At 35.8% G+C, this 61,251-nt stretch overlaps 3 protein-coding genes across 6 annotated transcripts in view; 1 reads left to right on the top strand and 2 right to left on the bottom strand.

Annotated features, from left to right (window-relative positions):
• Window positions 1-5,965, bottom strand: part of LOC106052635 (transcriptional enhancer factor TEF-1-like) — a 19,676-nt gene extending 13,711 nt beyond the window's left edge. The window contains exons 1-2 of one of the 3 annotated variants that reach the window (XM_013208055.2): window positions 5,817-5,965; window positions 2,992-3,228 (exon numbers count right to left, since the gene is read on the bottom strand). In XM_013208055.2, the coding sequence (XP_013063509.1) occupies window positions 2,992-3,214 (223 nt within the window). In that variant the 5' untranslated portion in view covers window positions 3,215-3,228; window positions 5,817-5,965. Of the gene's footprint in view, window positions 1-2,991; window positions 3,229-5,502; window positions 5,666-5,816 lie in introns of those variants that run through there. The other 2 variants (XM_013208056.2, XM_056034011.1) reach the window with 2 other exon arrangements.
• Window positions 5,966-12,189: 6,224 nt separating this feature from the next.
• Window positions 12,190-44,790, bottom strand: LOC106052636 (beta-parvin-like). Its single transcript, XM_056034012.1, has 12 exons — window positions 44,635-44,790; window positions 43,352-43,441; window positions 42,999-43,069; window positions 41,555-41,657; window positions 40,304-40,450; window positions 39,690-39,805; window positions 37,886-37,944; window positions 36,543-36,624; window positions 35,612-35,680; window positions 35,158-35,259; window positions 24,990-25,062; window positions 12,190-14,264 (listed from the first exon to the last, which is right to left on the bottom strand). Exons 1-12 carry the CDS (start codon window positions 44,738-44,740, stop codon window positions 14,164-14,166), a joined length of 1,119 nt encoding a protein of 372 aa, XP_055889987.1. The 5' UTR covers window positions 44,741-44,790; the 3' UTR covers window positions 12,190-14,163.
• A 254-nt stretch (window positions 44,791-45,044) lies between these two features.
• On the top strand, window positions 45,045-52,315 carry LOC106052654 (translocator protein-like). 2 transcript variants are annotated; one of them, XM_056034014.1, is made up of 4 exons: window positions 45,045-45,159; window positions 48,659-48,760; window positions 49,151-49,366; window positions 50,170-52,315. In XM_056034014.1, exons 2-4 carry the CDS (start codon window positions 48,659-48,661, stop codon window positions 50,338-50,340), a joined length of 489 nt encoding a protein of 162 aa, XP_055889989.1. In that variant the 5' UTR covers window positions 45,045-45,159; the 3' UTR covers window positions 50,341-52,315. The 2 variants fall into 2 exon arrangements, with proteins under 2 accessions (XP_055889989.1, XP_055889988.1); XM_056034013.1 differs by lacking the exon at window positions 45,045-45,159 and adding an exon at window positions 48,222-48,269.
• The last annotated feature ends 8,936 nt before the right edge of the window (window positions 52,316-61,251 follow it).

Genomic DNA, 61,251 nt, shown 5'->3' with positions numbered 1-61,251 from the left:
CAAAGCACGTGTGTAAAAGGAGAAAGGGATGAAAAAGGGGGGGGGGAGGAGGCAATGGACAATTATAAGTTCCAAAATTTAGGAGCTTTGCTCCCCCCCCCCCCCCAACAGGTAAAAAACAAACAGTGCCAACTTGAATTTGTATAAATGCGCTATAACGAGTATTAATACTGAAATAATCCACAGAACAAACGTTTTTACTAAACGAATGGCATGTACATTCAAACTCGTAAAGCTCTAAAAACAAATTTCAAAACGAACGTGCCCGCCCGCTTCTAAACTTGTGATGATTGGTTTTATTGCCCTCTGACGGTGGACAAGGTCAGGCCGTATCAAGTCAGCAAAAATGACATGTCACGACGAGAAGATAAGTTCGTCTTGACCTGTTCCTCCCATCTGTGGGACCACCGGACATTTCAGACCTCAGAGGATCTAACAATCAGCACTTCCCGTCTGGACACTACTGAACAGGTGCTGTGTGATTGAGGCGGGAGAAAGTGGGCTCAAATGAAGGGTGCGTCTTGTCGACTACCCCACTCAACAGGTGTGAAAATAATAAAACAAATGTCTGCCCCCACTACTCAAATCTTCAAATAACACCATATCATAAAAAAAAACCAAACAAAACCACTAGAGAGGTAGCGTGTGTAGCAAATAGTGAAAACATGTTTTGTTGTGAGGTGAACAGTTTGCATTTAGTCATCAATTTGACTGCTTTTTAAAGTCAACTGCTTGAAAGCTATGAAGTGTGAGTTTGTTTTTTGTTTTACGGAGAAGGTGAACTCGCTTGTATAGAGTTTGTTTTTTGTTTTAGTGAGAACGTGAACTCGCTTGTATATTCGCTATCTACATACTATACTGACAATTATTGTAATGGCTCAATGAGACAAATCTCTATTGTCCCTACAGGGCAAAACAAGACATTTGACAATGTAGGCTGCTATCCTCATGAACATGAGATCTATGAGATAGAGAGCAGACATAAGTTAGTTGAAGACTTGACATGCTACAATGCCTTTACGTGGTGATTTCTGATCAAAAAATCAGATTGTTCAAATATATCAAACTCCACATGAAAGTAATAAAATATTCGTATTGAACTGGTTAGTCATTGTCAATCTTTCACAGTGGAAGTAATCATCTTGACCTGACGACCTAAATGTAAAACTCATGCACTTATTTTTGTCGCTCCCCCCCCCTTTCTATACATAGGTAAAGACTCGAAGTAAAAAAAAAACCATAATAGGCCAGTTCAGAGCTAGTGGCAAGAATCTACCTTTGCTGCCTGGCCTTGAATGTTTCCAATGTGACAATCAAGGTATTGACAAGAGGGAGCAGAAGGAAAGGGGATGAAAGGTTCCCAGAGCTCCCGTCAAGCCGCACCACTACAGTGTAAGCCATTCTCCTTTATGTTTGCACTGCCCCCAAGCACACCCCACCCTCCCTGTCACACTCTAGCCCCCTTGATTCTTTTGTATCTTCAGTGGTTCAACTCTAAAGGTTAAGCTGAGAGATGGAAAATGACACCATGCTCTCAACACAAAACTTGTCCAACATTTACATAATGATAGCCCACTCTTCAAGTTGTATGGTTTCAAATTTTGATTTTAGGTATTCATTTCAATCATATAAAACAAAGAAGAGTGTTTCAACTCTAAAGTCTAGGTTTATAATTGTAAAATAATCTTGAATTTTGTTTGTTAAAAGTTTAGTCCCCATTGTACAAGCAGAATCCACTCTGCCATTCCAACATTTGTCTGCACCAACATTTGTCAATTATTTAACTGTACAGTTTTATCAAAGCTGAATACTTTTTTTTCTTCATAACAATGAAATTATTGTATTATGTTGCAATCAACATATCTAGTGTCTAAATTTTAAAACATCTTTAATTAGATTAAATTAAAAGTTTTTGTGTGTGTTTCATTTGAGTTTTAGAATGATCCAATAAGATTTCCAATTACTAAAAGAGAAATACTGATGGCTTCAGGTTTCATGTAGCTAACCAAACTATCAAAAAGTATATTCACTAGCACTTTGATGATTTGGGGAATAATTATAAATGATGATCTTCATGCTTAATGGTTTTCTTCTTCCCTTGGAAGTAAGCTGGGAGAGACTTTAAAGCTGAGAATAATCTTTTTTTTTTTTTACATGATAGAGCTATGCTGTGTGTATGTACAGTATCACAAGCCAGAGCAATCTATCAATAAAGTAATCAATTTTCAATAATATGATTTTCTAATTACACCTTATCAAATCAAATTACATTATGAGGTTCAAAATATATATTTAAAATTGTTTTAAATATCTTAAAAGAAAAGTAGTTAGGTGAAAGCTCGTGCTACATCAATTAACAATGACTATGAAATAGCTGTGTTCGATGTGACAAAGTTTGACTATAATGTTTAATTAGGATAATTACCAAAGAGAATCAAAAGAACCATCAGCACAATGGGAGAAATATGTTGCACAAAACGTAAGCATTTGATAAGTGATGTTTAAAACATTAACACACGTTTGTTATCATTGAAAAGTTGTGTCCTTGGACTAAGGAATGCATTCAATTTGAATTTAAATGTTCATTTACTTATAAACAACATAAGATACAATTTTGCACTCGTGGTTTACATTACAGCCATGATAAGGTCATAACCATAAATGTTATCAAATATCAATACATATAGAGATTATTGAGAAAAATATATGTAGGTAGTCTAAATATAAAACCAATTTAATAAAATAAAACTCGTTAAATTTTGCTTTGTTAATATTTAATAATAGAAATATAATCTTTTAAAAATTACTTCAAAATAACAGCTACTTCGTTTAATATAAAAATAAAAATTTAGAAATTCTTTCTAAAATTCTAATTCTGGATTTAGACTATTCCCATAAAATGTTTTTTTAGTACTTTATATCTCAACAATTAATCTGACTCAATTACTTAAGTGAAAAGAAATGGTTAAAAAAAATGCAAACACTGCTTACCATACATTTTCCCTTCATCTGATAATATGATTTTTCGCCTTCCGCAAGGTGGGTATATCGCCAGGGCCTCCTGGAAGCTCTGCTCAATGTCAGGGCTCCACACACCCTCTGCATCAGAGAGCTCATCCCCAGAGTTACCCTTACCATCACTGCAGTTACTGAGAGAGTCGTGGGCCCCTGGATTAGGGTTTTCACCCGCAGTGGTACTCCATGCGGATGACATGCCTCACCGGCAACCTATAAATATGAAAGGAAATGGCTTTGAAAACAAGGAAAGAAAAAAGTTATAGCCCCCTAAATCTGGGCAAGTTTCTGTGGAGAACTGCTTATTAAGGCTATTTAAAGCTTTGACCAAATATGTCAACACACATACTCCATAATATAAAACTGAGCAATAATAATAATTTTATTTATAAAGCGCTGTTAACAAAAAAAGTGTAGGCTCAAGGCGCTGTAATAACATTACAAACACAAACACGACAGCTAAAATGACAGTTAATCTAAAAAAGTTAGATTCTAATTAGATTCTTACTCTTTCAGAATGACATAAAAAAAAATATTTTACATACTTATTTTTCTAACAATAAGTTTAACCAGTATTTATTTTGATAGAAAAAGTAGTAGTAGCATACATCATATTAATGTATCAAATGTCCAAGTCATTTAGATTAAGTAGATAACAATATGAAAACAAAAAAAAAACAAATAATTAATTAAGAAAAAATTAATTAAGTTTCCTTCTGTTAAAATAATTCTATCAGTATTAATTTTATTTATAGGTTAAAAACCAGTCCAGTTAAAAACTATTGAAATTTTTAGGATTTTGTTTTACCAGCCCCTAAAATGTAAACTGAGCAAAGTGCATATTTTTATTAGTAGATTAATTACAAAATCTGTATGTTGAATAAATCTAATACAAATCTAGCGGTATGATGCTAATTACAGTCTATTTATAGACCTTATTTAGTGGTACATTGTTATGAATTTTAAATCTTTTTTTTAATTAAAATTGATTCTAGATCTAGTTCTAACAACTAGATCTAGATACACTAGTCTGAATGACTAAATTTATCTTAGATTTCTAGGCCATCTAGCCAGTCTAGGAAGTATAAACTCAACATATTGACTTAGAATCTAGGTCTAGACTTAAGAATTAGTCTACATTGTTATAATCTTAATGATCATATTATATATATATATATATATTATATATAGTGATTAGAATTTTATTCTAATAACTAGATCTAGATATAAAAAAATGTAGAGCTATACGACAACAGAACTACATGTATATAGATCCCTATTGAAAAGAGAGGTCTAGTTATAATTTATAATCATCATCAGATTTTAAAAACTACATTAGGACTAGATCCCGAACCTAGATGATGTTTATTACAGCTAAGAGTTTGGGCATGGAAACGAAAAGCACAGTTCGATAGTCTAGATCTGGATTTAGATTAGAATCTTAATAATCTAGAACTATAATATGTTTAGGTCTAGACTAGATAGAGATACTGAGATATATATAACAGAGTCTAGTCTTGTAGATCTAGAAAGAGGAGTCTAGATATATGATATAAATAATAAACTCTATTATTAGATCTAATATAAATATAGATCTAGAGTAATCTAGACAGATTCAGATTATAGTTTAGAAACTTGTATAATGACTAAAATAAATATATAGATATATAGATCCAAAATCTATTTATTATAGGTTTATAGGTCTAGATTTATTATTATTATTACATGAATCATCTAGGGCGTCTCTCTCTCTCTTTCTATATATATATAGATTATCTACAGAGTAGTCATATAATGATAATAAATTAATAATTAACGGATATAGATCTCTCTATATATTTATATAATTCTACAGAGAAATCTAGATCTATTAATTATTAATTTATTATCATTATATTACTACACTGTAGACCTACATCTAGATTCTAGAATTCTAGATCTAGATCAAGGACTCTATGAGTATGACTCTATGAGTACTCAGAATAGTATGAAAGTCTGTCTATGGTAAGTATGTATGTAGACATTGTAGTTTGTAGAATTGTAGATCTAGATCTACATCTAGTCTAGAATCTAGCTCTAGTCAGGCTAGTCTATGTAGATCTAGACTCTAGATCTCTAGGTTGAGAAAGATGATCATAATTCATATTCAGATATTCTGACTTGTCTTCTGTCATAATTATTCATCATGACATGTCATAAGATTTAGATCTCTAGTCCTAGATCTAGGTCTAGTATCATCTAGATATCTAGAAGTGACTTAGTGAGAAAAAGAATTCACATTATTCAGCATTTAGAATCTAGATCTAGAATGATAATCATAGATCTAATCATCATAATCATAATGTGACAATGTGAATGATTAGCTCAATCACTGACTCAAGAGTCTGAGTGACAGTGAGAGTTGAGAGTGAGTTCAGTGAGTCTTGACTCTTGAGTGGTCCTGTTCGTTTGAACTCTATTGAGACTATTGTAAACCGGAAAACTAACCTGTGCACAGCAGCTATATTCAGCACCTTCGTTTTTAGTCTAACTAGGTCACACTTTGATTTCAATATGATTTCACGCATCCTCGCTCAAATATTTAATTAGCTATTAAGTTAGTAGCATCCCTAGGAGCATATTCAACAGTCCATAGCACCTATGAAAAGCAAGGTGTGATATCCGGAAGTTCGATCTTCAAGAATGACAAGCATTTCAGAGATTCGAACCGCGCGAAGGCATAGCTGTCATTCCCATGGTTATATTTGCGAATTTAAGTCGAATTTTAAGTTAAAGGAAGTTATATAAAGTTTAGTACCAACCTTTGGAGACCTCCAGAATGTGTTTTTGGTAGTTTGACGATGTATTGTATAAAATAAAAGACTTCTGGAACTTCGTTGCTGGTATGCTAGGTATGACACAAAGAATCCAGACAACGTAGCCGTGTTCTGCGCATCTCATGTGCGCAAGGGTCAGCCGGACGCGTGATGAGAAAGTTGCGGTAGTTTGTAAACAAATTTTAATTAAACGATTCTGCTAATTTTGATTAACTTATCGTGGACTCGTGCTACGTGTTAAATAGAAATAATTGTGTTTTCCTTTAATTAACTTCATTTCCAGACAGCCTTCTGTTATTAATAGTATTTTTTCCTCGCATGTTTTTGGCTGTTGTTTTTCCCTCCCGCCGAACAGAGAGGGAAAAAAAAATGGGGGAGCGGCGTTTCCAACAGGTTCTTTGATTTGACAATGCCCTCCCACAAAGGCTCACACGAGCACAAGTTGCCCACTCACTATAAAGCCCAAACAGTTGACAGGTCCCCCACAAGAAGGTGAGTGGTTGGTTGCATAGAACTGAAGTTATTATGTTTAGTGAAGTTAGATCATCGAAACTATTAGAAAGGTATGTTTCGGACCAAAATAATCAAAGTATGATGCCCTAAGCTTAGTCTTAGATCTAGGTCCCATGGAACAAATGTTTTTTTGTGCACACTCCCTAAATATATCGATGATGGATCTAACACCTTCGTTTTATTGTGGTTTATACGCCTGCATGATGTGCATCTTATAATTATGAGTGATAAAAACTAAAAGCCGGCAATATTTTATTACAATTATTTTTGGTTTGGATGACCTTTCCCTAAATACATGTTTATATTAATTTATTATTATTGTTGTTTTAATTTTTTCAAATAATTTAATGTTGGATGCCCCATTCTTATAACACAACAAAATCTTTTTCTCTCTCTCAAACACAAAAGTATCATTCTCATGAAATTACAACACAGATACGGGTGTTTATTTTAACAGAACTAAAGTATACATGCAGATCTTAAGTACCAGTGTCAATTTATAATTCATAAAACAAAAATAAAGAAACCAAAAAAAAAAAAAAAGTAAAAACAACAACGAAGCAGTGTTAGGAAAATTCGTTTACACCAAAAAATGGGGAAATATGGAAAGTAGAAAAGATCTTAAGTCTCCCAACTGTTTATTTAAATTAATAGATAATATTGAGGTAGGCCTACATTTCTTAGTGCATTACTGCATTTACATATTCACTTCTTTTAACGCATCATCTTTTTTACAGCGCGAGACGTAAATGATTTTAACTCTTTCTCTCCTTATTGACGATAACATCGTTGATTTGAACTCATTAAATTCAATTAATATTTGATTTTATAAACTTTACTTTGTCTTATATCAATGTTTCTCAAACTGTGTGCCGCGGCACATTAGTGTGCCGCCGAAGATTTGCAGGTGTGCCGCGGGAGTTTTTAGAACGCCACACGTGCAGCGTTACACAGGTCTGCCTACTATTAAATTTTGATTTTACGTTGCGATGACATCTCCACTTGCAATGACCAGTAGTAGTAGTGGATCTTTCCATTATGACGGAAAGGGGTGTTAGCTATTCAGGCTATGGAATTGTCCACTATACATATATTATTATAATGAATAAAATGTTGGCCGCCTTAGCAGACGCACAGCAGTTCTCGAATTGGTAACGATAATAATAAGCGATGTGTTTCAAGTAAATTGGTTAGGTGTATGCTAATAATAACAAATTAATAATAAGCCTTATTCATTGTTATCCATGGAGAAATACGTTAGAAAGAATGAAACTGCGAAAGCGTTAAATGAAAAGCAAGGAACCAAACGAAGGTACAAAGAAGATTACACCAGATATGGTTTCATATCTTCTGAACCATTGCCATTCTGTCTGATCTGTAATGCAACTCTGTCGAATGAGACGTTTGTTTCAAGCAAATTGAAGAGACACTTGGAAACTAAATATCCAGCAGTAAAAGCGCAACCGAAGAAATACTTTTGAAAACATCAGGGCTCAACAAAATAAACAAGCTAAGACACTTACGAACTACCTAAAGCTGCCAGAAAAGGGATTGATTTCAAGTTGGATTTTCTATTCATGACGAGATCTGGTGGTTAATGTGACGTTTCTCTCTGATTTATTTGACAAATTAAATTCAAGGACCATCGGAAACCATCATCACTGCATCCTCAAACTGAATCATTTGGTGAAAAATTGTCTTTGTGGCAAAGTAAGATCTCGAAAGGAGTCTTCGACTGCTTTCCTACTTACAATGAATGTGCTTCAACTAAAGAAATCACCCCCGAAATTCTGGACACTTTGACACACTTGCAGTCAGCATTGTGGCATTAATTTTCAACACTTGGAAGTAATGAATATGGATTGGATGGGTCAGTTATCCATTTGGAAACAATGAAGCTACAAATTTGACAACTGAAGAAGCAGAGAAGCTCATTGATTTAAAGCAACGATGCCGTTCTTAAGTCAAGTTTTGCCGAGAAAAGCCTGGATGTGTTTTAGATTTCAATCAACAAGTTATATCCTGCAATCAGTTTAAAAGCAATCAAAATAATTCTTCCATTTGCATCTGCATGGTTTTGTGAGTTTGGATTTTGAGCACTGACTGAAATCAAGTCTAAGAAAAGAGAGAGACTTATAACAATAGACCAGTGATTCCCAAAGTGGTCTATATAGACCCCCAGGGGTCTACGAAGACCTCCAAGGGGTCTACGAAAGTAAAAAACTAAATTGGGGGTCCATGAGATGCCCACGGGGGTCTACGATAATAGATTTCATTTAAGCACATTTAATGTTCACATTCCACTAATGTAATTATTGCATACACTAATATATGATTTGTACTTTCGTTAATCCTTTAAATATTTATCCTGCTATTCAAATGAAAAATTGTTGTAATCAATTTCAATACTTATTTAAATAGCTTAATTTTGTCTACATCTACATGTAACTAATATTTAGAACAAAAAAAAAGAAAAGAACTGTAGACAGTACAGCATTAATAATTTAAAATTGGGATTCATTCCATCCTTGTCGAACAAGCCTAAGTGACTTTTTTATGACGATATGAACCAGGTTCGCTGGAAGATCATCTGAGACAATGCTACCGTGACAAAAATAAAGATTTTAAACACTTTCGAACACTCAAAGTTCAAAATAGACCCGCAAAATCATAGTTCGACATCATATAGAGAAGATGATGTTCTTACAAGATTTCTTTTCTTATAGCAAAATACGGAAAACAGCAAAGGTCAAACATTGATTCTATCAGCCGTTTTGCACAAACCTACATCTGTTATTATTAAAAGAATTTCTTTAAGCAACAATACAGGTCAAGGTCGCTTCGGTGGCATGAGTTATAAAATTAAAAGCTTCTTATGCAAATCTTTGCAAAATACATAAATACAGTTTGGTCTGACAAGGTGTAGCGCTGTGTGCTACAAACTGTCTAATGGTCACCATCTCATCTCATCTATGCCTGTAGTCCCTTCTGGGCATAGGTTACCAACCAGCTTCCTCCAGGCATCTCGATTCTGGGCGAATCTCTCCAACTGTCGCCACGTCTTGCCCATCTGCTTCCAGATCGCGGAGACCTGGAGAACCACCATCACCACCATGAAAAAAATCCAGCTATTCATCAATACCTGCCTGATGAAAATTCTTATGATCCGCTGGCCAGACAAGATCTTGAATGAGGAACTGTGGCAAAGAACAGCCCACTGAAGTAGATGTCCTTCAGAGACGCTGGAGATGGATAGTTCACAGCCTTCGCAAGCCTGCATCCAACATAACAAGGCAAGCCCTAACCTGGAACCCCCAAGGAAAGAGAAAGAGGGGACGGCCCAGAAATACATGGCGCTAATGGTCACCATCTCCTTATATTTCCTTAGGGACCTTTCCCATGTTTGGGTATAGTAGCAAGGCAGCAGAGGTTTGAATTCAGTTTTCCTTCTGCTAGGTGGGTAGCAAGCCAAGGCTAATGAGCCCTTCCTGCTCGAAGTTTACTGGTTTAGGCTCCAGTTACTCGCCTTTGACCCATCTCCTGTTAATGAAAACAGTTCAGCAGATTCAACATTTGAGCCACACGTGAAAGATCAAGAAATACACGAGAAACTGCTCTATGCGAAACCTTTTACAATGATACTTAAGGCATATTAATTAATTAATTTATTAATATTTAATGTTGGAAAGACTACTTCATAGAACGACAAATTGGTATATTAAACATAATATCCTAAGTTGTGTAGTTTTAAATTACTTTTTTACTCCTCAACTCACTACAGTTAGAAATTTGTTTAAAAAATGTTAATGAATTTGCAAAAATGTGCAAGTTGAGCAGGGGGTCTACCGAAAACCAGAAAACATGGCAAGGGGTCTACGAGACAAAAAAGTTTGGGAACCACTGCAATAGACGATGAAATGTGAGTTTGTTTGTCGACTCTGGAGCCTCGATTAGATCACATTTGCTCTCAAAAACAGGCACACCCTTAACATTAAATATATTACTTAAAAACAGGTAATATATTTTTTTTCTTTTTATTATAAAACAACTGTTGCTCTTCGTGGTGTGCCGCGAAACTTTTGTAGTTCTTTTTACTGTGCCGCCAGACAAAAAAGTTTGAGAAACACTGTATATAAAAAGAGCATGACTTTCACTTTAATTCTTTACCAAATAAAATATTCTCTAATAACAAACGAAAACGTTATTGAAGCTTATCATAAAAGGGTAGTGAAATACTACTAAGCTTAATGAAGAATTCCATCGGAAAGCGGAAAATAATTATGGAGAGAAAGAGTTAATATAATATATACTCCTGCAAGGCGCTTCAATCAGGGGCGGGTTGGCTATATGGGCATTCGGGCAAATGCCCGGTGGGTCGGTACCCAAAATGGGCTGGTAGGGTCACGAAAGGGCCGCATGGATGTCATTATAGCAGGCATCAAATTGTGAAAGCCTTATAAAAACTTTATAAAAAGGCCCTCTGAGCGTCGTGTTAAAACAAAACGTTCACAGACTCTACAGTGTCAAACTATTTTATTGTCACACATTTTCCTAATATTGTGATAGCCTACATTTGTAGATAGTGCTACTAGTAGGCGTCATCCTTTTAGGGCCTACACATTTAGCGATTAAAAAGCAACATAAGGCATATATTTGTATAAAGATTTAGAGTTTACTGTATGCATGCATATCGACACATTGTCAAACTTAACATAATGACTTAGAGGACAAGTAGCCTAGGTCTAGAATGGTATGCCCATCATATGATATACAAGTTATGGGCCGAATTGTAAAGAGATGCCTGGGCCCATTTCGACACCCAGTCCGCCCCTGGCACCACTGCCCTACTTTGTAAAAAACAGGTCGTGTGGTATGGACGCTGGACTGTCGTTCGGTCGTCTAGATGGTCCCGGGTTAATACCCTGCTGCTATCCCGCGTTACCTGCGGGATGTCTGGATAAGAATGTAGATTATATTCAACTTTGAAGGAACATCCGAAACATTTTAAATAAATGATCTTAAATCACATACATAAAAAGCTCGTCACCCCATAGACCCCTGCCATGGGACATCCTTTTCAAACCTAAGGGTCTGCCTCGTGTCGCCAGATGATTCAAGGACACCCCCGCTTTCTCTCGTGGGCCGTGGGGTAACTTTGTGAAAGACATCAGTAGATACATCTCTTTTTTTTTTTCTAAATAATTTTAAAAAGAAAATAAATGTTTGTGTGTGTGTGTTGACTCGGTAGTCAGTGGTCACCTACTCCAAGTATTAAACAATTGACTTAATAAACAGGCCTCTTTACAATGTGAACCTTCCTGTAACATCTCAAGTTGAAACACTTCAAAGTTGCATGACATAGTCTGATGTCAGGGTGTCACTAATGACATTTTACTTTCCTCCAGATAGTCTACCGCCATTCAAGTCTCACTATAGATACAGTGATGCTCACAAATGCCCACGCTATCAAGACCTGCATATACACTCCTATAATTAGTTTCCCCATACAAAAAAACATTCCTGGTATTGTGCCCTGTAGGAAAGATTTGAACATTTTCTTATTAAACATATACATTTATTGTCTGTCTTGTTAAACATTGTCAAGGCGCACAATCAATTTCATGAATCAACAGCTCATTGTTTGTATGTTAACATTACATAATGTAGAGATTTCTGAAGGACTACATTATGTAGATATTTCTGAAGCATTACATTAGATCTCTGGAAGCATCCACCTACTGAATAAAAGTCAATTCTAACAACTTCACAAGTGGAGGAGACCAAGACTTCATTGCTCAGATAAACATCAGAATACACACAATATATAATGAAGAGCTAAAGCTGGTGCCAATGAAAGAATATACTTTTATTAAAGAAATAATGCCTACAATGTATACACAGCGGCAATCCATTAAGTTACATGATATATAACAGCAGGTAACACATTTCTACTTACAGACTTCTAACAATAAAGTAGCCTACAATATGCTAAACCTTGCATTAGTTTGTAAACACTAATTAATTAAACATTCTGACCGAAGTATCATATTCAGGCTAGAGAAGGAGCTAGAAGAAGAAGAAGGGTTGCCTGTATCCCAAGTATTTAGCTCTGGACTAAGCTAAGACCTTGTCTTAAAACTTTTATTAGATGAAAGAAGGGTTGCCTGTATCCCAAGTATTTAGCTCTGGACTAAGCTAAGACCTTGTCTCAAAACTTTTATTAGATGAAAGAAGGGTTGCCTGTATCCCAAGTATTTAGCTCTGGACTAAGCTAAGACCTTGTCTTAAAACTTTTATTAGATGAAAAAAGGGTTGCCTGTATCCCAAGTAGTTAGCTCTGGACTAAGCTAAGACCTTGTCTTAAAACTTTTATTAGATGAAAGAAGGGTTGCCTGTATCCCAAGTATTTAGCTCTGGACTAAGCTAAGACCTTGTCTTAAAACTTTTATTAGATGAAAGAAGGGTTGCCTGTATCCCAAGTATTTAGCTCTGGACTAAGCTAAGACCTTGTCTTAAAACTTTTATTAGATGAAAGAAGGGTTGCCTGTATCCCAAGTATTTAGCTCTGGACTAAGCTAAGACCTTGTCTCAAAACTTTTATTAGATGAAAGAAGGGTTGCCTGTATCCCAAGTATTTAGCTCTGGACTAAGCTAAGACCTTGTCTTAAAACTTTTATTAGATGGAAGAAGGGTTGCCTGTATCCCAAGTAGTTAGCTAAGGGCTAAGCGAAGAACCTAGTTTAAATATCACTGGTCAAGAATTAGAAATGAAATGAACCATTACTTATAAATATATACAAAACAAATGACAGTACAAGTCTAAATGAGTGTTAAGCACACAGGTTCCAATCACAGAGAAGCAATACATAATGAATAACATAAATAGCACCTTTAGTCAATGAAGGCAGTGTTGATATAGAATGTACACAGTGGACTAGGAAGAAGGAAGGAAGCCAAACTTGTGAACCTCAAAGCCACAAATTAACTGCTGTGCACTCTGTGGGATGAGGACCTTTACTGGCATTACCAGTTGTTCCAGTGCACCTCTAGCCTCTGGTATCCTAGTCTTACGTAGCCACTAAATAGAATTATTTACACACTTACCTATAAATATAAACAAAACAAAAATTTTGCATGCAACTCAAGGAACATTGATCAAGCCAGGTCAGTATTTTTTTCTTTTTTTTGTTTCCTCAAGCATCTCTTGAATAGACTTTCAAGTAATTCTTATCCTCTTTCATTCACCATACACTTAAAAGTTGTTGTTTTTTTCATTTGGAACCCACCCCCCCACCAAAAAAAATGTATAAAACATTCTCAGTTACACATACATGTTTTACTAAAACATTTGTTAACCAAAAAACACTGACACTTATAAAATTGTTAAATACTAAATTTCTTAGAAATTAAACATATCTATTATTAGGAAATTTATTAAGCTTACAATAACAACAATACTTATTTAATATAATTGTGTACACAAGACTACAAATTGACTTATTGCCTGTTAGAGCACAGTAACTTAACAAATAACATTAGAATAATGAAGTTGGTAAAATGGTACATCAAATGTAATTAATCTTGTCACTGCGTCTCCTGCTATTTACAACTGAACATATACAATAGAATACCAATTGTTGTCGTTTCTGACTATTGAATATAATACTATTAAATCTTAAGCTTCATTTACTGTCATGTCTAAATGTGTCTCTCATGCCCTTATGAAGATCGACAAATGTCTGTTCCCTGATGTTTGGACTAAAGACTCCCTTTACTGTAACAGCCTAGAATGTCCTAACTGTACCAGCGAGGCCAGTCTCTACTGTACTGGCACAGCCTGGCTGCCATGACTTGACTTGTACTTTGTAAAGATGTTGTAGAGGACTCTAAGGGTGGACTTCAGGTCTTGATTCACAATGTCTGACAGAGGAAAAGAGAAAGTTACTTTTTACTTTTTGTGTGGGAGACAGCAATGACATATTTTGGGTCAAGTTGGTATCAACAGTTGCACAGTTCAATAGTTGCACAGTTCACAAGCACTCCACATTTACTGCTGATACAAAACACGTCTGTCACTTATTTTGGTATAGAAGAGAGTTACACTTTTACAGCTTTCTAGTACCGGTAGTTTCTAGTGTAGGCCTACTACCTTACCATAGAGAATCAGTTGAAATATTTGAAAGCTTATTTTTAAAATATTAGCACCTTTTGTTCTGCATGTTTTCTTCAAATGTCAGAATGCTTTTGATAGAATACAAGCGAACATGTCAAATGGTTCACAGTTATGATCTGAAGCTTCAGTAATAACAGAAAAGTGATCTTGCAAGCAATGAGTTTAATTTAATCTTTAAATCCCTCTCAACAGCCACCTTACCCAGCCCTTAAGCCTTGAGTTACCACCAAGCTCTAAGTGACATTTGCTCGAACCTGAGAAACCTTTAGACAAGTTGGATACTACATTAGTACTAAAAGGGGGGAAAAAGAATAGTGGGAAATGTGGGGGGGGGGGGGGGGGGATCGAAACGATCGTAAATACAGAAGCGAAAGACAGGTCCCGAGATCTCTCACCCCAATAACAACAGCCCGACACACGAGCGCAACGTCTTTCCCTTTGTGCGTGCGAGCGACCCGAAGAGGAACAAAGCGAAGTTTGGGGGATGGCGTCCCTGTACCTCGAGTTTCCCTTCTCGGCACTCATCTCCTGCAGCTGAGGAATGCCCTGGTGGAATGTGGACACTGCACCACAAGAATGTTTCATCTCTCGCGGTAGCTTCCCTTGCCGAGTCCACCTAAGTGACATGACAAACACATGGGGGGGGGGGGGGAAATCTTTCGTTTTAAAAGCAGCAACCGTTTATAAACTTAGTTTGCACACGTGGTGCCCCAAATCAAAATGACTATTTAAAACTATCGCCCCCATCGCACATTAGTTACGATTAGAGTGAGCCGAATGCTAGACCAACAAAGACAGAAACACTGTTAGCTTGACGACATACCATTACAATATAGACCAAAAACAGCTTTCCACATCAATTTCACGCATTGCCTTTATCCGAACGCCTCTTTAACTGGACTAAACCTTTCTCCTCGTTTCAAGGTTTTCCTCTGGTCCAGTGGCATTCGCATCGGAGTTCCGAGCATTCTCTCAAAGGTCCCCATGAAGGGGGGTGAGGTGGCCCAGATGCGACTAGCATTCCACGGTCGTGCCTGCTCGCTGTGTTGGTTTTATCCTGTCCATTATCTCTGCAAGACTTGTGTTCATCCTATGTCGTAGTTCAAACGTTTGCTCTCCACTCTCGGGCCTTGTGTAACCAGAGGAGCCGCTCAGACAACACGGACATGTCATGACGCCCACAATCGTAACTACTCAATAACGTTATAAGTCTCATTATTAGGAGAATATTCTCAAGAGGCCCGAACAAGACACTGGCCCCCAAAAACACCCCAAATAGAAAGAAAACTATATGTAGAGCTCCCTGATTTGGAAACCACTGCGCAGTTCATCTCATATATTGATCTCTAGTCATCTGAACGCTCCAACATAACAATGAGAACGAGGAAGCAGAAGAAGAAGGGGAATATTATTCAATCAATGCACACATAAGACACACCCAATATGTGGAAACTTAAAAAAAAAAAAACAATTAATTAACGGATCTTTTCGACAGCATATAAATCAGTCAAGTAGCCAATACATGAGGCTGTGCTCAGGTTTTCCAAAGAGAAATACTTTTGCGGTCTTCGGAGTGAGAGCGATCAGACTTCTAAACTGTATGCAAAATAACTTAATTTATGAACCCCGTATGAAAATGCTACTATTGCTATATGAATCCATCAATTCCATAAAAAACACACACACACACCAAAAAAATTCTACACAGAAGAGTGGGGTCATAGTAAATATCTTTGATAGACCAATTCCTATCTTATACTATAAAGTAGAAAGTAAGGCTTATATAAGTATGTATGTATGCAAGACCGCCGCGAGGGTTGTGGCCGCCTGCGTGCGAAATTTAAAAATGCCGCCCCCATTTTTTGTTTCTACAAAAGAAATGTATTACGATTGAGCTGGACAGTGTAACAAAAGTGCCCGTTAATTGAATTAATTTAATTTTGTAACGCGTTGCATCTTTTGAAGAGTATTTTTTTGATATTTTCTTTCTGCATTATGTTCGTGTCTTTTCAGAATGAATATGACCCTAATCATTGACACCTTGTGTACCTGTAATGTCTTGATTTATTTATTCCTAAAACAATCGACATGGGCCATTAATTGCAAAATAAAAAGACTCGAAACACAAAAGCCATTGACGGTGAAACGTTTTCAATGTTCTGTAAACTTTGATAATGATTATCACGTTTGTATTTTTGGAGAGTTGTGCATTGTCTCCACAATCATCTGACATACACGGATTTGGAGGTGCCTACAAATGTATCCAACACACCTCTAGGACAAAATGAAGCAACTCAACGCTGAATATTTTTCTTGAATTGATACAAAATAAATAATCCTAATAACAAAGAGACAGCCCTGGTCAATAGTATTATTTGAGGGACATTCTATGTATATAAAGCGCACGGACGTCTGTTATGGGCTTGATCTTTTATAAGATCATCTTCGTGCTAAGTAAGACGTCTCTGTCGCGGACCTTTTTTCATACAAAAATCGTCACTATAGATAAGTCGGAAAGAATTCGACCAAACTCAGATAAAGGAATCCAGAAGAATCACACTAGCGGAGACGTTTTGAAATATTTTCTTCAAAAAGTTTTAAACGGTCTACATTTGAAAAGGTCTTATTAAAAGATGAAATGATGTCTCTTACTTAAGATATTTTAATTTGTAATTATTGGTAACATTCATACACGGATTAATAACTACAATGAAAATACAACTTTTCTTTCGCTGCCCCCCCCCCTTTGTTGTTGGTTGGTCATTAGCTTGTTGGTCCAAACAGCTAGTAGCCTACAACTCAAAGTAGATCTACATCTATGATGACCCAAGAATATTCTACGCTTAACTAACAGCCATTTAACATAAAAAGGAAAATGTTTTTAACATTTGAGATTTTAATTACTAGATCTACTTACAGTGCGGGCTGTTCGACTAAGCAACAATATTTATATATAGTAAGTAGATACTAAGAAGAAAAAAATGTTTTGACTGATCTACTTCTGTAAGCATCATTTGAAAGAAATATTACAAACAACTCGCGAAAATTCAAGGTCAGAAACATGTAGGCGCCTATTGAAATACCATTGGGAATCCCTCGCGCGCCGCCCCTTTTATTCTTATTAAAAGTTTCCAAAATAGCTTCTGATGTAAGAAAATCGTTTTTTTTTTAAATAGTTCTCAATGGATAATGGAATAATAAAAATTTATATAATATAGTAAAATATTTGAGTACTAAACAAATTTAATAAAATAAAAGTAACATTGGAATAATGATTTGGCCACCCCCTAAAGTCGGCCGCCTGCGTGCAATGCACACATTACACAATAGGTAGCGGCGGCCCTGTATGTATGTATGTATGTTACGAGTAGAAATCAAAAGCCGTTTGACCAATCTTGATAAAAGTTGACATAAATGTTCCTTGGGTACTAACTGGAACCGTCACGTATGTATAGTAGAACTAAAACAAACTTAAGACCCTCAAAAAAAAAAGTTGCCAATCTCTATAAAAGTATAAGTATCTTATAAATCTAGGCCATGTTTACATGAGAAAAAATCGAAAGGATCTAGATCTAGTTTTAAGAACTACACTTTGCACAGATAGTTTTTTTACTTTGACACATGAAAATTACAAAATATAGTCTATTGATTTCATTATTTAATAAAACTAAGCTTCAAATTTGTCTTTCGAAAGCACTTTTCCATAAATTCGTTCCTTATATCTGCGAATTTAGAAGTCCTGACGTACCGATACTTTATAATCCCATTCATCTATCGAAGCCAACATCTAAGTCTAGACTCTAGACTTAGATGTTGATCTAAGTCTAATTCTAGATCTAATTCAAAGAGGAAAGATCTACTTTATACTTTAACACATTAACATACAAAATAAAGTTCATTCATTTCATATCTTAATCAAATTAACCCTCAAATTTTGTGTTTCTAAAAGCATTTTTCATGCATTCGTTCGCTATAGCTTCCATGTTGACATGCATTTTAATAGTCCCATTCATGTGTCGTGCTCACCGCTATGTAAACACACTCTGATTGGACAGGCTACACGAGGCTCTATATGGGGGATAATAAATCTACTAACATACAATAATTAATAACCTTCTTGAACCATTGAATTCAATCTACATCTATTATAATAGTATCTAGACTCTAGATCTAAATATATGTAGACCTACAAGCAAATGTTTTTATACAAAAAATGGATTTAGGTCGATTAACTATTTTGAAAGCTCCATCCATACTATTTTTACATTCACGCATTCGCTTTACTTATAACATTATTATTTCGTTTACAAAACACTCTCAGTGACTTTATCGACAGTGATATGCAAATTAGGACCCGCGGGCAACATATGGCTAGTGTATATATATACATAATTAATACTTAATTTGTAAAAATATATTTATTTAAATTGACCCTTAGTCTTCTATTGAGAACTCAGTTACTGTTTAGTCCACAGTGATGCCCAAACTTCGGCCCGCGGGACATATCCGGCCCGAAACGTTTTGAATTTATCCAAACATCTTCTTCCATTGCATAATGAAAAGCTGCAGAGGGTCGCTTCTACTGAGCTAGGAGTAACTTTGTCGTGATGTAACACGCGTGCTAGACATGGCTACCATCAAGAACAAGTTGGGGTACCGCTGTCTTAAACTGTAATCACGTGACCAGGATCACCAGATAATCTCACTAGTGAGGTGTCAACGAGTTCAGCTTATGCCAGGCGTCTACTGCCAGTAAGGACTGGATTATTCTTGACGCTTTTTTTTTCTCTCTGCCATATCCCGCACACTTGTGTGTTTGCTTATGTGTGTGAGCGTCTGTAGGTTCATTCTGTGTGTAGTGTAGCTGCAGACAATTGATAAGAAAGCTCCCCCCTCCCCCCAATTGTTCATATCTGAAATGACATTTTGATTGGGTTTTTTTCCTATTACATGAAACCATTATTCTCATTAGCGCAGCTTGTTACATGATGTCGGAGGCGGCGCATGTCTCCAGATAGTCAGTGGAGAGGTTTGAAATGACATCGTGTTTTAGACTTGAGCGAGTCTATACAACTACAGTACCGTTACTCAAAGTAAGGCCAATACAGTGTAACACTAAGTGTTTGAATGTTTAAGTATGAGTTGATCTATCTGTACAGACAAACACAAGGGTTCAAACATTATATAACCTGCAAATGTTAAGTCTAGTATTTTAGACAATTTATATCAAGCGTGACTAGATATACCTCTAGTACAGGCACAGTTGTTTTTTTTAAATGCTGGTATCTATGCGAGGTATATGGGGAATATATTAAACCATTTCGGCGTCACTTTATGCGATTCTCGGTCGAGTCTAAGTACTCGGTAATGTCATCACAACAGTTTAGAAACGTGCTTCAAGAGAGATGTGTTGTACATTACATCTGACGTCACTTTATGCGATTCTCGGTCGAGTCTAAGTACTCGGTAATGTCATCACAACAGTTTAGAAACGTGCTTCAAGAGAGATGTGTTGTACATTACATCTGACGTCACTTTATGCGATTCTCGGTCGAGTCTAAGTACTCGGTAATGTCATCACAACAGTTTAGAAACGTGCTTCAAGAGAGATGTGTTGTACATTACATCTGACGTCACTTTATGCGATTCTCGGTCGAGTCTAAGTACTCGGTAATGTCATCACAACAGTTTAGAAACATGGTTCAAGAGAGATGTGTTGTACATTACATCTGACGTCACTTTATTCTTTTTATTAGACATAGTAGCTAAGTTTATAAGCTTCGCAAAATAAGTACCGGTACATTAATTTCTTAGTTGACAAGGAATTTCGATACTTGTTCCTACGTGAATTGATCGTTAGCAAGAAGCTGTATATGTAAAACCATAGATAAATCATTGGCTCCCCAAACCGTGCTTTTATATTTGCACACTGCGGCAACGTCGGCACCTGCCTTCGAGCTACGAGGCTGTTACGGTAGGCCCCTGAGTGAGGTAACAACTCCGCCCATAGCCTAGTGTGTCTGCTAGTGAGTACGGGCAGTAAGAAAGACTAAACGCCCGCGAAGTGGATGACTCCAACACGTGTCACGTGAGGTAGCCATCATCCGTCAATGACATAACATGATGGACCACACGTCAAACATGGCATCACTCAAGCTGTTAGTTAGCTTCACTGACAGTGGCCTAGCAGTGTGAGACAGAAAGGTGAAACTTGATACAAACGAAATGTTCCGACTATGATGCGGTATAGCGTCTAAAGTTTCCCCCCTCAAATAGAGTTCTATGTGTGTAAGGCTGCGTGAAGGCTGCAGTACCGGTACGTTGCTAAATAAAAATAGTTACAAATTTAAGCTCTGCTAAGTCACAATGAGGGGAGAAAAGCACATTTCAGGTTTGATGACTAAACGTGTAAATTTAGGTCCCTTCTTCACAACACTTCTTACTTCTTGCATATTGTTTTTCAACGACTCTCATTTTGGGGTGTATTATTCTGAAGTTATTCAGAGTCATCTGTTCTTTTTACAATTTTGACTTTCAAGTTGATTTTAGAACGCTTAAAAAAATCACACAAATTATGAAACGATTTAAAAAATGTATTAGAAATTGTTATCAACTGTGAAAGTGCTATCGGCAGATAGCTGCTTGGTGAGAAGCTTTAAGTTTGAAAAAAAAAAAGTTATAATTATTGTGCACTATAAAGCATCGCAGAATGAAACTTTCTGAGCACTTTCATTTCCAGTTGGCAACACTGAAAGTCAATCAAGTGTCCTCCATTTTATGACTAGAAAAATCACGACACGCTTTTGAAGATTTGATGACTTTAATTCATCAATTCACGACTTGACATTGTGTGGTTAGAGTGTCACTTGAATGTTTCGTGTACCGTACAATAACAGGTTTTCAGTCTACAGTCTATAAACATACATTTATAATAGTGGCCAAATTATAACATAAAGTTACAAGGACAGTTTGTGTGGAAACACAAACTCAAAATCGGCCCCCCGAAGTGGCCCACCCAGGCAGGCAAAAAGGCAGGTTTCAATATTTTCAGAAGAATATCGGTATTAATTTCTATCAGAAGTGCTCCACCCAGGCAGGTAAAAAGGCAGGTTTCAATATTTTCAGAAAGAATATTATAATGATCAAAAATCTAAAATCATTTGCATAAATGTGTTAAAAAATGATAAATGGCCACCCCCCTTACTAAAACGCCTCCAGTGTTTGTTACTATAAATAGGGAATAGTTGTAAAAGTGGTGTATTTTTATGAAAAAACTACTTGCAAAATTGATTTTAAAAATTTGATTTTTCAGAAAAGAAAAAAGTAGCCGTTGCATCAGAACTTTGAATGATCTAAAATATCTGAGATCTAAACGGGACGGACGGACAGAAAGGCCACACAAAACAAATTGCGACGGACACACTTGTTTGATCTAGTGTTGTGAGTGTTCAAAAGGTACGTCATTGTCACTTCCAAAACAAAACAAAAAAAAACAAACACACACATTTATAAGCTCATAATTGGACACGTGGTTTGTGTATTTCTGTGTGTGCAGGAGTAAGTGCATCTCTTTGTGTGTGTGTGTGAGTGAGAGAGAGAGAGAGAGAGAATGAGAGAGAGATGAACCGAGGAAAAAAAAGCAGATTCGCGGAGAAGGAAAGAGAGACTGAAGATTTACGTGATGGGCCTGGGCCACCTGTAAGATGACGTCACCACAAAGCCTAACTACGAGTGCACAAGGTATAAAGACTTGTTGCTGTTTCGTGTCGTCTGCTTATCGTATTCGCAGACGTTACCGGTGCATAAGCGTAGCGTGCGTGCACACACTTACACACATCATACTCGCCAGTGGCAGAACACAAAAGGTAAACATGTTAATGAGTACTCCCAACTGCGCGTGAGTGCAGTCAAAGAAAAAAAAAACATGGCTGAGGGAAGTAATTCGCACAATTAATCAAAAGTTTTTAGTTTCCATTAAAAGACATCACTCATCTAAAATCGTATAAGCTTATAGATCTCTATATTTTTTAATTGTCTATTTTTTGTTTGTTTAGCAAACAAGACTATATATCAGAAACTATATATGTCGCATATATGGACCCCACGATGACCTGCTGACTATTGTAAAACGGAAACTAAAGCTCTATGACCATATTATTACAAGGTCTTCGGGGCTTGCAGAGACCTTCCTTCAGGGAACAGTACCAGGAAAAAGAAGAAGAATCAGACATAGCGATGGGAAGACAACATAAAAGAATGGACGGGCCTGACAATGACTGAGGTTCTATCCAAGGCTTAAGACAGAGGATAGGAGAAAGACGGTTGACAAATCTTGTGTGGTGCCCCAAAGGTCCAACAGACTAATGCATAGGCGAAGTTGCAGAAATATGGTGTTGAAAAGAATAGTTTATGTTATGTTAAAAAATGAAATAAATTGTTTTTCTCTCGATCAACCATCAAAGTAAATGGTGCGAAAAAGTAGGAAATTTAAAAAAAAAAGATTTGGCGAGACTCAATGACACACTTCAACTATCGTTGTATCATTTCCGTATGACTTGAAGAGAGCACTTGACAAGATAATTTACGTCATTAGAGAGCTAGATAGCTAGTTGCATTTTCTCTTCAACAACACTTTGCATACAAATGAGAAAGGGGAATGCACTCATTCACTTTGAAACGAAGTTTGGTGTTTGGATATCTGTATAAGATGCATTTACTTTCAAAGAATAGAAGCATCCAATTGAATTCATAGAATAAGTCTGTTGGATTTATGAATGTCACATGATTGTGCGGTCTCTATAAACCAAAGTATTTAAGTCACGTAGACTACATTGAAGTCAACATTACAAACAAACAAAAAAACACATTTCCACAATATATTGTTATCAAACAATACAATACACACTACTTCTCACTGAAATACCAGAATTTAAAATATTTTCTCTGCTTTCAGTGAGTGATTTTTTTAAAAAAGAAATTCCACACCAAGAATTCCTTTATTTGATGTTTGATTACTATTATCTTTAGCGCTGATAAATCTTTCTTGTGACATCCATGATCTAAGTTATTTTTTTTTATGTTTTAATTTTGAAAAGGACCAATCGCCCTTATTAAACAGCAATTGATTGATTTTAACAAGTTGAGGATAATTTATTTCTTTAAATATATCTCAGAAGTTAAACGGGGCACATTTCAGGTTTCAAATACATTTCTATCGCTCTTCTTAAAAGTTCCTTTCTATTTCTACCTGATTTGCTTTTCTATCAGTTCCTTGTGACTGTACATTGGAACAACGTCTGTACACAGCTTCCTTGCTGATAGATTTCAACATCTCAACTCTGTCATTGAATGTCATTTTGTTGTTGTGTGTGTATGAAGGACGTATGTTTGTAGTGAGTTTTATTTGAACTCTTATTTCACTTTTGTTTGTTGTACTTTCAAGTTCAATCTGTGTGTACATCTATAAATACAAGTTTTATTTAGTTGTGTTTGAACCTTGCTTTTGTTATTATAAGTTCTACATTAAGGATTTAATACGGCTACATCGGTTTAGTTGTACTAGCTGGTTGGAGCTACACCGGTTTAGTTGTACTAGCTGGTTGGAGCTACACCGGTTTAGTTGTACTAGCTGGTTGGAGCTACACCGGTTTAGTTGTACTAGCTGGTTGGAGCTACACCGGTTTAGTTGTACTAGCTGGTTGGAGCTACACCGTTTAGTTGTACTAGCTGGTTGGAGCTACATCGGTTTAGTTGTACTAGCTGGTTGGAGCTACACCGGTTTAGTTGTACTAGCTGGTTGGAGCTACACCATTTAGTTGTACTAGCTGGTTGGAGCTACATCGGTTTAGTTGTACTAGCTGGTTGGAGCTACACCGGTTTAGTTGTACTAGCTGGTTGGAGCTACACCGGTTTAGTTGTACTAGCTGGTTGGAGCTACACCGGTTTAGTTGTACTAGCTGATTGGAGCTACACCGGTTTAGTTGTACTAGCTTGTTGGAGCTACACCGGTTTAGTTGTACTAGCTTGTTGGAGCTACACCGGTTTAGTTGTACTAGCTGGTTGGAGCTACACCGGTTTAGTTGTACTAGCTGGTTGGAGCTACACCGGTTTAGTTGTACTAGCTGGTTGGAGCTACACCGGTTTAGTTGTACTAGCTGATTGGAGCTACACCGGTTTAGTTGTACTAGCTGGTTGGAGCTACACCGGTTTAGTTGTACTAGCTGGTTGGAGCTACATCGGTTTAGTTGTACTAGCTTGTTGGAGCTACAACCAACGACCAATTATCAACACCATTTGATACGATTAGGTGAAAAGTACAAATGACACTTTGCTTTGGACATATCCACTCACAACAAACGCATCATAACGTAAAACCGTTTGTCAACGAAATAAAAGTGAACACATTTTACTCTTGTATCTAACAACTTGGGCTCTCGACTGTTCAGCTAGACATATCACTTCAAAGAACTCACCTTCTGGACGAGCCTTTGGTTTCATCAATCCGGCGTCTTCCATCAATTCAAAGGCGAATTTCACATTGTGAACCTGGGAAACAAAAAGACATTACTCAATTCATTGTAGTGCAAAAGTAATGTACATTGGCAGATAGATCATTCCAACCCAATACTTAGATGGTCAATCCAACCCAATACTCAGACGGTCATTCCAACCCAATACTTAGAAGGTCATTCCAACCCAATACTTAGAAGGTCATTCCAACCTAATACTTAGTCGGTCATTCCAACCCAATACTTAGACGGTCATTTCAACCCAACGAATACTCAGACGGTCATTCCAAGCCACTACATAAGTCCTCAAAGTTCAGCAATATTTGTATTTTTAAAATTGTAGTTATAGCATTGTTCCGTGAACTGTACATTAGTAAAAACCCTTTGGGATTAAAAACAGCAGCAGCAACAACTTATCATGTATGATTACAATTCGCTATATCTGGTCTCACCAATAACAAAACAATGTCATTATAAAATATTCATAACATTGTTAAGAACATATAGTTCACGCCATAGCTAGGCTCACAGTTGAGATGTTCAGGTCGAGACAAGCTGATATTCTAATATTTCATTGGTAAGAAAGTCAGTCAAGAAAGTACATGTAAAATGGTACTTCTGTGTTTCTTTATTCTAGTTAGGTGGATAGGATTTATTTTAAAAAAATACATATTTAAATTATTGCGCTTTAATTTAAAGTGATATTTTGATGCCTTGAAAGCAAGGCATGTTTCAATTAATTTTTTTGTTACAAGTCATGCGAGATTGTTACAACTGAAGGTTACAAATCCAGGGGAATTGTTATTAGCCCGTGACTTTTCTAATTAGTCTACATGCAGCGTAAATGAGTCTAATTCTCTCGATTAATGCAATAAGTCAACGCGGGCCAACGGAAAGTTAAAAAAATGATATGCTCTTTACGCAAGCGATTTATTCCAGGATTCAACGCTAGTAAGAAATAACAATTATTCTAAGCACAATTGTGTATGTAAATCTCTCTCATTTAGAGCTAATATTTAACTTGTTATACATTTGTGTATTGTGTGGGTGTTTCATTCAGGTTCGGCCTTAATGCTGAACTGAATCTATGGAACTTATAACTAGGAACACTTGCGAATATCGGTTAACAGACAAATCTCGTTAGCTGGCGGCGGCTCCTACAAAACAAAGAGAAATAAAAAATAAAAACAAATCTGACAAATAATGCCCAGGAGACGGTGGTGGTAGACAAAGTGATGTAGGAAAGTTGGACACAAGCGTTAGGCTAAAACCTAGACTGAAATGTAACCCTGAACATGATACCGGGTCGGTCAAGGGAAATACAGTTGATGATGCTGAAACATAACCTCAACGACGTGCCCCCTCCCTCCTCCAACTACACTTTATCTTTCGGCAGAAGATTTGTTTCCTTTCTTTGTAGACTTGGCCTTGGGAAAGTGCACTAGTCGTCTAGTGTTACTAAGTGATCTTTGTTATATTAAGACACTTCAACGTGAAACACACTTTTATTCATTATTCAAATCCACTATACCATCGAACTATATATATGGCGGCTGAGTTGTGAGATAACCAATATACATACATATATATGGCGGCTGAGTGGTGAGATAACCAATATACATACATATATATGGCGGCTGTGTGGTGAGATAACCAATATACATACATATATATGGCGGCTGAGTGGTGAGATAACCAATATACATACATATATATATGGCGGCTGAGTGGTAAAGCGCTTGTCAACGCTTGCAGACAGGGATTTTGAATTTCGGTATTTTAAGGACACCACTTGGTCCACCAAACCCAAACTGGACACCTGACATTAGTTGCGAGAAAGTTAAGGCGGTTGATCATTCTGTTCGCCATATGACATCTTCATGAGCATTATCCACAGCTGTAGAGAGGACAAGGTTGAAAGGGTTACTTGACTTATACTTAGGAAGAACTAAGTTTAATAGTAAAAAGTCGTTGTTCTTTTTGTTACTTCATGCACCGTGCAGTGTTTGCTTAGGAAGGACATGTCTCAGTTTAGAAAGAGCACTAGATTGAAGAAGCAAAACCTTCTAGTCTTAGTGTCCACTAAATTATCAACTTCAATTGATTCAAAGCCAGCAGAGTAAATATTTAGATCTAGTTTCGTCCCGTAAAATAAAACTAATCCTGAGGGAAAATCTCAGAGGAAAAACCTTTTCTGATAACTGGTGATAATTTTCATTGCAGACCGGGTTTTATTTTGAAACTATCATACAGCACAGCATGAGATGGGATGAATGAGGGCTTTAGCTGTTTTCACATCCATTTTAGTCACTTGTCCAAGAAAATGATTTAATAATGATTGGCCACAAAAAGTATTCGCATTTGATCCTGGCATCAAATTATACGTGAAGCAGATTCTGGGCGCAGCTGGTGGGTCAAGTCTAATATTAAATACGATGAAAGCTATTTACATTCCGTTTGGTTTTGGGATCTTATGATAAAAACAACAACACGTGTACGAACTCTTTGTTAGTCTATATAAATAGTTCAACAAATGTAATTTCAATCTTAAGATAATCTCTTACATTCCATTTAACCAATTAGCAATGACTCTCTTATATTCCACTTAACCAATTAGTAACGAATCTCTAATATTCCACTTAACCAATTAGGAATGAATCTCTTATATTCACTTAACCAATTAGCAATGACTCTCTTATATTCACTTAACCAATTAGAAATGTAGCTCTTATATTTAACCAATTAGAAATGTAGCTCTTATATTTAACCAATTAGCAATGTATCTCTTTGATGTACTGAAATCTTGGAGAATAATTTGAAATCTTGGTATTGGGGATTTAGGAGATCAGTAGATGGCAGCCTGCAGACATGTAACACTTATTGACTGACTACACGACCTGACAATGACCACTGGCATAAAGACTGCCGTGAAACATCCAAGTTATAGACCGTTTGAAACGTATGCTCAGTGGAAGTTCTCTCTGTAGTCAGAACTAATGACTGCTACAAACACAGTGGTAACCTAGTAGCCCCAATACATCACACAACCTACATGTCACTCTGCTCCAGCACCCTTTACCCCCCCCCCCCCGTCTGCCTTGTCACATTAAATTAGACGTCTTAATTGAGAGCACATGAGCAGCTACCGCGTGTAGCACGCAGACACGAGCAGACCAGACGAAGACACCAGCGCTTGCAGAGTCCGAGTTTTTCCAAAACATTACAGTTACATATTTTGTTGTTATTACATTCAAATATCAAATCTTCACATAAATATATAGTATCAAAAGACAACAAAACTGTTCAGTATTATACCTAACCAGGATGTCATGTGGTCAGAACAGGATCAACCGCCTTTACTTTCTAATTAGAGTTGGTGGACTCAGGTCTTCGACTTGAGGCCCCTCTGTTGGAAAGCCAAGCGCTTTACAATCAAACTACGAGCCTCTATATCCATATAATTAATTCTTAATCTTGTTTTAGAAAATGGTTTATGTTTAGAAAACTTTGCAACAAGTGTGGCAACATATGCAGAATGAAATTGGGTCTCCGTAGGGTGAAATACTGCACTCGTCATTAATTATTGGTCTCTAAAACAATGCCTTATTATTTCTATGAGAACAAAAAAACTCAACATATTTCATTTCAAATTAAAGTATTCTCTTTCAGTTGACAAAAGTGACCGCTGCACTTAATCTGATGAAGAACTTAGATTTTCAAGAGTGTTTTTTTTTTTAATTCCTTTAGAACTAAACGTCTCAAAGGAAATGACTTGTCAGAGAAATATATAGTTCGTCCATCGTGGTTCGATGATGACCACTTTTGTCATCCAGGGGGCTGAGGGCTTTGCCCTGGGGTTTTGTGCTTCCTCGTGTGGCTGGTGAGACCTATGTGAGCTGGTGAGACCTATGTGAGCCCGGAATGTTCGGCTGCACACTGGGCAGGTTATTCCAGCTGGAGCTAGTGTCACAGGCATTGTTTTTCTTCTCTGGCGTTTTTCTTCTGCCAGCGTTGTTCTCATTTCCTCAGCAACCTGTGCGCCAGTTTTCACAGCGCGACGCCATGAAGCTCTGCCATGTGCATCTGTCTCCCAGGTGGCTGAACGCCTTCATAAAAGATTTGAGAAAGTCCCTGAAGCGTTTTCTTTGACCACCTTGCGAGCGCTTTCCTTCCCTTAGTTGGCCATACAGGAGTCTTTAGGGATGCGGTGGTCTTCCATTCTGCAGACTTGTCCTGCCCATCGCAGCTGTGACTGCATCAGGATTGTGTGGATGCTTTGCAGACCCGCTCTTCGAAGGACTTCAGTATCTGGTATTTTTTCTTGCCATTTGACATTCTCAAAGCTTATGTCGTCTCAATGGAAATGACTTGTCAAAGAAATAGATCAAACTAAATTACAGTTAACTAGCACACTCGTATGGTTCTAGTGTGGTACACACATTACTTAGTGAAAAGTGTTTACGTTTTTATTTGATAATTAATGACTCGTACCATCTTTTTGATAGTGCATAGATTACAATTTATGTTCAGGGATCTTCTATTGCTGCTTTTTACAAAGATTATACTATTTCTGGTCAAAAGTTTGAACATGTTTTTTCTCCCATTTCCCATTCTCGATTAAAGTTAAAACTTTGCACAATTATTCATTGAACCGGACTCATGAATCAATCAAACAAAATTAAAAATTAGTTAATTATTTTGTTTGATTTTGAAATAAGGAGAGTAAGTGCTACTTAATAAGATATTTGGATATGTACTTATATGTATATATATGGATTTAGTCCCATTTTTAAGTTTTTACGTTTTTTTCTCCCACTTCCCATTCTTGGATCAAGTTGAAATTTTGCATAACTATTCATAGTCGATAACAATACACGAATCAATCAAAAAATTAACCAATTATTAATCATTTAGTACTAATTAATTAATTTTGTTTTATAAAGCAGACCCTATAATTTTCAGATAAATGGTGGTAATTAGCGGCTATTTCCTCTTACAAAAGCTTTTTTAAAAAATTATTCTTTTTTCTATTGCTTGTTGATGTAAGTTTTTCAAACTTTAGTTCCAAAGGAAATCTGAAGCGTTCAAGTTTGTTGCTCGTGTAAATTTCCCATAGCTCATTTCTATAGTTGATGTCAACGAGCACAATGCCATTAGGTTTTGTTTAGCTCTAGATCTACCAAGACGGACATCCTGTTATGGGAAAGAAGATTCACAAGACGGGTCGGGGAAAGTGACCAAGGATCATTACATGTTAATCTAAGAAAGTGGTTCCGAGACGGTTTGCTTAAACCTGAGATTATGTCACTAGACGTCTACATTCTATATCTACTTTATGAAATAGTTTTGTAAAGTGAACAAACAAACATGCCAAAGTCTAGTTGCCTCTGCTAGGAACAAGCATGGATACACTTTAGGGAGGACTCGTTCAGCCTGTACCACGTGGTATTTAGCCTACTTTTGGATCCATACTATGTTTACATATTGTGACCCATATATGTATGAATAGGTAATGAGCTATTAAACAGTAGGCAGTAATGGAGCTTATTTATCTCCACCCCACCCCCTTCCAATGGATGTGTTTGAGCTTAGCCCAGACAAGTTCAAACTTAAGTTGACAGCGCATCTTGAGCTGGCTACTCACTATTCTGAATAAACAACGGACCGGCCATGACGGTATGACCATGCAGTGTGAGGTCATCTCTTGTGTTTGCCGATGCAACACATTGCCTCCTCCCACCTTTCTCGGGTTACCGGCTCTGTAATCTCCGGCTGACATAATCCGGAAACATTCGAGTCAATTTGCACAGCCCCAAACAAGACACAAAGCCAGCTCTCAATTGTTTGGACTGCTCGTCTTTGGCTGAACCAAGAAACAAAAGAGGTCTGCGGTCTACTGTACAGGGTCAGCTTACTTGATATCAGGGAACAAAAGAACATACACAAATACCACCAGAAAGATGTTTCTGGGGAGTGTTGGTCATTTGTGCATGCTATTCTAGACACAAACGTGTATATTGAATGAGTGAGAAAAGGAGGAATTTGTATCCTCGTTATGGTCACACTAGGTAAACATGATTTGAATCAATTGATAAACACCAGGGTTGCCAAAACTAAGGACCGCGGGCCACATCCGAACCGTGATGCGGTACTATTTGGTCGTTGGAAACATATTGACAATTAGCATGATGTAGTTAAAAAGGATCTGTTTTAAATCGACAATTTCTTTTTTTTTTTTTTTTCGGTGATTTGGCTTGAGACAGATGATTCGGAAACTTCTGTGGCCAGCAGGTCGTAAAAGGTTGGGTATGAGCGGTATATACTCCCAGGGCCTGCCTTACGAATTGAGAGGCCCAATTAATGGAAGCTTGCGAGGCGCTCTTCTATTTTTTTTTACAAGAACATCTATTAATTAGATCATTATATTAACATTTATTATACAACTTGCATAGAAAGCAACTCAAACGCAATAGGCGCCAATGGCTTAATTAAATTTATGTCAATCGTAGGATACACTAAATATAATAACACTTTAGATCCTACATCTTTATAAGCCTGTGACAAAAGCCATGACTTATAGTGATATGCTCAATGTAAATTGCGGGGCCCATGGGCTTAATTTGGAGCAAGCGGTCAAATAGGCCCAGGGCCAATCTGTGTACTTCAGTAAAATGATAAATGTCATGAAAGTATAAACAAAAGTAAAGGCTCTTAGTGCAAGTGTCACTTGGTGTCAATGTTTTCTAAGTTGTCCCTGAACACCATCCTAATCATGAAACTACCAACACTGCTTTAGAAAACAAAAAGTTTAAGCATGAAACAATAAAGAAGAAGAGAATTCTGGCTGACGAGTTTCATTAGCTGTAAGCTTACACTGTCTGGCTTTCTGTAATTAACTTTGTATTTTTTCTTATTTCTGTCCTAAACGTTTTAATTAGATCACGAGACTCACGTCATAGCGCGTGATTTAATAACTTAATACCCTGCTATTATTTATTTGTGTGTCTACATGCTTCCTCGCCCCCCTTCCCCGGCATATAACACGCATACATTTATTTGTTTCTAAAGTTGGCTAAGAGATCGAGTGAAAGTAGAGCAGCAGAAGGTAAGTCATTCAAACGTTTGGATTTCAAAGTCAATGTAGGCCACGACAAAAGAAGCAGACAGCAAGTAGTGCGCCATTATATAGATCAGTGATGGCCAATCTACGGCTAGTGACGCGGTGCTATCGGGCTCCAAAAAGTTCTTCCAGCACTGCAAGATGAAGCCCAGAAGGATCGATTCCATTGGATTAGACAATGTCTTGCGGTGATGTGGCCGCGGAAAAGAAACGCATTTTACCCCCAGGCCTAGAAAGTTTGGACTTCACTGCAGGGAGAATGGGAAATAAAAGACAAATGTAAATTGAAATGCCCAAATATTCAATGAATATAGTACAGTACCAAGTCCAGAAAGCAGAATTTGATTGCAAAGTGAAAGCAGGAAGTCAGTGGTCTGACTTTTAAATAAACACATACAGATAAAATAAAATTGCTTTTACATTTCTAGTATCATGCCTTTTGAAGAGTAAAATACTTTTTATTAAATTTGCAGACTAGAATAACCCCAGCTGCCCTATATCATTGTATCAAGAAAACCCCAGCTGCCCACAATCACTGCAATAATATTAGGAGGGATTGTTTGGACCAAGACGCCGATCGCTTTAAAAAATGATGAAACAGAAATTATTATTTTTTAAAATTTCTTTTGAAATAGAAGGATACACATTCTTTTCTAATGAATCTGATTGGACAAAACTCAAGCTAGCGTCAAATAGTGAGCACATCTCATTTTATTCTCAGAAATCCTGAAGCGAGAAGTCTGATGGGTAAAGCTTTTCATCCTCAACATGGCGCCCCGGTGGAAAAGAAGACGATAAGGTCAATAATCAATGATTAGGACAGAGCCCATTGCACTGGATGGGATGGAAGAAAGCCCCAACAAATGTCACTTTCATAAAAAAGTTCCTCATGGGGCCGTTTTTATGGCAGAATGAATATGGAGGAGTTTCCACGTTGTGCTTGTCATTTGGCCTCACCTCTATTAAATCCAAACTTCATGAGAAACGAGCCATCGGTAAAACAATCGACATCTATTTGGATCTTTCCCTGACAACAATTTGTTGAGACGGACGGAAGTGAGCTTCCAACTTCTTCGACTCCTAACCTCTTAAGAAAATTACAAAGAAAAGAGAACTGCTAATGTTAAAACACAACTGAACACCCCACTTTCATAAAGAAGTATTAGTTTATTGAAGAAAAAAGAAAAAAAGGACTGACTTTTCAAAGAACATACTCCAAAAAAAAAAACCAAGTATATGCTTTATACGAAGAAGTCTTCAGTGATCAGCAAATGAGATATGAAGTCAATTAGAATATAAGGGCTGGTCATAAAATAACAATACCTACATTGGCACTTTATCTGAATAAAAAAACAAACAAACAAAAACTTGCTGCATGTCTGTATGAAAATCTTAGCTATTCAATTTCTGAAGTCAATGTCCTAGAGTTCAATGACCTGTGTACATACTGACCTAACAGTCAATGACCTTTAGCCAGGGCAAAAAAAGAGAGGAGACCAATGATTGGGAGGTGAACAAACAAATCCTAGGTCTCTGTCCAATCAAAAATGATCTTAGTTCCCTTCTAACAATTGGTTGTTTTTTTTTTTCATTGAAGGTTGGAGTTGTCTCAGACTAAAACTTACAAGGAAAGACTTGAACAATTAATCTCACCCCCCCCCCCCCCAACAGAGATGCCCATGAAACACTAAAGTTTCTGAGAATCTCATCTGATAATATTTGTGTATGTAAGTCTGACTGACAACAAATGTGTAACCCCAGGTTAGGGAAACTTGCTGTTGTGTATCTCAGCTGTATAAGGAAACAGATCAAGCCTTTTGGTGTGCCAATGTACAGTGAAAATTGATGGGTATCATCTCATCTCTGCCCCTTGACAGTTTGTAGGGGTGCTGTGGCAGTTTGTAGGGGTGCTGTGACAGTTCATAGGTAAGCAGTGGCAGTTTGTAGGGGTGCTTTGACAGTTTGTAGGGGTGCTGTGACAGTTTGTAGGGGTGCTGTGACAGTTCATAGGTAAGCAGTGGCAGTATGTAGGGGTGCTGTGATAGTTTGTAGGGGTGCTGTGACAGTTTGTAGGGGTGCTGTGACAGTTCATAGGTAAGCAGTGGCAGTTTGTAGGGGTGCTGTGATAGTTTGTAGGTAAGCAGTGGCAGTTTGTAGGGGTGCTGTGACAGTTCATAGGTAAGCAGTGGCAGTTTGTAGGGGTGCTGTGATAGTTTGTAGGTAAGCAGTGGCAGTTTGTAGGGGTGCTGTGACAGTTCATAGGGGTGCTGTGATAGTTTGTAGGGGTGCTGTGACAGTTCATAGGGGTGCTGTGATAGTTTGTAGGGGTGCTGTGACAGTTCATATGGGTGCTGTGATAGTTTGTAGGGGTGCTGTGACAGTTTGTAGGGGTGCTGTGATAGTTTGCCTAACCGAATCCCTCCACTTAACCTGTCAGCAGCTGTACTTAGTAAGATATCATGGGAAGATGGTCAATTCTAAGTCACTATCCAGCCAGCTTTTTTTTTTTTTTTGAACAACCGTTTCTTCTCCACTATACCCTGAAGTATGACTTTTGATAGTGAGTCATGTCTTGCAATAGGATGAAACCAGCTCAGCTTTTGTTTCTTCACAATATTGATGAGTTAAATCTTTTTGCCAGCCAGAAGGTTGACTTGTAAAAGTAGAAACTCATTTTGTCTTGTTTTCCTGGTATCTGATACCCAGTAACCCAGCATTTCTTCTGCAGCATTTCTTCTGCAGCCTTAACTTTCAAAGGATTGAATTCTTCTTTCAGCCTCCAACTTTCACAACCATGTGTGAGTACAGAGACCAGTTAAGAAGAGTAGAGATTTAATTTGGAAGCTGATGTTACTCTTATAGATTTTCCACAGTTTGATAATGACAGAGAATGGCAAGCTTAAATGGGTTTTTATTTCATTTATTGATCCTTCATCTCTTGTTATGTATCTTACATGTGTTCAAATGTGTGACATGAAAGTGACTAGAGAGAAATATCTTACATGTACATACCCTGTGATCAAATGTTGTAGGTGTGACATGGAACTGATAGAGTGGAGTGAAGTATCCTTCAAGTAATCCCATCAACATGATCAGGAAGACACCATCATGAAACTATGAGACAATGACAGAAATAGAATACACTTAGTGTATCAACTAGTCAGCAGTATTTAAAGTGCAAACAAATATAAATACATTATATAATATATATATCATATATATATATATATATATATATATATTACAAATATTCAAGATGTTAAAAACTATTAATGACTAAATCAGCTAGATTAATGCCTTCTTATACAATGCCACAATTTAGGGTCAAAAACAAATAAATGAAAGCTAATTTTATAATTAGCCATGTTTAAGTAGTAAAAAATAGACAATGAATTAAAAACAAAACAAGATGCTGCTGCTAGAGTAGAAATCTGTTGAATAAACCAGTACCAGTACACACACTAACCTGATTGTCCAAATCTGTTATTTCCAGGTTCAATTTCATCAAGTATTTATTCACAAAAGTTAGTAACGTCTGTACAAGAACAAAATGAGATCAATTTTATTACATTTAATATGTATCAATCAGATTTTAATATGAAACTTGAGCAAGCCTCAAGATATACTGTATCTGAAATGAATATCTAAAAATATTAAATTTGTGTGATTTCTTATTTGATTTATAATTAACAAAGTTTATATTTTTAATATGTATACAATAAAACTTTATAATGATTTCATTTGTTTTTAATAAGTTTTTTTTTTTTCCATTTTAGAGATTGCTTATGAAAACAAAATTATAATGGGCTTTATGCATGTCATGCCAGTTGTTGATAAAATAATTACAATAATAATGAAAAACAAAACTACAAAAAAAATTAAATTCCATTTGAGAACAAAATAAAAGTCAGAAGACCAGCACTGATAGTTTTTTTTTTTTTTTAACAAAAATAATTAGCTGGGTGCCCACTTAAACTGAATGAAATCAAGAATGATTCAAGATCCCAACCTGAACTGTTGAAAACACTCAGTTCTGCAGAATACACTTAGTTCTTCATACCTCTTAAGATATTGAGTAGTGGTGGCTGACTGGTAAAGTGCATGGCTTCTGAACTGGGGGTCCAGGGTTCAAATCCTGGTGAAGACTGGGATTTTTAATTTCAAGATCTTTAGGGTGCCTTTAAGTTCACCCAGCTCTAATAGGTACCTGAAGCTTGGTCGTTGTACTGGCCAGATGACAACCTAGTTAACCATGAGCCACAGAAACAGATGACCTATAAACCACATGGTCTGAAAGGGGAACTTTTACCTCTTAAAATATGGAGGGAAAAAAGGAGCTGTCTACAGGAAATTTTTCATACAGCTATCTATTGGTTGTGAGTGGGTCAATTTCTCACCTTTTTGACCACATTTAATTTGTCTGGTGCATGGTCAAACAAAGTGTCAAAAGCATCTCTTTCTCCCCTGCCATCCACATCACTGAAATAGATATTAGAACATTTTGTATACAGTCTAACTAGAAATAAAATGGATACATTCTTGAAAGTTTGAACACAACAATCACAGTTCAAATATAATGTTAAAATTGCCATATGTAGGATCTTGTTGATTATTATATTAACAAAGATATTCAAAATATTTAAAAACAAAATTTTAAATGTAATGCCTTTGGGTTATGCAAACAACACATCGAGGTTAAAACAAAAATAACAACAGCAAAAAAAAAAACTGCAACAAAAAAAAAACAACAACAACAAAGCTTCTACTAAGCATAGTTGTATCAATTATTTTGGCTCAGTCATGTAATTCAATTTGTAATAGATATAGACTAATAATAATAAATCTGTGCGATTAGAAATATTTTTAACAATTGTTTTTGTTTAGCACTATTTCATGCTTTTTAGCTTTCTCAATATGCTATTATTCTATCATTTGCCTGGACCAGTTGGAAAAAAAAAGGGGGGGTGGGGCGCTTGACATAGAAAGGGTATCTGGGTGATTGCTTTTTAAATGCTTTTCTTAAAAAAAAAATATATAAAAAAGGGGGGGGGGGAGGAATAACCTGAATTTGAAATCAGTGTTTAAATCCTCCCCAAGCTGACACTCTACCACTGTGCTAGCGAAGTGCTTATGTAAATAGTAGGTTTTATAGTTATCTATTGTTAACTAAAAACTTTAATGTGGCTATTTATAAAGGGGACTAATTCAGCTTATACCACCACATCAGTCAAATACAATTTCTTTCCCTTGTTCAAGACATCAAACAAAATAATTAATTACATATAGTTAAATAAAATAATTTCTTTTTTTTTTTAATCTTTGTTGTCAGGTAAAATAAATAATTATACAAAATTTCAGCTAGATACAAGATTGGGTGTTGGAGAAATAATGTGTATAAACTTTTACCAGACAGACAGAGTGAGTTGATATTAGCTTTGTAAAAAAAGCAACAAACCCTCCTCCCTCAAAAAAACAAAAAAAAACAACAGAACTATGAAAGTAATCATGTTAAAGCATAAACAAAGAGATGTCTGTGATAGAAGAACAATATCAAGTCAAGAAAAGAGGTGTGTATTTAAAAAACAATTGAGTCACTGACTCTTACTGTATAAATAATGCAGAAGTCAATAACAAAGGAATCTGTCTTTTTTAGCTCACAGAATTTTACTAGGAAAAAATGGTATCCATTTATATTCTGTTGCTTCACAGTAAATATTAACTAAATAGAATGTATACTTACTCCCAATTAGTTGTAATTTCTTCAGGCACATATCGTGTCTGTAATGAGTTGTCAATTTTCTGAAACATGCAATTATTGACATGAAGTAAAATTATTGATGCATCAGTGAGATTTCATGAACACACCAAGCATTTTCTACCAATACTTGACTTCATATATTTTACACAACAGTTTAATAAATTGAAATTGATTTCAAAGGTTGTCATGGCCAGGGGTGTCAATGGGGTTAAGCTCCCATTGTCTATAAAATACTTCTAATGGCATGCGTCTCAAACAACTAAGTCCAGCACCTGGCCTGCTCGAGATCGATACTTAAGTACATTTAATATTATCTGATATTTAACAAGAAAAACGTTAAAAATCCTTTTATTTAAAACACAATATCTCCTTTATACAGCTTATAGAGCGACTTTTTTCTATTAGAAATTAATGAATGCTTGATTAAAAAACAAAGGAACATTTTTTTACCCCGCCCCATTCCCCTTGAGAAAGAATCCTGGTTAAGTGAATGTATATATCTACTAGACTTTATAATATTCCAATGATAGGCCCTTAGATCTAGACTTAGAAGACAATGCACAAAATTTTCTTCAACATTTTTTTATTAAACTATTTAAGGTATGTGGAAATACCTGAAGATACATAGTCCATTCAGGGTAAATATTTTCTCGTTCTCTCTCCAAATTTAATTTTTTTTTAATTTCAAAAATTATAACAGTAAAACTAGAATTTCCCCAGTTTGGCCAATGAGCTAGAAGTTCTTTTGCAAACAATATACAGCTACTGTCAATTTTCTAAGAAAATCATTAGAACGATTTTTGAGATCCATGTTCAGGTTCCACCCAGGTTTTTCCCACCCAGAAGGTTTTAGGTAGGAGTGCACCGGATAGTACTTTTTGATATTCGGCCGAAGCCAAATATTAATATGTTATTCAGCCGAAGCCGGATACCTACATGTCTTGTAAATAGCTTGTGTTGTTGAACATTTTACAAAACTGTTAAATAACATACCAATATCTGTATTGATTTTTTTCCCTTCTATTTACCTTATTGTTTTAAACACTGTTACTGATTGATGAATTAAAGCTTAATAGTATTTATAAACAGATAGGCCTAATTAACTAATCTGTGTAGCATGAGTGTGTGTTTATGTACGAGGCCACCAACTGTAGAGGGTTTGTGGGGGAGGGTCAATGCAAAATAAGTAAGTATACATTGAACTAGTTACTAATGTAAGTCTCTCAAAAGTGCAATCTAGCTTGTATAGTGGTCGGAAGTATGTGTTTATGAATTTCGACCAACAACTGGTCATCAGGACCGCTTCTGGCTCTGGCTTCAAGGGCGTAATACTGATAGTAGCTGTTAGTTTGTAGTTGGAATCTGAAGCGTTTTAGGTCAATATTTATAGTTTTAGATTAATCAATTTGCAGCAAACAATATTTTATTAACTGCAGGAACATCCAACTTGAACCTTAGATGATGTGGAAACAGAGATTTAATTGTAGTCTGTATGCCTATTATTGAGCTTTAGTTTTAGATCTACAGTTGTATAGATATAAGAGCATTAGGAAAACCAACTATTAAAAAAAAAAATTCATCCACACCTCCCTATAAAAAAACAAACAAAACATAAATAGACTGTATGTTCGACTGATTTTAACAACCTTGTCAGATAGACGTAGTGAGCCTACACATGTAGTCATTGTGTAGTGTGTATATTTGTTGGCGTTGACCATCATGCGTTTTTTTTCCTTGGGCATACGCAATAGTGTTGAGTGGTTAGGCAAAAAAAGATAACACAAACCTGAATAACAATGAGTGTAACTACAACATTGTCTGGCATTCTGATTGGTGCATGGAAGTGTCTGGCCAGAGCAACTAAGAGATGCAGGATTGCCACTAGATTTTTAGAATGAACACCTACAGATAAAAAAGTAGGAGATTTAAATATAGTTTTCAAATTTTTAAACCAAAAGGAAGCATACTTTTAGCATATCAAAAAAAGTCCCTTTTTTATTTCTTTCAAGCACAATACACAACAATGGTAGTGTTATTGAATATTTAATATCTTTAGTTTTTAAGAGAAAAAATAATTAAAACTGTTTTTCCTTCATTAAAAATGGCTTTTTAGCATGTGTATACAATAGGAAGTAAATTTTAAAAACAAAAGGTGGAAAAGACATAAAATTAAAATTGCATCCTATTGTGTATGGTGACAAAATTTTACAGTGGTGCTCTTATTTTTATTTTTAAAGATTGAAACAGAAACAGCCACAGCTTTTCTCTTAGGGAAACACTACCTATTTATATAGCTATAATACGTACAAATTTGCAATGCTAGAATTTAATTATTATCAGCCCTAAATTGGCTAGAAATTCATGCAAAAGATATTGGTAATGAAAATTAAAAGTTCATACTGTCAACACTCCATTTCTGTTGGCTCCAAACGGGTGAGACTCCTAGAATATGGTTGATATAATCTAAGACAACTCTCAGTTTCTGCTTTTGACCAATTTCAGACTGAGTTACTTCCCTTGCTTCAACTCTAACATTGCAAAGCTTTTCTAAAGAGAAGAATTTTAAACATTTACATAATTTAATAAACATCAACAAGCATTTATATTTAAAACACATTTTCCTACAAATGGTAATTTATTTATTAAGTAAAAAAAAAGCAATAATTATCTAATTATCTTTCACTTGCATATCTTTCATCAGGAATGACATGGGATTCCTTACACGTGTTAACACTTGAATTCCTTTAATTTAGAACCATAGAACCAGAGATAATGTTGAGTTCAATACTTTATTCCCTCAACCATATATCTTGAGATGTTGCTGGAAAAATGTGTGCTTTGAGCTTATTATTAGGATAGCTATTTACCCAATTGCTAGTATATCTCAAGTACCTGAATTAACCTTTAATTCAATGCAGGTCTTGTTTGCACCACATAAGCATGAGATTTCTATGATCTGCTGTTTTAAATATTGATTTAGGGACAAATAATGATTTCAAAAGCATTTGAAGCTGATTCATTCCTATTTTAAAAAAACCTCTACAAAATACTTTCTGAGGAATTTGATGACTTTATTTATATTAGCTTAGATTCACTGAGTTCATCTCTAAATCAAGTATTGATTGAGTAAAATATGATGTAAATTTTTTTTGAGTTAGGTTATTCTAATTAAAAATATCAGGTGAATTAATTAATATTCAATGAAAATAAATAAACAATGTTGCAATAAATAAACTGTATATTATATCTAAGTTAACCCAAAATTAAAAGATTCTTTTTAAATGTTCAATATAACATATCTCAATCCAAGAAAAAGTCAAACTTTGTGGTGAGCAAGTAGCTTATATTAGCAAGGACTTTTTTTTTTTTTGGAGAGCAAATTAATGTAAAACATTAAGTGAACAAATCAAGTTGTATAAAATTCTATTTGTTGTTTTTTTTGTGCTTTTTCCACCAGTTTTACAAATTATATAGCTTTAAAAGTTGTTTTTGTCCTAATTTCAGATTTTAATTTAATTTTAGAAGCTTTCAAGAACTATTGCAATTTTTTCTTTATTGCAGCAGATTTCCATGAATTTTATATCCAAAAGGTTGCAGGAGCTATATATATTTTTTTAGTAAATTTATATCAGCCTTTAATTAATTACATACCTATTAATTTCTGTAAAATCTGTCCGTCAAACAGATCCTCTTCTATGTCCTTAACAATGATACGGTGATCTGCCAGTTCATCATTAATCCAGTCCAAAAGAACCTTCAAAGAAGAAACAAATGAACACATTTAAACAAGAAAAATATTTAAAATATTTTGTTAAAAAGACAATACCTTCTTCATACAGCTTATAGAGTGATTGTTTTTCTCTTCATAACTAATGAATGTTAGATTAAATAACGAAAGAGAAAGAATCCTAGTTATACAAATGTTTAGATCTACTACACTTATAATATTCCAATGATAGGCTTTTTGATCTAGACTAAGTAGAGGATGCAAACATTTTCCTAAACATTAATTTATCTAACTCTTGAAGCAATAATGCCTCACATTAGGAAATTCCCATTTGTGATAGTCCTTTTAAGAATGCGATAGTCCTTTCAGAATCAATGTTGGATCTATATCTCTAGCCAAATTTAAATTTATTCAATTTCTTTTTACTATGAAAAATTATAACGGTGTTGCCAACCAGCTAGTAATCTATATATATATAATTCTCTTCATGGCCAAACCATGCCTGACACCATTGAAAGTCATGGAAAGATAACTCTTTCTTTCTGCAAGTCGAACTTAAGTTACCCCACATAACTTTTGCAGCAAAAAAAAAAAGGGGGGGGGGGGAACAAGTAATCTTCTCTGTATTCCTGTCACTAAATAGTAGGGTTGGACTTAACCATTGGGGGGCCTTAAGCGAAAAGGTTTGCACAGGGCCCAGTTTGGGTAGGGATATGGATAATAAGTGAAAACAATACGAAAATAAATTCATCTTTGCGTTTTATTCATTCTTTACTACGTACAGTGTTACAGTATATATACAATATATCATAAAAATTCAGTTTGCTAATAGATCACGCTCAGTAGCAAGAATTACCAAATGTTTCAATCTATCTTTGAGAATTGTTGACCTCAAGTAATTCTTCATTATTTGAGGCGCGAGAAAATTCCATAATGATGGGTATTGTATAATGCCTTTTTTTTAAAATCGCGCGTAGGATTGGCGCTTTCCATATTGAATGACACCTTGAAATGACAATTTTGTATATATTTCAGGACATTTTAATGAGTTTTCAAAAGATTTTAATAATTTCCAGAGATTTCCAGGAGCTGTTATAAGTAATAAAATGGTTTAATTTAATAATTTACACCTAGAATTAGCTTGGGACCAATGAAAGTGCGGTGCCCAGTGCGGTCACATAGGTTGCAGTGGCCTAAGGCTGGCCCTGCAAAACAGAGGCATATGCTATGCTGCGGGTTGACTAGTTCTAAAAAAAAAAAGAAAAAAATTCACAATCATTCTTTCTTATGCAATGAAAGTTTTATAATAAAATGAGATTCAAATTAAAAACAAATTGTATCATATGAGATTAAATTATACAGACTTACTTTTATAAGCTCTATTAGTTTTGGGTTGTCTCTAGATGTTGGTTCTATCATTGAACGCTCTTCATTGTCAGCTAGAAAAATCAAAAAAACATTTTGTTAATAATAATGAAGTAATCTAAATAAGTGAATACACATAAACCTACTATCACACAGATCCTCTAATTAGGGAGTTTTTCTGACATTCTTACTTTATTTTTAAGGATTGACTTTCCTGACTTACAAGTAAAGCACACTAAACTCAAATGCTTCAATTTCAATAGCCCTTAACATTGTACTAAGCCATTCCATTTTCAATTTCACACTCTCACGAAAAAAACAACAAACAAACAAACTATTTGTGTGTGTGTGTATACCTAGCTGATATCCTTCTGGTCCAATATCTGGTATATTAGGGCTGGTAGGAGATTCAATGGCATTTTTACCTTCTTCCTGCAATTCTGTGACTGAAATGTACAAATAAAAAACATGTTAAATTTAAACAGGTATTTAAGCTCAAAGGCAAGCACTATGTGATCAAATCTCTTTAGGAATTAGTGCTCAATTCAACATTTTTTATAAGGTATTTCTCAGACTTAGTTTGTAATTGTTGCTATCATTAAATGACAAATAAGTTTATTAATCTAAAAAGTTTGAACTGACTAAAAATAGGTTTAAAAGGGAGGGTACTGATTGTATGACTGTATTGATTGAAAAAAATATAATTAAAAGTCTAAAATTAATGCATCATCACAGTGAGACTGCAAGTGGCAAGGGCGCTTTGACTTTCATTACTGTGTCAACGTGAATAGTGACATCAGTTAATGACAGTGACACTGCAGGCAATACTTAGATCTAGGTCTCTAAAATATTTATAGTCTATTAGTTAAGATACTGTGTTTTACTGTAAACACTCTACTAGCGAAGAGTCTATGAACATGGCAGATTGAATAGTTATCTATTGTTTTTATTTCATGTTTGTGTTCACTAAGCCTCAGACGACAATATATGAAGGGGGCTAATTCAGCTTATACTACCACTTCAGTCAAGTACAAATTCTTTCCCTTGTTTGAGATACAAAATAATTTATTATCAATAGTAAGTGAACTAATTGGTTGATTTTTCAAACTGATTCTTATGTAATGTGTTGTCAGGTAAAAGAAATAACAGTGCAAAATTTCAGCTTGATCTGAGATTGGGTGTACAAACTTTTGGCCAGACAGACAGAGTGAGTTGATATATTATAAAGCTTAGTAAAAAAAATCCACTGCTGTGGTAGATCTATGAGCTCAAGAGTGACAAGAGAGGGAATGGGGAGTGGACCACAAATTATTCATAAATATTGATCACCTGGTTACGTACACTTAGTCGTCTTAGTACAAGAAACAAGGGCAAGCATACTCAGCATAGGTACTATAACTGGTCTGACCAACAACCTTGTAGCTTTTTAGTAGTTGGCTAGTCACACACTAGGCTAGTGACATCAATCTACACTAAGTAACACTACTATACTGGTCTAACCAATATCATGAATGACATGAATAATGAATATGAATAACCAATTAATTAAAGTCAATTATAGTCTAATAATCGTATACTAGGCTACATGATCCTTACATTATGATTATTTGATTACAAATGTAATGAAAATGGCACTCACCTTCCTTTATTTTCTTTTTACGACCCATGGTCCCGATCTTTTCAAGAAAGGATTCATCTTTCTTCTTGCTTGGTGAAAGAGTCGAAGTATTTGGAGATGTTGCCATTTTATCCTACTTCCTTCTTCCGGAAGTTTTCTGCATGAGTTATCCTCTCCAATAAGTGTAGAGCTTCCAATGCCAGATTAGGAGCGAGTAAAATTATTTTCTTTACGCAATCACAAAAGCAAATTAATAGTCTAAATCTAGATCTAGTTTAACAAGCAAATATATTTAATTTTAATTTATTTTTCCCTTAACAAATGTTACATGTAGACTAGATCTAGACCTAGACTCTAATGTTTAAATTTGAGTCTATTATTTATCTAATAAGGTCATAGGTCAAGTGCCTAACGAGGTCAACTAGGGCCCAGCAGAGCGAATCATCGGAACTACGATCTTTCTGTTCCAAGGATAGAGTGACAGAGTCTAGTTTTACTTACATAAGAGTGCTGGGACGTGACCAAGATCCTCACTTTTTATAAAAAGTAAGTAGATATAGATCTACATTTGCTTATGTAACTATTGAATAACTAGATCTAGAAAAGTTGCAATAGTATAGAAATTATATAACATATCGTCAAATGAAAAGAATTGAAAATGATGAAACTCGTCCTGTTGATTTGACCGCAGCGCTTCATGACTTCATGAGTATGACTGTTTATGACATGAGTGCGACAGACTCTGTCCAGACTAGATCTAGATGTTTTTTGCTAGCTTATTTTGACTAAAGTCTAGATCTAGACTTGAGTAATCTAGACCATGGGCGTAGCCAGGATTTGTTTTCGGGGGTGGGGTGGTGTTGGCAGGGATTTTTCTCCCCTCCCCCGCGCTATATATAATATATATATATTATATGTGTGTGCGTGTGTTTAATTAATCTTTATTACATTCTGACTCTTCATTCTTTCAGAAAACATTTATTATACCCTAGAATGGGTTCTTCCTGGAGTTAGTGGAAAGTTTGTAGACACCCCGCCCTTGATATTAATGAGGTCTGGGGGAGCGGTGTGAGCTCTCCCAGTGCGGGGCAAAGCCAGCTGCCAAGCACTATTTCCAGTATTGAAAGCCTAAAAAATGCATATTCTGAGGTATCTACAGTGCATTATTCTGCTATTAAAAAGTTTTATTTCAAAACCTGTGCTATTCTGACTTAGATCCCCCTGCGCCGTTCGGCTCATTGGGCGGCTAGCTGTTTCCACAAAAATCTGTCACTGGCAATGTCTGAAGCCTCTTCCCACGTCTCTGAGGACCTCTATTAAAGTGTGGCGTGAAGTTGTACTAGGATGTTCCTGTTTGCGGTTTCCTCGTGATGGCCTCCATGTCAATGCAACTGTTATTATGCGTAATTCATTTTGTCGTATTACATTTCCCGCAAACCTTATGCAACGCTCTGTCACAACCTTACCAAGAAGTCGACTCCCAGTTCGGCATAGCATTTCCTTGATTGAGACCCGATCTCTATAACTGACTCCTTAAATCCGTCTTAGCCTTCTTTCTTGAGCCACATTTAGTCTTTTTCAATTTCGGCAGATGACTATCCACTACACTTTATTATGGAGTCCAGCCACTGCTAGAAATTTTGCAACCTCTCTTTGCTACGATCTTGGAATTAGGTGACTTTTGTTTGCTTTAGATTTTATATCGAAAAGGGAAGTTTTATTTTCAAAATTATCTGTTGTGGCGTTTTAAACTAAAAGAATCTCTGGAGTTTTTTTTAACAAATTCAAAACCCAATTTAGCTACGCTCATAGAATTAGGCGAGTGTAGTTTGCTTTAGAATAATATTGAAGAGGGGGTTTTCAACCTCAAAACTCTGTAGGGGGATTTTAAACTCAAAAACATTTGGAGTGGTTTTAAACTAAAAAAAAGTGACTTGGAGGAGGCGGTTTAAACTCAAAACTCCCCTTTAGCTTGGCTAAGCTCAAAGAATTTTAGTGTGTAATTTACATTTTTTAGCATCAAACCCCGATGGAGGGGGGGGTTTAAACTCAAAACCCTCTTTGGCTACGCTCATAGCATTTTGAGTATGTAATTTGCTTTTTATTTTTTATAGAGAAGGTATTTTTTTGCTTCAAACCCCGCTGAAGGGGGGTTTAAACTTAAAACCCCTTTGGTTACTCTCAAAGATTTTTGAGTGTGTAATTTGCTCTTTTTATATTGATGAGGTATTTATTTTAGCTTCAAACCCCACTTGAGGGGGGTTTAAATTTAAGTCCCCTTTGGTTACGCTCAAAGATTTTTGAGTGTGTAATTTTCTTTTTTTTATATTGAAGAGGTATTTTTTTTAGCTTCAAACCCCGCTGAAGGGGGGTTTAAACTCAAAACCCTTTTGGCTACGCTCATAGCATTTTCAGTGTGTAATTTGCTTTTTTATATTGAAGAGGGGTTTTATAGTAAATTTTGGAGTTTTTTTTTAAATCATCCTTAGCTATGCTCTTAGAATTTGGTGATTGTCGTTTGTATTAATTTTTTGTTTTGTTTTATAAAAGAATGGAATGTAACTGCAAAACCCCTGGTAGGGGTTTTAAACTCAAAACCCCCTTGGCTGCGCTGGGGCAAGTGATGGTTTAGTATTAAAATCTCTCTTAAAATAAACAAAATCAAAGCAAAAAATCAGTCACTTAAGTCTTTCTCCCCCCCCCCCCCCTTTTTTTTTCCTTTTTGGCTACACCCATGATCTAGACTCTGGATTTTTTTTAGAAAGTTTCTATATAGTTCTAGTCTAGATATAGAGAATTGTGAATAGTCTAGATAAAAATAGTTCGCCTTCAGCTGGTATTGGCTTGTAATCAATGATAAAACTTTCAATAGCAGTGTCAATCAATTCAAGTCAATGATCACACTAATAACAGTAACTTGAGTAACAGGTCATAGTTCAGGGTGGATTGTGGTGAGTGTGTGAGAGTGCAAAGCCAGATTTCTAGACTATTTTTGTTTTCTACTTTCAGCATACTTTATACTTTGATTGACGAAAAGGCGTTGGCAGTGTTTTAATATGGGACTAGGTACTTCATAGCAATTTTATTGCAAGTGCAGCAATGTAACCAACTTAGCCTTTGCCTAAGTTAACTTACTTAGGCTTGACAAATTCTTTCTGGATAGATGATATACTTAAACTTCAGGACAGGAGAATAAAAAGTAAACACTGAACCATGACTTACAAAAAGAAAAACAATTTCAAACTTTAAAATACTAATGAACATTTTGCCGTTTCTTCTACACAAAATATTGTGTGTGTGTTTTTTGTTTGTTTGTTAGTTGTTCTTATGTAACGGACAGACCTCAGCAGAAACACTGAACAATGTTATGACATATTAAAGGGTCAGAAGGTCTAGCTAGTGTATTATTATTTTATAATTTTGAGTTACTTAATGTGGCAACAATTTTCTGTAATTATTTTTGGGCTAAACTTGTTGGATTATAGAGCTGCTGATAGTTATCTTAAGCAGCTTAAGTCTTTATCAGTTGCCCTTTGTCTTTCTTCTGAGAGTGTTATCTTTCATGTGACATCTTATTCTAAAGCATCACATAGATGTGTGTATCTCAGTCATACAAAATTTCAATGTCATATTCAACACCATGTGTAGTATCTATGGTAATATTTGAAGAAATAATGTGGGTTGAGAGTCTACCAAGAGTTTTCAGACACACTAATTTTTGTATTCTCTGTCTCAATACATTGAAGTTGATTTAATTGCAAAAAACAAACATCTTTGTTTAATGCTCTAAACCTAGTTGATGGTATCAAAGATTTTGCCTCTTAGTCTAAGAATCTGAAAAAAAAAATCTGCGCTTTTAGATAAAATCTTGTGGCTTAATTGTTATAAAATCATTGTTGAAGAAAAGCTGAAACCCAGTTAATTTAACCAAATCAGGATGGGATTGTTTTGATTTGACTGTAGGACTGTAATAGGATTTGGTCTGAATAAATGGCTGATTGAATTAACTGGATTCAACTGTACTTTGTTTACTTTATTTCTCTAGATGTCTGACTACTTAGCACCAGCTGCAGCCATTATCTTGCCCAATATTGGAGGTCTAGCTGCTGGATATATTACACGAGGAAATATTAAGACTTGGTATGAGGTTAGTATGGATACCTGTTTTATAGTCTAAAGTGAATAACTAATTTTTCTTATTTATTTTTATATTATTTATTTATTTATTTTACTGCTATTTCAATCTTTTTGAAGACTTTTACTTGGATTTTTTTTTTTTTCATTTCTTCTAATTAGGATATAAAGCTCAATCTTATTTATATGTTGGTATTGATAATGACCTTTAACACAACTTTTCAAAATGAAAAATGAAGTGAACAATAACCATTTGATTTCTCAACTCACATTCAAAGGAGAAAATTCATCATTTATGAATATTTTATAATCATTTGTTTAAACCTCATTTATGAAAATATTTAAATTAGAAGACTTTTTTTTTTTACCAAAATTAGTGCAAAATTTTTAACTTATTCTCTAGGGCTTGAAGCTTCCCTCATGGCGCCCACCAAACAGAATTTTTCCTCCAGTGTGGACCACTCTCTATTGTACTATGGGCTATGCTTCATACCTTGTGTGGCGTGATGGAGGTGGTTTCACTGGTGATGCTGCTTTGCCTTTGGCAGCTTATGGTACTCAACTGGCACTGAATTGGGCCTGGACACCTATATTTTTTGGTGCTCACAGCTTGAAATGGGTAAGCTACTCTTGCAGTAAGATTATACCCCATTCCCCACTTCCCTTAAAAAAAAATTGCTAATAATTAAAAACAATAACAATTCATCTCACATTTCATTTTTTACTTAACTAAAAACTTTAATAATGGTTATGGTAATTAGGCCCATTGACACATTTCATGCTGTACTGTGCCCATTTATCTACCTCAGTACTATGTAGTCATCTATCCAGCAATGGGATGTTAAAAACTATTAAATTTATTATTCTAATTCAAATATTTGAAGTTCTAATTTTAAATTCTAGCGTAACTGAAGTATATGGGATGAAATTTCAGTCACTGATAATAAATGTTTATAACAATGATATATTTGATATTAAACACATAGGGTTGATAGTGTGTTGTTGGTCTCTTTCTTCAATCTACTAGTGTGCAGATAAATTGTACGTAAAGTAAACATTTAAAATTGAAAGAAACTTATGCAGCGTATAATTTTTTTTACATTATATTTGTTGCATATTTATTTATATAGCCACTCTCTGTCTTTTAAATGCTAGTCTTTTGGGTATCAATAAAAAAATTAATTAATCATTCCTTTTAAAAAATTAGGCTGTTAGTTTTGGCATGTTCAATTAACTTTGAAAAGCTTTACTTTTTCATTTTAACCTAGAAAAAAATATTTGGGGCTGGTCCCTCCTTTTACACAAATGGCCCTATGTTCAAACATTTTATGTCCATCTTGAATTGAGTTTATATACTTTTTGATCACCACATCCTTCTCCTTTAAAGTCTTTTGTATGAACATGTTTTTCTGTCATTGACAGGGCTTTGCTGAAATTGTTTGCCTTTGGGGAAGTATTGCTGGCACAGTCTATTTGTTCCATGGTGTCAATGAAAAGGCTGCTTACATGATGCTTCCATACTTGGGTTGGGTGACCTTTGCCACAGCTTTGACCTTTAGAATATGGAGAGATAACTCAGAGAAAAAAGAGTAAAATATCCCCCTTCCTATTTTGTTTGTTAAGTACAGCCATGAACAAAAATGCTTGAAATTTCTGATTATAGAAATGTCTCATTGGTAATGTTTTTAAAAAGTGGATAGATCATGAAAATAAAGTATTTTTCTGATCCATTTACATGATTTATATTGTCTTAAGAGCTTTTTCACTGGCAAAGTTATGTTAGTTGTGCATTTAATAAAATATATTTGTGTATTTCTCACTTGAAATTTTAAAAAATACTGAAATGCTGCAAGGACTTTCTTCTTATGCCTTATGTTGTGACATCATGTTTGAATATTTTCTTCCAAATGTTGATTTACATGACAGCCTGTTGGTTTTCGTAATAGTTAGATTTTAAATATTAGACATTCAGTTTTCAAGTATTATTTATTTCCAGTAGTATAAGGATCTATTCTATGGTCTGGATTTAAAATTTGAAAAAAAGCTGTTTGTTTTTAGAAATAGTCAGTTAAGGTTTTGCAAAGTTAAAATTCATTTAGTTTGTAATTTCAGTCACTCTGTGTTACTGTTACTTATGTGTTATTTTTTTTTTTTAAATCTTGGTCTGGTCATTGTTTCTATCACATTGAGCACTGATTCACTTCTCAGAGTAATTGTATCAGATTTTGTTTCTAAGAGAAATGCCATTTTGTGTGTATGTGTGCAAAGATTGTTTTGCTGTTATTTGAATAGATTGAATTGATGGAGCTATATATTTCCTTTTAATCCTGTTCATTTTGTGGAATAAAGAAACTGGGTTTCAATATTATGTACAAATGCTGCTATGTTTCAGAGTCCTTCAGTATCTAATGATTATAAAAGTGGTATGTATACCAGAGTCTGAAATTTCTTCTTGAGTGTATAAAGAGTCTACTTAGATTTAAAGTAGTAATAAAGTTAAGTATTGTTTATAATGGCTTTACTATCTTATTAGCTAGTATTTTGATATGGCTTTACTATCTTTTGAGCCAATACATAGATTAGGCAAGGGATGTAACTCACCGTCATTACATTAAAAACAAAATGTATATGCACACAACTCTTAAAAGGACACAGCAGGATAGAAACTTTTTTTTTTTTTTTAGCAATTACAACTTTATTACTTTTTTCTTCCTTATACCTGGTTTATACTATACTATGGTAATCATACATGGAGGTTTAAGGCTTTGATTTACCTTAAAACTGTTAGTTTATTGTTTACTTTTTTTATTGATACAATTGTAATTTATGTTCAATGTGTGCCGCTTTCTTTATAAACAAGCCATTTTACTTCTATTTAATTTTATATATGAACTACTAAATGATTGTTTTAAGTTACTTTGTAGATTTGTGTATTGGATTTTGGTAGTATGATATTGTGTTAATTCAACATTGGATCATTCCATTTAGAAGATAAATTACAAAATGTTGGAAACTCCCTTTAAATAAATTTGACTAACACTCTATAAACATTCAACAAAATAAAGACATATTATTAATAAGAATAGGGACAATAAAATTGTAATTGGTTGTTGAATGTTTGAATATCCTTAATTAGGTTACACCCATCTTAATATGTCAGCAAATGTATGTCATTGTGTTTTAAAAACAAACTTATTTAGAGACCATATTGTGAATATAACTATGTCACAACAGTATTACTTTTTTTGTCATAACTTTTTTCTTATTAATTCTTACATATGTGTCTTTAAAGTTTGGCCTAACACTTTGCATTAGAAATGTAATGTTTGGTTTTTGCAATATCTGTCTATCTATGTGTCTGGAATGTATCATCTGTTTGTTATATTCATATCTGAGTTGATTCTTGCAACTATATAGTAATTTTGTTTTGTAATTTAGATCAACAATAAATGCGAAGTTTATCATGATATCTACCTATGGTAGCCTAACAACAAGCAATAATAATGGCTAGTCTATTTCTTTTTTCTATGAATGTAGTGGTAATTAGAAATAAAATGTATAAGACATTTATGTGTGTGTGTGTTATTTTCCATGGCACAGTCTGCAATAGAGCTCACAGTTCAGCACCGAAAAGCTGGCTAGAAGAAGAAAAAAGTGTAAGTTTCATCAGTTAATGTGTAGAATATAATTTAAAAAAACTTAAGCCCACAAGACAGTTCTGAATAAACAGAAGTATTGATCGCCCCCCCCCCCCCCACTCGGCCGATAGTATTTACACAATTTGTATACGAATTTATTACTTATGTTAATAATACATACTAATTATTTATATGTAAACCTATTTTAGATTAATTCGCCCCCAACTCTAGTATGTTTGTCGATATGGTGGGGGCGATGGCATCAATTCTGCCCCCCCCCCTAAACTTTCTAGTTGGGGGGGGGGTCCAATTTATATGTAGAAATCACAGTTTGCTAACAGAATCAATTGAATATCTATATGATTAAAACTTGTTATTGGTATTTTAACCGATCTTTATATATTATGTCGTTCTCCTGTTGGCCGATGGGGTGGGGATCGAATACCTCTACTGCCCTTCCCACCTAAAACATTTGAGTGTGGGGGGGGGGCGGTCCTACTTTTCGAAGAAATCATAGTTTGTGAACAAAATTAGTTGAATTAATATAAAAATTTTACTAAATTTTATATTATGTCTCTCTCCTTCAGGAACTTTTGCTGATTCGGTGTGGTTGGGGGGGGGGGGGGGCGATCGCATGTACAGCCCTCCCCACTCTAGACCTCTGAGTGAGGGGGGGGCGGGCCTATTTTATGGAGAAATTATTGTATGTGAACAAAATTAGTTGAATATGTATATAATTTAAACTGCGTGAACCCATTGTATATTATGTCGCACCACACTCTAATCTCAAATTTTATCATTAGTAAATATAAAATGAAAAAGGCTTGTACCAGATGGGAGGGGCGATACATGCAATCACCTTCCACCCATGGGACAAACAAATACTTTTTCTTTTTTTTGTATTAAAGTTAAGAAATTACAAAATAAAACAAGATTACAAAGAGAGTTTGTGTTGCCACACAAACTCAGAGGCGGCCCCCTTGGGAGACGGATCCCTGTCAGATCCGCATATTCGCAAGGAATATTAAAGACGTGATTTTGTTTTGATTTTTAAAAGTAATAATGTTTCAAAGATTCATTTGGAGTTGTAAATTTTTTTTTTAAATGTAAAATCTCCCGCTAGTGTACGGAGGATGGCATCGAGCAGGGTATGAAACCGAGACCGTAGAGATAATCAGTCCTGCGCGCTAACCGCACAACCAGGCCAAATGACAAACTGGTTACAAACTAATAACCTATTATTGATAATATACCTACACATTACGTTTATTGTGCCCTAGAATAGGTTCTTCCTGGAGTTGTTAGAAAATTTTTTGTCTCTCCGCCATTGCTAGCAAGGGGGTCTAGGGGAGCCTTAGGAGCTCCCCCAGCGCGGGGCAAAGCCCCGCCGCCAAGCACTATTTCTGGTATTCAAAGCCAACTAAATGCATATTCTGTGGTATCTACAGTGCATTTTCCTGCTATTAGAAAGTTTTATTTCAAAAACCTAATGTGCTATTCTTACTGACTTAGACCCTCCCGTGCTGTTTGGCGCATTTGCCGTCAAGCTGTTTCCACAAAAATCTGTCACTGGAAGCCTCTTCCCACCTGCTCTAAGGACCTCCATGAATGTGTGGCGCCAAGTTGTATTAGGATGTCATCGCAACTCTTATTATGCGTAATTCATTTTGTCGGAGAACATGTCCCGCAAACCTCATGCGACGCTCTATCACAATCTTACTTAGGGGGTCGACTCCCAGTTCGTCAAAAGGATGTCCTTGATTTAGACCTGATCTCTATAACTGACTCCTAAAATCTTTCTTAGCCATCTTTGTTGAGCCACATTTAGTGTTTTTCAATTTCGGCAGATGACTATTCACTGAAGTTTATTAATGGAGCCCCACCACTGGTAGAAATGTGTTACTTCTCTTGAATACGCTCTTGGAATTAGGTGACAGTAGTTTCTTTTAGATTTTATATCGAAAAAAGATGTTTTATCGTCAAAATCATCTGTTGGGGGTTTTAAACTAAAAAATCTCTAGATTTATTGTATTTTTTAAAAATTCAAAACCCCATTTACCTACGGTCATAGAATTTAGTAACTGTAGTTTGCTTTAGAATATTATTGAGGATGGAGGTTTTCCACCTCAAAACGTTCTGTAAAGGGATTTTAAACTCAAAACCATCTGGAGGGGTTTTAAACTTTAAAAAAAAAAGCCATCTATTGGAGAGGGGTTTAAACTCAAAACTCCCAAGTGGCTTGGCTACGTTCAAATAATTAAACTCAAAACCCCTTTTGGGATTGCTCATAGCATTTTGAGTGCGTAGTTTGCTTTTTTTTTTTTTTATAAACTGAAGATGTATTGTTTAGCTTCAAACCCGCTCAGTTAAGCTCAAAACCACTTTGGCTACGCTCATAGATTTTAGTAGTGTGTAATTGGCTTTTTTTTATATTGAAAAGGTATTTTTTAGCTTCAAACTCCGCTGGAGAGGAGTTTAAACTCAAAACCCCTTTGACTACACTCATAAAATTTTGAGTGTATAATTAGCTTTGTTTTTTAATATTAACGAGGTATTTTTTTACCTTCTAACCCCGCTGAAAGGGGGTTTAAACTCAAAACTGAGTCAAAACCCATTTAGCTACGATCATAACATTTTGAGTGCGTAATTTGCTTTTTCATATCGAAGAGGGGGTTTATCGTAAATTTGGAGGGGGGTTTTAAATCAAATTCTTCCTTAACTGTGCTCTAGGAATTTAAGGATTGTAGTTTCCATTTTTTTTATAGAAGAGGGGGATTTAACTGCAAAAACCCCTGGTAGGGGGGTTTAAACTCAAAACCCCCTGGAAGGGGTTTCAAACTCAAAACCCCCAGGTAAGGAGTTTTAAACTGAAAACCCCATGGTAGGGGGTTTTAAACTCAAAAAAACATTGGCTGTGCTGGGGCAAGTGATGGTTTAGTATTAAAATCTCACCTAAAATAAACAAAATCAAAGGAAAAAAATCAGTCACTTAATTCCGACCCCCCCCCCTCTGCGGGGGTGGGGGATTTCATTTCGGGGGGGGGGGTTCTCTGGCTACGCCCATGATATATATATATATATATATATCATGGGCGTAGCCAGGATTTTTTTTTTGGGGGGGGGGGGGGGGGGGAACCCCATGCGAAAAAAAATATTTATATGCATGTATGTGTGTGTGTGTGTACATAATCTTTATTACATTCTGATCTTTCATTCTTTCGTTTATTGTGCCCTAGAATAGGTTCTTCCTGTAGTTAGTGGGAAAATTTTTGACTCTCCGCCATTGCTAACAAAGTGCCTGGGGGAGCGTTAGGAGCTCCCCCAACGCGGGGCGAAGCCCCGCCGCAAAGCACTATTTCTGGTATTAAAAGCCAACAAAATGCATATTCTAAGGTATCTACAGTGCATTTTCCTGCTATTAGAAAGTTTAATTGCAAAACTTAATGTGCTATTCTTACTGACTTAGACCCTCCCGCGCCGTTCGGCGCATTTGCCGTCAAGCTTTCTCCACAAAAATCTGTCACTGGTAATGTCTGAAGCCTCTTCCCACCTGCTCTGGGGACCTCCATGAATGTGTGGAGCCAAGTTGTACTAGGATGTCATCGCAACTCTTCTTATGCGTAATTCATTTTGTCGGAGAACATGTCCCGCAAACCTCATGCGACACTCTGTCACAATCTTACCAAGGGGTCGACTCCAAGTTCGTCATAGGATGTCCTTGATTTAGACCCGATCTCTATATCTGACTCCTAAAATCTTTCTTAGCTATCTTTGTTGAGCCACATTTAGTGTTTTTCAATTTCGGCAGATGACTATTCACTGAAGTTTATTAATGGAGCCCCGCCACTGTAGAAATGTTTAACCTCTCTTGAATACGCTCTTGGAATTAGGTGACAGTAGTTTCTTTTAGATTTTATATCGAAAAAAGATGTTTTATCGTCAAAATCATCTGTTGGGGGTTATAAACTTAAAAATCTCTGGATTTATTGTATTTTAAAAAAATTCAAAAACCCCATTTACCTACGGTCATAGAATTTAGTAACTGTAGTTTGCTTTAGAATAATATTGAGGATAGAGGTTTTCCACCTCAAAACGTTATGTAAGGGGATTTTAAACTCAAAACCATCTGGAGGGGTTTTAAACTTAAAAAAAAAAGCCATCTATTGGAGAGGGGTTTAAACTCAAAACCCCCAATTGGCTTGGCTACGCATAAAAATTTTAGTGTGTAATTTGCTTTTTTTTATATTGAAGAGGTATTTTTTTAGCATCAAACCCCTCTGAAGGGGGTTTAAACTCAAAACCTCTTTTGGGAAGGCTCATAGCATTTTGAGTGCGTAGTTTGCTTTTTTTTTTTTTTAAATGAAGGTGTATTTTTAGCTTCAAACCCGCTGGCGGGGGGTTTAAACTCAAAACCCCTTTGGCTACGCTCATAAAATTTTGAGTGTATAATTTTTTTTGTTTGTAATATCGAAGAGGTATTTTTTACCTTCTAACCCAGCTGAAAGAGGTTTAAACTCAAAACTGAGTCAAAACCCATTTAGCTACGCTCATAACATTTTGAGTGTATTATTTGCTTTTGTTTTTCATATTGAAGAGGTATTTTTAGCTTCAAACCCCACTGAATGGACTCAAAACTGAGTCAAAACCCATTTAGCTACGCTCTTAAAATTTGGGAATGTCGTTTGCATTTTTTTGTCTTGTTTTATAGAAGAGGTGGATTTAAATGCAAAAACCATTGGTAGGGGGTTTTAAACTCAAGAACCCCTGGTAGGGGGTTTTAAGCTCAAAACCCCCTGGAAGGGGTTTTAAACTCAAAACCCCCAGATAAGGGGTTTTAAACTCAAAACCCCCTGGTAGGGGGTTTTAAACTAAAAAACCATTGGCTTTGCTAGGGCAAGTGATGGTTTAGTATTAAAATCTCACCTAAAATAAACAAAATAAAAGGAAAAAATCAGTCACTTAATTCCGATCATCCCCTCCTCGGGGGGGGATTTTCATTTCGGGGGGGGGGGGGGGGGGTTATGCATAGGGTTAGGGTTTACTCGGCGTTAGGGTTAGGGATTGGAAAAAAAATCGCCACCCCCCCCACTCCAAAGTTCTGGATCCGCTAGTGAATGTGTGTGTGTCAAGAAAATGTGTTGTTCTAGACTTTGTGTCTACTGAAAGTGGATTGTAGATTCAGACACTTCGAACGGAGTAGGTAAAATGAAAATTTACAACTTCCTGGACAATATTTATTTACCGTTGATCTGTTGACAGTTTTTCTCCACTTGCCACTCTGTCTTTTGCCAGTTTCTATTCCATAGACAGACCCGTCCATTCTTTGACGTTCTGTCAGGTCTTTGATTATTTAATTACAAAATATTAAGTTGTCTAAGTATTAAAAATGTAATTTTGATTGCAAAATACACCAGTCTTAAGGTTCAGCCTTCACACCATACACACCCAGTTGTACATAAATTAATAAACGATGTATATGATGATTTAAAATATAAATTTCATTCAATCATATTTATAAAATGAAATGACATGACCAATGGGAATGAAAATTAAATACAAATACATATAGTATGATGCATGGGCGTAGCCAGGATTTTCTTTTGGGGGGAGGGGATTCCCCCCCCCCCCGGCCATCTATCTATCTATCTATCTATACATATATATACATATTGTAGTAACTCCAGTGGCGGACTGAATGGGTTAATGTATGTGCGGCCTACTGACACACACGACTCAGGACAATCACACAGGTCAACGGGTCAACGGCTGTCGATAGACAAGGGACAGTACTGCTCATAACCGCAAGTATGACCTGTGTTGTGGTCATGTGATCAAGAGTAAGGGCTGTGTGGTACCTTTGAGTCTTCGAAAATGTAGCTGTACGAGCTAGAGAGACTTGTAAAGTAAGGCAGTTCTGTTAAGTTCACGAAAGCATTTGAATTGATGTAGCCAATTGTGATGAATTGGCTGTCGATGTATTTGTAATTAAATCGCCACTTAGTTACTTGAAGCTCTTGTTGTCAAGTTCTTGAGTTAGATGAGCTGTGTTTTGTAGTTAAGTAGTGTTTGCATAAGGCCTGATTGAGAAGATCGTAACAATATATATATGTGTGTGTGTGTGTGCGTGTGTATAATTAATCTTTATTACATTCTGACCCTTCATTCTTTCGGAAGATGCTTATTGTATCCTAGAATAGGTTCTTCCTGGAGTTAGTGGAAAAAAATTGTAGACTCCCCGCCCTTGCCAGCCGGGGTCTGAGGGAGCGCAGTGAGCTCCCATAGCGAGGTTTGGGGCGGAGCCCCTCCGCCAAACACCATTTCCGGTATTGAAAGCCAACAAAATGCATATTCTGGCGTATCTACAGTGCGTTATCCTGCTATTATACTTACTTAGATCATAAGGCGCCGTTCGGCAAGCGGCAAGCTGCTTCCACAAAAATCTTCCCACCTGCCCTGAGGTCCCCCATGTGTGGCGCCAAGTTATACTAGGATTTCCCTCATGCGACGCTCTGTCAGAACTTTTCTAAGGGGTCGACTTCCATTTCGGCATAGGATTTCCTTGATTGAGACCCGATCTCTATAACTGACTCCAAAAATCCGTCTTAGCCATCTTTGTTGAGCCACATTTAATCTTTTTCAATTTCGGCAGATGACTATTCACTGCACTATATTAATGGATCCCAGCCACTGGTAGAAATGTGTAACTTCTCTTGAATACGCTCTTGGATTAGGTGACTGTAGTTTGCTTTTGTGATAGTTTGTCTGCACAGTCACTTGATCTGTATGGGAGCTTGGAGGCACTACGCCTAACAGCAGAGTTTCTTGCCAAGGGTCTATGGGCAGGACTAATCTTTCCAGCCTTGTTACCAAATGGAGTGTATCTCAGGGGCCAAGTGATGGTTTTGAATTAAAATCTCACCTAAAATAAACAAAATCAAAGCAAAAAATCAGTCACTTAATTCCGACTCCCCCCTCCCCCCACGCAGGGAGATTTCATTGGGGGGGGGTTAATCCCCCCCGGCTACGCCCATGGACTATGATGTGAAATTAATAACTCTTAAGTACACTTCAATTAAATACTTAAATAGTATCTTTATAATGGTGTCCACCTTATAGTATGATGTCCAATAATATTGACAAAGATTCTGTAATAGATCTATAGGTTCAGTTCACTTCATATAAAAATGTTCATCGCAACACAAGTATCCTCTAGCCAAGACGAATGTTCACCAACGATGATGATAACCAAAGTTCAGGGTAGCACCAAAAACTCACAACATCACAATGTAACACCAAGACTGAACATTGATACCTGAAATCTTGAATCTGAAACCTAAAACCCTATAAAAAAGACAAATAACATTCTTCTAATTTTCTAATCTAACTACAAAATACAAATACGACCGAAGCCATATTAAAATAACTTTACAATGTGAAATAAAACTCACCCTAAACAGGGGTCAAATAGTCCTTCAAGAATATAACCAAGGCAATCGCTAAGGCTGTCCAGTAACATAAGCACAAGGATAATCCAGGAACTCAAAAGGTACAGCTTGCCTCTGTAGCGCAAGATGGCGTGAATGTACCAAACGTACAATAAGAAAAAATGACGTCACATGAAAAATTACGACGAAGCGACAAAGGGAAAAAATACTGCACAAAATAAAATAGCCCAAATGACGTCATCGGCTTTTGAAGAAAGCGGCGCTATTAGATTGTGTACAATTTTACTACAAAGCTAACTAGCTGCGACACGTTCTCTTCCCATCGCTTCATTTGCTTGCAGTGTTCCCTTTAGAAAACTTTTTATGAGCCCCGAGGATCTTATATGGCCAAATAGGCTTAGCTTGTAGGCCCCAACTTTTAACAGTCATTGCGATTGTTGTACTGTTTCGGATTTCCACGATTGTAATTCAGTCTTTATATGTAATGCCCAGAATCCTTCTGTAACCTCTCAGTTCCAGGGGTAGGATGTTCCTCTCTAAATCTGCAGGTTTGAGTCCAAACTCGCACGCATCAGGTCAAGGAGCGCATCTTCAGACTTTTGTAGGACGATTGGGCAACTAACGTAATAATTAATGTTATTTTTTTCTTTTGCCCAATTATTAGAATGGCGATTTAGAGATACAGTTGTAGATAAGCTTTTTCTGTTTTTTAAAAAGTATTTTTATATTTTCCTTGTTTAACTCCTGGCTTTGTGATACAATATGCAACTTGGTGTTCAAATCGATTACTTCTTAACCCTAAAATGATTTTCAAGTCAAGTTTATCGTTTTCTTGTTTTTAAAGCTTTACATGTTATTGAAGTGTTTTACTACAAAAAGAATTCAGATAATGCACTATCAAACAAAGAAATAAATATAAATCAGTAGTAGAAGTAGTGTAAAGGAAGGAATGTGGCATGTCCATTCGTGTCTTGTCGAGTGGCGGCTAAATGGTCGAAATGTTAACGGTCTCCAAAACAAAAAACAAGATCAAAAAATTTTCTATTTTTAATCTATCTATCTATCTATCTATCTATCTATCTATCTATCTATCTATCTATCTATCTATCTATCTATCTATCTATCTATCTATCTATATATATATATATATATATATATATATATATATATATATATATATATCTGTCTATCCGTCTTTCTGTATGTCATTTACCTATCTACCTACCTAGCCTAGCTTACTTGAAATTAATAGAAGGTTGACCATTTTTAGAAATATTTCCGTGTACTCATTGCTTGAGTCTATATGATCCCATGGTTTCACAGCAGGGTTAAAGAGCTAAGCAGAAATATCATAAATAACCAGGAAGTAAGCTACAACAATCAATACGCCAGTCAATCTGTTTTGTAAATACATATAGATA

This window comes from Biomphalaria glabrata, chromosome 6 (assembly GCF_947242115.1).
Source record: "Biomphalaria glabrata chromosome 6, xgBioGlab47.1, whole genome shotgun sequence".
Lineage (NCBI taxonomy): Eukaryota > Metazoa > Mollusca > Gastropoda > Planorbidae > Biomphalaria > Biomphalaria glabrata.
Note: the sequence above shows the minus strand (reverse complement) of the source record. Positions and strands in the feature narration are given on the sequence as shown.

What these genes read in the sequence shown, in the direction of transcription:
- LOC106052636 (XM_056034012.1), bottom strand. Translation starts at nt 44,740, where the DNA reads ATGGCAACATCTCCAAATACTTCGACTCTTTCACCAAGCAAGAAGAAA. An exon ending in GAAATTACAACTAATTGGGA is followed by an intron (nt 36,625 to 37,885) that starts GTAAGTATACAT and finishes TATCTATTTCAG; the next exon opens with TGATGTGGATGGCAGGGGAG. An exon ending in ACCAAAGGCTCGTCCAGAAG is followed by an intron (nt 14,265 to 24,989) that starts GTGAGTTCTTTG and finishes TTCCTCTGTCAG; the next exon opens with ACATTGTGAATCAAGACCTG.
- LOC106052654 (XM_056034013.1), top strand. Translation starts at nt 48,237, where the DNA reads ATGTCATATTCAACACCATGTGTAGTATCTATG. An exon ending in CACCATGTGTAGTATCTATG is followed by an intron (nt 48,270 to 48,658) that starts GTAATATTTGAA and finishes TTATTTCTCTAG; the next exon opens with ATGTCTGACTACTTAGCACC. An exon ending in ATATTAAGACTTGGTATGAG is followed by an intron (nt 48,761 to 49,150) that starts GTTAGTATGGAT and finishes CTTATTCTCTAG; the next exon opens with GGCTTGAAGCTTCCCTCATG.